A 72,089-nucleotide genomic window follows, 5' to 3' on the forward strand; every position below is an offset into this window, starting at 1 on the left:
TGCACTTACACTTTTATTTTGTCTGCTTTTCCTGTAATTTTATCCTGAAACAGTTTATCCACATTCACCAAATGGGCTGGACTGTATTCTGATGGGTCCTGATCCTCTTTTATTTTTTTAAAGCTGCACAGTGGTTGTTTGATTAGTACAGGGGTTCATTTATAATTTGGCCTAACTACTTGAAAATATTTATTTTATAACTTTTGTAATGAATGCAGTCATTCACATCAGAGACATAAATAAAAAAAAGAAAATAATTAAATGTCCTTGCTTGAATTACATACAAAATAGAGTCATCTTTTTTAAAAGTGAAAAACTATAGGAAACAAAACTTAACAGCTTATTGATCATTAATATTTTTTTCAGGTAACCATTTATATTCATGATGTGTGTAATTAATACATTCATATAAATTTGCATATGTTAAATATCAATTTTAAAAGTCCAAACACATTTAAAATTTTAGGTATATAATGATCAACATTCAAACACATAGGTTTTGATTCTAGTCTAGCCAGTTGGGGTTTTAGGCTGCTTCCTGGCTCCTGTTGTGCCTTTTTCAACAATAACACCAGTCTCGTATTGGAAAAATATTGGATTACATATCGGAAAAGTCACCCATATGAGTGCACAGTATTGATTCCGGTAATCAACTAAATAGACACATTGAATTCAACACACTTTATAACTGATCAATACACACAGATCTACTGATAATACACTAAATAAATGATAATGATATCAGCCACTGATCTGCCAATGCTTAGACCTGAAAAACAAGATGACACTGCCCATGACAATAACAGCCACGTACGTCCCTTATTGATAATGATCGCATCTTGCGACTGACCATGTCATCACCAATAATTAAATGTAAAAAGAAAAGACATATATATATATATATAGACAGTTGTGACATGCGGAGACTGAGGAGTGAATGCTGATCAGCAGAATGAGGATGAGTGACCTGGTCAGTTGCTGAGAATAGCCAGGCAGCCTGAAGAGCAGTTGTAATTTTCTGTGTATAGATTTGGTTTTCTATGATGCCATTACTGGTCATTAAAGGGACATGAAACCCAAAAAAATGATTTAGGTAGAACATACAATTTTAAACAACTTTCCAGTTTACTTCTATTATCAAATTTGCATCATTCTCTGGGTATCATTTGTTGAAGGAGCAGCAATGCACTACTGGTTTCTAACTGAACACATGCAAAATTGATTATAGACGTAAATTAAAATCATATGCTGTATCTAAATCTTGAAAGAAAATCTGTGCGTTTCATATCCCTCTAATTGCAAAAAGGGGAATGGAAATCAAAATTAAACTTTCATGATTCAGTTTAAAAAAATCCAATTATTTTTTTTATCAATTTTACCTCTTTCTTTTTGTATCCTTTATTGAAACTTAGATCATAGAAACAACAAGGTAGGTTGTTTAAAATAACATGATCTATTTGAATCATGGAGGTTTATCTTTGAATTTACTGTCTCTTTAAAATACCATTAACATTGGGGGAAAAGCAGTGCCAAGGTTTGCAGATGATACAAAATTTTTTAACAGAGTGGATGTTCCAGGGGGGTAGACAAAATGAGAAGTGATATACAACAACAACTGGAGAGTTGGACAAATGACTGGGATCTAAAGTTTAACACAGCAAAGTGTAAAATGATGCATTTAGGGAAGAAAAATCCAAATGACTCAATGACACTTTACTGACTGTTACAGATGAGGAAAAGGACTTGGGAACTATTATTTCAGACGATTTAAAACTTAGTAAACAATGTAGTAATGCAGCGAGTAAGGCTAGCAGAATGCTTGGATGTATTGGTAGAGGTATTTGCAGCAGAAATAGTAAGGTTCTTATGCCACTTTATAGATCATTAGTTAGGCCTCATCTTGAGTATTGTGTGCAGTTCTGGAGGCCATATCTTCAGAAGGATATTAACAAACTTGAATCTGTGCAAAGGAGGGCTACCAAAATGGTACATGGTCTAAAAAATAAAACTTACCAGGATAGGCTCAATGACCTAAATATGTATAGCTTAGAGGAGAGAAGGGAAAGAGGTGATAGGATAGCAACTTAGTAAAACTTAGCAAAACTGAGGCTGTGGGTATTTTACATAAAATGGAAAATTCAAGAACAAGGGATCATGATCTCAAGATGACGGGCAGTATATTCAGGAGTAATTTGAGGAAGCATTTATTTACAGAAAGAGTGATTGATTTATGGAATAAACTTCCTCAAGAGGTAGTAGTGACAAACACTGTGGGGGACTTTAAAAATGCCTGGGACAAGCATAGGGCTATCCTACGAACTAGATAAGTTTATACTGTAAGGTAATATCGGCAGACTTGCTGGGCCTATGGCTCTTATCTGCCGTTAATATCTATGTTTCTAAGGTATGCTGTCTGACATAGGACTATATTGGTTTTCAAGAACTCAAATAAAAAAAACATGTTTACTGTTGGATAAGAACACAGATGCTTTGTTGTCTTTATGCAAAGTGTTTGTGAAGTTTAAGGGACGGTAAAGTAAAAATTAAACTTTTATGATTCAGATAGAGCATGCAATTTAAATCAAATTTCCAATTTACTACTATTATCTAATCTGCTTTATTCTCTTAGCATCCTTTGTTTAAAAGTATACCTAGGTAGGCTACACATATATGTCTGTTGTTACTGGCTCACCCAATGTTTTCAGCTAGTGCCTAGTAGTGCATTGATATTCCTTCAACAAAGGATACCAAGAGAATGAAACAAATTTGATGACAGTAGAAATTTGAAAAAAAAATATTTAAAATGATATGCTATACGTGAATCTCCCATTTTATACACTTGAATGGGTCAATTTACATCCGTTTTTGGGAAAAAATTTTATTGTAACATTTCATCAAAACTCAATTCTGAAGCATTTTGTATTTTGCTTTAAAATGTTTTGAAGACAAAACACATTAGAAAAGTTTAGAAAGCAATTAAACTGAAAAAAAAACAACAAAAGAATATAAAATTTAATTAGAGGCAGGTGATAAAATATGTAAGCTTTGCAAGTTGCACAGTAATAAAATACAAGATGTCAATAAAGAACAGTAATCATTTCTATTTCAGATCTTTGATTTTGTTCTGTTTAGCGCTTAGTCATCATAATCGGTAACATCATAACCAAGTTGAGAGGCAATAGGAAAATGAGCCCAGTAAATTCTGGCCATATCCTCAGTTTTATCGTAAGCGCCCAGTTTGCGCAGTTCTTCTACCCAGCCATAAAAATCAGAGGCCGACATGCTCCAGTTTGGCATAGCTCGCTTCTCTCGGATTGCAGCTAGAATAAAAACACATTGAGAAATAAATGCACTCAGAACGCTGTTCTTTAATTAACCTACTTTTAATTAATTTGCCATAGAAAGGTAAAGTTAACAAGCAAAATAAATGATATCGTTTTTTCCAGTCTTTTTGAAATTAAACATGACTGCGAGAGCGCAAATGCAATTTATGCTTGTTGGGTAAGCGCGACTGAAAATCTTGCGTAAAGGGTAGTTGCGCCAAACACAACATAGATACACTAAAATAAACTGTTACAATTATAAACATTATCTGACAAAAATTAGTCATATAAATATTCATAAAAATATTTATAAGGGTTAAAAGGTATATGGTATATGGCCATGCATTTGAATGCAAAGGGCTATAAAATATTTATGTATGTGTCTAAATAATAAATCCATAATAATATTTAATTATGTGTTTTACTGTGTATTTAATGTACATTCCATATCTGTATTTACTTATACCTGTATATCTATTCCTATAGATATATATATAGGTTTAGATATTTATTTTTTATTATTATTATTATTATCAGTTATTTGTAGAGCGCCAGCAGATTCCGCAGCGCTAATTTACATTATCATTATTAGACAATATAGAAATATAAATTTAATAATAAAAATTAAAAGAAGAACATAGATATGTAAAATAAGCGGAACCCAATTTGTGTTTCTCAATTTAGGTCTAATGCGTGTCAGGTTAGCGCATATGTAAACTTAGTTATTTTTCATGTGCGCTAACCCGCCACCACATTAGACCTACATTGTGAAACACAAATCGCGTTAAGCATATTTTACATTCTTAGGTTCTTCACATAGAAATGTTTTTAATTTTTATTATTAAATATATATTTCTATATATATTTTCTATTATGAATGTCATTAGGTTTTATTTCATTGAGTTAGTATTTTTATGTTATTGTGTATCACCTAACGTGTGGCAAGTAAAAAATAAAGCTCACTAAGAATCTTTTATCTAAGCCAAAGCAAAAAATACTTTGTGTAATTAATTTATGCAGAGAATGCAGGACAGAGAGATATTAAACTGTTCTAATGTATGGGAAAACATTAAGCTGGATCACTTTAAAAAAATATGTTAACACTCATGCCTCAAAAATAATTTTGGATGTGGTATCATGAAACTTTATCTGCTGTTTCAATTGAAAATTAAAAAACAAAAAAAAATTAAACCAAATTAAACCATTTTATTACCTATAGATTTTGAGATGAGGTTCATTATTAAGTACTCCAAATTATAAGAAATATCACCAAATACCAATTTTCTGTGCCAAAAACGATGAGTAAAATATGTGTACTATAAATATATAAATTCTCTAATTGATACTTGATACCTGCAAGGATTCTAATGTTTGTATCAGTGTACCTGGACCACTGATACTGTTGCTAGTAATACTTGGAATACTGTTCTCATAAAGAATATCTTAACAAATGGACTTTAGTTTATAAACTAACAACATTGCTATCGTAATTTGCTTTAACTCTGAGTACTACTATACCTGGATACTTAAAGGGACATATAATCCAATTTTTTTCTGTAAAGGATGGGTTGGATTAAGCAACTCAGTTTTTTTTCCTTAACGACCGAGGACGTGCTAGGTATGTCCTCCAAAAAATGTCTCTTAATGACAGCGGATGTACCTAGCACATCCTCAGTCAAAATAAGCGCTGGACGCAGCCGCTCTAAGGCTATTGCAGTGATGACTCAATATTGAGGCATTGTGCAATACCCTCCGGTTAGTAACTGATGCAGAGAGGGCCAATCTGCTTTTTTTTTTTTTTTTTTTTTTTTTTAAATGAACTCATAAATATTGCAAACTTGGAACTGGCAGACAGCTTCCAGTACCTAAGATGGCAATAAATCAGTAAAGAACTGATAGCAAGGTACAAATATAGCACTCATCAACGTGTTAGAAATGTGTGAGGAAAAAAATAAATAAAAAAAATGACTAAAATATAACTTTTACTAGATAATGTTTAAAAACAAGGGTTACACATACATTGAATTTAAAAGAATGTGTTAGTCTACTACACTAAGGCCACTAGTTAATATGGACTCTGTCTAAGACAAAAAGGCCGCTATTGGGTAATAGATTTGTCTCTATGTAAATAAATAACTACCACTTGTATTAATACTTGTAGTAATATAGAGTGGGGTGTGCTGAGATTCGGTATATATTAATTAGCCATTGACAATAACAATGTATACCAGACATCTATGCCCCGTAATAATAATAGGTGATAGATGTACACCTTGAAATGGGTACTAAGAATATGATGTCTGTAACTATTCACTGGTGATTCCGAAAGGTACAATGAATTAGAACCTTGAAAGTACCTAGGTGAGGATACGAATGTAAAGGCCACCTATTATCAGGTGTAATGATGTGGTTACTAATCAACTACATGGAGACTGGACATTTGGACTTTGGTTATCATGATATTGGTATTAGGTATGTGGTCACAGGGGGATAACTATATCCAGATATTCCAGACACCTATACCTTATTATTACCTGGGAAAATAAAATTTACCTATACCTAGGGATTACCGTGAAATACCGTTAAGTTATAAGATGGTGACTATATCCAGAAATTCCGGACAGCTATACCTTTATTATTACCATAAGAAGTCAAAAATGTCTAAACCTTATAGTTACCATGAAAACTGATACACGGCTAGATTTAGAGTTCTGCGGCCAAAGGGGTGCGTTAGCTACACATGCTTTTTTTCCCCCGCACCTTTTAAACAACGCTGGTATTGAGAGTTCTCTGAAGGGCTGCGTTACGCTCCAAAAAGGGAGCGTAGAGCATTATTTACCGCCACTTCAACTCTCAATACCAGAGGTGCTTACGGACGCGGCCAGCTTAAAAAACGTGCTCGTGCACGATTCCCCCATAGGAAACAATGGGGCAGTTTGAGCTGAAAAAAAACCTAACACCTGCAAAAAAGCAGTGTTCAGCTCCTAACGCAGCCCCATTATTTCCTATGGGGAAACACTTCCTAAGTCTGCACCTAACACCATAACATGTACCCCGAGTCTAAACACCCCTAACCTTACACTTATTAACCCCTAATCTGCCAACCCCGCTATTGCTGACCCCTGCATATTATTATTAACCCCTAATCTGCCGCTCCGTACACCGCCGCAACCTACGTTATCCCTATGTACCCCTAATCTGCTGCCCCTAACACCGCCGACCCCTATATTATATTTATTAACCCCTAATCTGCCCCCCCCAACATTGCCGCTACCTACCTACACTTATTAACCCCTAATCTGCCGACCGGACCTCACCGCTACTATAATAAATGTATTAACCCCTAAAGCTAAGTCTTACCCTAACCCTAACACCCCCCTAAGTTAAATTTAATTTTATTCTAACGAAATAAAATAATTCTTATTAAATAAAATTTTCCTATTTAAAGCTAAATACTTACCTGTAAAATAAACCCTAATATAGCTACAATATAAATAATAATTATATTGTAGCTATTTTAGGATTTATATTTATTTTACAGGCAATTTTGTATTTATTTTAACCAGGTACAATAGCTATTAAATAGCTAATAACTATTTAATAGCTACCTAGTTAAAATAATTACAAAATTACCTGTAAAATAAATCCTAACCTAAGTTACAATTAAACCTAACACTACACTATCAATAAATAAATTAAATAAACTATCTGCAATTATCTACAATTATATCAACTAAACTAAATTACAAAAAAAAACACTAAATTACAAAAAATAAAAAAAGATTACAAGAATTTTAAACTAATTACACCTACTCTAAGCCCCCTAAAAAAATAAGAAAGCCCCCCAAAATAAAAAAAATGCCCTACCCAATTCTAAAATAAAAATTGTAAAGCTCTTTTACCTTACCAGCCCTTAAAAGAGCCTTTTGCGGGGCATGCCCCAAAGAAAACAGCTCTTTTGCATTTAAATAAACATACAATACCCCCCCCAACATTACAACCCACCACCCACATACCCCTAATCTAACCCAAACACCCCTTAAAAAACCTAACACTAAGCCCCTGAAGATCTTCCTACCTTGTCTTCACCACGCCGGGTATCACCGATCCGTCTAGAAGAGGGTCCGAAGTCTTCCTCCTATCCGGCAAGAAGATGTCCAGAAGAGGGTCCAAAGTCTTCATCCTATCCGGCAAGAAGAGGAGATCCGGACCGGCAAGCATCTTCATCCAAGTGGCATCTTCTATCTTCTTCCAACCGGCGCAGAGCGGGACCATCTTGAAGCAGCCGACACGGATCCATTCTCTTCTTCCGGCGACTCCCGACGAATGAAGGTTCCTTTAAGGGATGTCATCCAAGATGGCATCCCTCGAATTCCGATTGGCTGATAGGATTCTATCAGCCAATCGGAATTAAGGTAGGAAAAATCTGATTGTCTGATTGAATCAGCCAATCAGATTCAAGTTTAATCGGATTGGCTGATCCTATCAGCCAATCAGATTGAGCTTGCATTCTATTGGCTGATCGGAACAGCCAATAGAATGCGAGCTCAATCTGATTGGCTGATTGGATCAGCCAATCTGATTGAACTTGAATCTGATTGGCTGATAATTAGTTTAAAATTCTTGTAATCTTTTTTTATTTTTTGTAATTTAGTGGGTTTTTTTTTTAATTTAGTGTTTTTTTTTTTTTGTAATTTAGTTTAGTTGATATAATTGTAGATAATTGTAGATAGTTTATTTAATTTATTTATTGATAGTGTAGTGTTAGGTTTAATTGTAACTTAGGTTATTAGAGTAGCGGTGAGGTCCGGTCTGCAGATTAGGGGTTAATTAATTGTAGGTCGGTGGTGGCGACGTTGGGGGTGGCAGATTAGGGGGTAATAAATATTATGTAGGGGTCGGTGATGTTAGGGGCAGCAGATTAGGGGTACATAGGGATAATGTAGGTAGCGGCGGTGTGCGATCGGCAGATTAGGGGTTAAAAAATTTTAATAGAGTAGCGATGATGTGAGGGGCCTCGGTTTAGGGGTACATAGGTAGTTTATGGGTGTTAGTGTACTTTAGAGCACAGTAGTTAAGAGCTTTATGAACCGGCGTTAGCCCAGAAAGCTCTTAACTCCTGGCTTTTTCCTGCGGCTGGAGTCTTGTCGTTAGATTTCTAACGCTCACTTCAGTCAAGACTCTCAATACCGGCGTTAGAAAGATCCCATTGAAAAGATAAGATACGCAATTGGGGTAGGGGGATCTGCGGTATGGAAAAGTCACGGCCGGAAAGTGAGCGTTAGACCCTTTCCTGACTGACTCTAAATACCAGTGGGCGGTAAAAATCAGTGTTAGGACCCTCTAATGCTGGTTTGGACGGCTAACGCAGAACTCTAGGTGACAGTTTGTAGTGTAGTACTTGGTCATATGATTGTCAAGAATGTTGACTAGATATTACTTGTGAGATTATAGGATAAATGTTGTATCCAAAAATATTAAACACCTATACTAAAAGTGGCATCCCCCTCTCCTTCCCTCTCGTTGTTTTTAAAGTTAGCCTTCTACTTAACCAAAATAGCTACTGAATAACTTAAAATGTTGTGACCGCTCCACAAGTTCTTTCCACCTGGGCAAGGAGGCCTGTTCGGATTTAGCCGGGCAAACAAATTTTATGTATTATAATTGGTAATCCCCAAGTATAGGCCCAAAACAGCCGATATATGTGTTTGATGATAAACCTTCTCAGACACCCGGTAATTTCTGTTAGAGCTAATAACAACGGTAATAATATGGAATAGAAGTCTGGCTTTCCCAGACTACAGTATTGTTGTAGTGGTTTGACAAACAATATAGATCAATTATTTACAGTAATCACAGGTATAGGCACCATGACTGTACATGATAGTCAAAAGGTATAAACAGTATAGGTGCCCGGTATTTCCGGACATAGTCATTATCCTGTATCCTCACTAGTAATTTCTAGCTTGCAACCAGCTTAATAACGGTAATAATACGGTATAGTAGTCTGGCTTTTCCAGAAGATGTGTGATGTGATCTGATATTTAATTAAATCTTTAAGGTATTATCCAATTTTGTAGCCATTTACGGTAATCCTGAAGATATTGATACAATGACCATTTACAGGTGGAATTAAAGATACATGAGGTTGTGGTTTGACAAACAATATAGATCAATTATTTACGGTAATCACAGATATAGGCACCACGACTGTACATGATAGTCAAAAGGTATAAAAGCTATAGGTGCCCGGTATTTCCGGACATAGTCATTATCCTGTATCCTCACTAGTAATTTCTAGCTTGCAACCACCTCAATAACGGTAATAATACGGTATAGTAGTCTGGCTTTTCCAGACTATGTGTGATGTGATCTGATATTTAATTAAATCTTTAAGGTATTATCCAATTTTGTAGCCATTTACGGTAATCCTGAAGATATTGATACAATGACCATTTACAGGTGGAATTAAAGATACATGAGGTATAGGTGTTTAATATTTTTGGATACAACATTTATCCTATAATCTCACAAGTAATATCTAGTCAACATTCTTGACAATCATATGACCAAGTACTAGACTATAAACTGTATCAGTTTTCATGGTAACTATAAGGTTTAGACATTTTTGACTTCTTATGGTAATAATAAAGGTATAGCTGTCCGGAATTTCTGGATATAGTCACCATCTTATAACTTAACGGTATTTCACGGTAATCCCTAGGTATAGGTAAATTTTATTTTCCCAGGTAATAATAAGGTATAGGTATCCGGAATATCTGGATATAGTTATCACCCTGTGACCACATACCTAATACCAATATCATGATAACCAAAGTCCAAATGTCCAGTCTCCATGTAGTTGACTAGTAACCACATCATTACACCTGATAATAGGTGGCCTTTACATTCATATCCTCACCTAGGTACTTTCAAAGTTCTAATTCATTGTACCTTTCGGAATCACCAGTGAATAGTTACAGACATCATATTCTTAGTACCCGTTTCAAGGTGTACATCTATCACCTATTATTATTACGGGGCATAGATGTCTGGTATACATTGTTATTGTCAATGGCTAATTAATATATACCGAATCTCAGCACACCCCACTCTATATTACTACAAGTATTAATACAAGTGGTAGTTATTTATTTACATAGAGACAAATCTATTACCCAATAGTGGCCTTTTTGTCTTAGACAGAGTCCATATTAACTAGTGGCCTCAGTGTAGTAGACTAACACATTCTTTTAAATTCAATGTATGTGTAACCCTTGTTTTTAAACATTATCTAGTAAAAGTTATATTTTAGTCATTTTTTTTTCTCACGCATTTCTAACACATTAATGAGTGCTATATTTGTACCTTGCTATCAGTTCTTTGCTGATTTATTGTTTAGATTGTAACCAGTACAAGCACCAATCCCTACAAACCATTAGTAATATATTGAATACATATATATTCCTTAAATGGGGAACGTTTAAAATTTCTGAGTAGTGCCATTGTTTCCTCCTTATGTTAATACCTAAGATGGTGGCAAATAGGTAGAGGGGGGAGGGTTAGAGAGCTGTTTGGTGGGATCAGGGAGTTTGGGGGGTAAGGGGGGATCCTACACTGCAGAAAATATATTTTTAAAAAAAGTCTTTTATTTTTATATGGCACTATTTCTGTTTAAATGGAGTGATAGCAAAAATGTTTAAAATACTCTGGTCCTTTGGGGACGTTTTTGTCTAAAATGCCGGTCCGTTAAGGGGGTAAACATTGGGTATTTCTAAACTCAAGACAAAATTTAGAAACTATTTAACATGGGTGTTTTTTGGTGGTTGCAGCTGTGTAACAGATTTTGGGGGTCAAAGTTAGAAAACAAATTGGTTTTTTTTTTCATTTTTTCATCATATTTTATAATTTTTATAGTAAATTATATGATTTGATGAAAATAATGATATTTTTAGAAATTCCATTTAATGGCGAGAACAACGGTATATAATATGTGTGGGTACAGTAAATGAGTAAGAGGAAAATTACAGCTAAACACAAACACCGCAGAAATGTAAAAACAGCCCTGGTCCTTAACGGTAAGAAAATGAAAAAAACGGTCTGGTCACTAAGGGGTTAAACAACTTTTTAATTTACTTCTATTATCTAATATGTTTTGTTCTGTGTGTCCTTTTTTAAAAAGAATACCTAGGTAGACTCAGGAGCTGTTGATTGGTGGCTGCACTTATATGCCTTATGTTATTGGCTCAACAAAGGATATCAAGAGAATGTAGCAAAATTAGATAATAAAAGTAAAATGGAAAGTTGTTTAAAATTGTATTCTCTATCTGAATCATGAAAGAAAAAGGTTTTGTTTCATGACCCTTTAAAGGTAAAGATGACATCTATTGTGCAGATTTACATTATTACTGTGGCCTCTTCGGTAACACTCTGGGTATTTGTGAATATCATGTGTATTAGATGTAAGTATTTCAGAAGGACAAAAAGTGATCATTATTATTTTGCATATTACTTGCCTTTCTCTGGAATAGCAGCAGTTGCACCTGCAGGGAAACCATAGAAAATGAACAATAAGTATTTTAGATAATAAACCAATAAACCAATAAACCAAAGCAAAAGTTTAAATTATTATATTATGTTCTTTTTACTTTTTTTCGTTTCCGAACACTATATTACTGAAATCATTAAACTAAAGCAAAACCATTCATTATTTATAAAATAATAATAATAATAATAAATACAAGAGAAATACACATTTCAAATAATATTATGTGATCAACAGGAAGCGTGACCATATGAATTTTCTTAATATTTGGCTTGAATAAAGAGGGTCAGGAAGAATTATTCTAGTTATGAAGCAACATAATTTATTAAGCAGAACCAGTAATTTAATCTTCAGGGTCAAGTTACATATAATATTTGTCCATCTAGCACTGGAAAAAAGGTAAATTCATAAAAACATGAATAGGTAAAATAATTGTATATGCAAAATGCTCAGTTATGTTCTATTTACTGTACCCCCATATGACTTTGTGGAATCTGTTGGCACCTTACAAATAAAGGTAATAATAATAATAATAATAATAATAATAAAATAATAATAATAATAATAATAATAATAATAAAATAATAATATTTATCAAACACATGACATATTTATTTTATCATATTTTGAAATTCAATAGATTTTGGCTTTCTATAGAGTATGAACTAATTACTGCTGTTATTGTTAATAATAATATTTTTTCTTACGAACATACACATAAAAACACACCCATTTACAGCAAGGTACACATAAATGCATATTTGTATCTCTAATATTAAAGGGACATAAAACCCAATTGTTTTCTTTCATGATTTAGATAGAACATAACATTTTAAACAACTTTCTAATTTACTTCCATTATCAAATTGTCTTCATTTTCTTGTTATCCTTTGTTTAAAAGCTGGAAGGTAAGGTAAGGAGTGTGCACGTGTCTGCAGCACTATATAGCAGCAGTTTTGCAACAATGTTATATATTAGAAGGGGCACTAGATGGCAGCACCATTTCCTGTTGTGTAGTGCTTCAGGCACGTGCACACTGCATAACTATCTCTTAAACAAAGAATAGCATGAGGATGAAAACATTTGATAATATAAGTAAATTGGAAACGTTTTAAAAATTGTGTCCTCTATCTGAATCATGAAATAATTTTTTTGAGAGCATAGAAGCGGGAATGCAGCAAACCATTAAAATACCCCTCATAATTTGCTACTTCCACAACCAAATCCGGCAGCACTAGTTTTAGTTTTGTCTTGGCCAAAATACACCTCTGTAAAATTGCTTAGGAAAATATTTTATTGTTCAATGATACATTAATCTAAAAAGCTCCATACACTTTTTATGTGTGTAGAATACAGAATATATTATAATATATGTATATGAATAACTATAAATAAATACATAAATATATATATATATACAGGGAGTGCAGAATTATTAGACAAATGAGTATTTTGACCACATCATCCTCTTTATGCATGTTGTCTTACTCCAAGCTGTATAGGCTCGAAAGCCTACTACCAATTAAGCATATTAGGTGATGTGCATCTCTGTAATGAGAAGGGGTGTGGTCTAATGACATCAACACCCTATATCAGGTGTGCATAATTATTAGGCAACTTCCTTTCCTTTGGCAAAATGGGTCAAAAGAAGGACTTGACAGGCTCAGAAAAGTAAAAAATAGTGAGATATCTTGCAGAGGGATGCAGCACTCTTAAAATTGCAAAGCTTCTGAAGCGTGATCATCGAACAATCAAGCGTTTCATTCAAAATAGTCAACAGGGTCGCAAGAAGCGTGTGGAAAAACCAAGGCGCAAAATAACTGCCCATGAACTGAGAAAAGTCAAGCGTGCAGCTGCCAAGATGCCACTTGCCACCAGTTTGGCCATATTTCAGAGCTGTAACATCACTGGAGTGCCCAAAAGCACAAGGTGTGCAATACTCAGAGACATGGCCAAGGCAAGAAAGGCTGAAAGACGACCACCACTGAACAAGACACACAAGCTGAAACGTCAAGACTGGGCCAAGAAATATCTCAAGACTGATTTTTCTAAGGTTTTATGGACTGATGAAATGAGAGTGAGTCTTGATGGGCCAGATGGATGGGCCCGTGGCTGGATTGGTAAAGGGCAGAGAGCTCCAGTCCGACTCAGACGCCAGCAAGGTGGAGGTGGAGTACTGGTTTGGGCTGGTATCATCAAAGATGAGCTTGTGGGGCCTTTTCGGGTTGAGGATGGAGTCAAGCTCAACTCCCAGTCCTACTGCCAGTTTCTGGAAGACACCTTCTTCAAGCAGTGGTACAGGAAGAAGTCTGCATCCTTCAAGAAAAACATGATTTTCATGCAGGACAATGCTCCATCACACGCGTCCAAGTACTCCACAGCGTGGCTGGCAAGAAAGGGTATAAAAGAAGAAAATCTAATGACATGGCCTCCTTGTTCACCTGATCTGAACCCCATTGAGAACCTGTGGTCCATCATCAAATGTGAGATTTACAAGGAGGGAAAACAGTACACCTCTCTGAACACTGTCTGGGAGGCTGTGGTTGCTGCTGCATGCAATGTTGATGGTGAACAGATCAAAAAACTGACAGAATCCATGGATGGCAGGCTTTTGAGTGTCCTTGCAAAGAAAGGTGGCTATATTGGTCACTGATTTGTTTTTGTTTTGTTTTTGAATGTCAGAAATGTATATTTGTGAATGTTGAGATGTTATATTGGTTTCACTGGTAAAAATAAATAATTGAAATGGGTATATATTTGTTTTTTGTTAAGTTGCCTAATAATTATGCACAGTAATAGTCACCTGCACACACAGATATCCCCCTAAAATAGCTATAACTAAAAACAAACTAAAAACTACTTCCAAAACTATTCAGCTTTGATATTAATGAGTTTTTTGGGTTCATTGAGAACATGGTTGTTGTTCAATAATAAAATTAATCCTCAAAAATACAACTTGCCTAATAATTCTGCACTCCCTGTATATATATATATATATATATATATATACACACACACACAGTTTACATAAGAAAAAGTATGTGGACACCTGACCATCACACCTGTATGAGCTTGTTAGACATCCTATTCCCAATCCTTGAGCATTAATATGGAGCTGCCACCATTCTCTTACAACATTTCTCCAAATCAAACTCATCAAACAATGTCTCCATGGACCTCGCTTTGTGCACAGGGGCAGATTCATGCTGGAACAGGACCTTCACCAAAATGTTGACACAAAATTGGAAGCACTCAATTGTCTAAACTGTCTTTGTATCCTATAGCATCAATATTACCTATCACTAGAACAAAAGGGGCCTATCCCAAACCTTAAAAATAGCTCAAGACCATTATTCCTCCAACCACAAACTTTACAGTAGGCACTAGGCATTCCAGTAGGTAGCATTCTCCGGGCACACTTAGATTCTTCCATCAGATTGCCAGATAGTGAGGCATGATTCATTACTGCTCCTGTGATTGCATGCTTTACAACACTCCACCTGATACTTGGCATTGCACATAATGATGTGAAGTTTGTGTACAGCTGCTTACCCCATGGAAACTGATTTCATGAAGCTCCCGGCACACCGTTCTTGGGTGATGTTGCTTCCAGAGGCAGCAGTGAGTGATACAACAGTTTGTGGATGATTTTTACACGCGATGTATCTGCTTCAGCAATTGGCAGCCCAGCTCTGTGAGTTTGTGTGGTCTACCGTCTATCACAACGTGGCTCAGCTTTTTTTGCTCCTAAACACATCTACCTCACAATAATAACAATTACAGTTGACTGGTGTAGACCTAGGGCAGAAATGATATAAATTGATTTGAGTTGAATTGGTATACTATGACAGTAACACTTTCACTGTCACTGAGCTCTTCAGTACGACCATTTGTACTACCAATATTTGTTTTTGGAGATTTCATGGCTGTGTGCTGAATTTTATACTTGTTTTTGTGGCTGTATCACCTGAACTTAATAATTAGTATTAGTGTCCACATACATTTGACCATATATATATATATATATATATATATATATATTTATATATTTAGGGAATAATAGATATAATGTAGCTTTATTTTAAACACGCCTGATGTGTAGGCAAGTTATGAATAGAAGAATATACTGGTTTTTATGAAATATCAGTGGCATTCATTTTTCCATTCTGCCGTTCATTTGCTTAAGCCTCATAACCTTACAAGCTGTTGACTATAGTTAATAAAGCATGCTTTTTATCCATTGAGATCATTGGAAGGAGCACTCTTCCAAGCTAATGCATGTCTGGTATTTCAAAATAGGCCAACAAACTAATTAACCATGTTGGTCAAACAGTGGGGTACTATATTGCATGTGTTCATAAAACAGCGATTCCGGCCATATTCCAAATATTTACTAAAAAGAAAATAGAAAAGTTTGAAGTGATAATGGACGATAGTAAAAAATTAGTTTGAGACCACTGAATAAGAAATATGGCAAAAAAGGATGCATGTAATTCAATTACAAGAGCCTTTATATTCTTTGATGAAAACATTATTACAAAACACACAAGCAAACAGCACAAATTAGAAATATAAAGTTAGCAAAGCGTAACTAGCATACACTTCTTGTAAAATGCATTTAGAGTTTGTGCATATAATTATGGTTATAATACATTACAACATTTAAAAAAAAAGGAAATGTGTTAGACATGAAACAAGCATTCAGGCTTAAAGAGACATTATAACGAGAAATAAACTTCCATTTTAAAGAAGTGTTCAAAAAAACGAACTAAAAAAACCCCTCTCCAGAGCAGCATATAGCACACAAATTACAAAGCAGGTTAAAGGTATACTAAACCCAAATTTTTTCTTTCATGGTTCAGATAGAGTATGCTATTGTAAGCTACTTTCTAATTTACTCCTGTTATCAATTTTTCTTTGTTCTTTTGCTCTCTTTATTAGAAAAAGCAGGAATCTAAACTAAAGAACCGGACCATTTTTGGTTCAGGACCCTGGATAGTGCTTGCTGATAGGTGGCTACATTTAGCACAACTCAGGTGCTGAACCAAAAATGGGCCAGCTCCTAATCTTACATTCTTGCTTTTCAAATAAATATAGCAAGAGAATAAAGACAAATTGATAATAGGAATAAATTAGTTGCTTAAAATTGCATGCTCTATCTGAATAATGAAAGAAAATAATTGGGTTTAGTGTGCCTTTAAGTTACTTTGTATAAAGTGCACCAGAAGCTATACAATTACACAGAACTTTCAGACTTGAAGCAAATCCATTCAGCCACTTATACTGTAGGCAGAATAAAAGTTTCCAAGTGAACAATAAGGTTTAACAAACGGTTTTCTTCTGCCAAATATATCAACACTAATCAATATATTGAGTACAAATTCTCTGGGTTGTAATATAAGTCACAACAGAAATACCAAACTGGTCAAACACATAATCCAATCCACAGGTAAAAGTTGTTTAAAAAATAGATTAAAGGGACATAATACTCATATGCTAAATCACTTGAAACTGATGCAGTATAACTGTAAAAAGCTGTCAGGAAAATATCACCTGAGCATCTCTATGTAAAAAAAGAAGATATTTTATCTCACAACTTCCTCAGCTCAGCAGAGTAAGTTCTGTGTAAAAAGGTATACTCAGCTGTTGCCCAGCTGCAGGTAAAAAAAAAATGGATAAATGAACAGCAGCCAATCAGCATCAACAGTGCTGAGGTCATGAACTCTTTTACTGTGATCTCATGAGATTTCACTTAACTCTCATGAGATTTCATTGTAAGTGTAACGGGGTTTGGCCTAGGCCCACAATTACCCCTGTGGGTCTTTACCCCAGCTACCTCCATGTGCTCTGCAGGCTGATCCTGAGTCTCCGCTACCTGGGAGTTGGGGTACATGACTGTGGCAGTGCCTCCACCTGACTGGGCATCCAGGGCAAGAATGGGTTTCCCAGACAGGAACATAATAAATAACTACAACACACACAGTAATAACAGTAAAACAGTATGAACATGTATTAAAGGATTATGGTAAATAAAAATAAGGCAAGAAATACAGTGGCTAACTAACACACCGACTCTCTCTAACCAGGCCCAGCACCCTCCCAAACCACCTGCGAACCCACCCTCAGGCTTCACCCTAATGGCTGATGGGTACCAGTTGGTGCACATAAATGTTGGGGCCCTTTAAGGTAATCCACATGCATTTAAACAGTTGCAGCTCATAGGAAACTGCAATCCACAGGAAGAGCTGTTTATAAGTTTATGTGATGGACAGAATGCCCTGTCAGTATGACAAGGAGAGAGGATACTTCTTACCACTGACAGGATTCTGCACAGGCTGAAAGAAAACTCCAAGGTCTGCCAGTCATTTACTTTGTCTGCATTCTTCTCCACAGCTCTCTCACAGGGTCAGACTGCAGCTGGCAGCATACACTAAATCAGCAGAGGAATGCTGTTACTTTACAAGATGAAGTCTGCAGCTCTCTCACAGGGACAGACTGCAGCTGGCAGCATACACTAAATCAGCAGAGGAATGCTGTTACTTTACAAGATAAAGTCTGCAGCTCTCTCACAGCCAGGCCTCACACACACCTTCACTGCTCTGACATGTCTGCTTCCTCCTGTGTCTTACACTCTTCTTTCAGTTTCACTTGATCACATGACCAACCAGTCTAATAGTTGCCTAGGCAACTTCTCCTGCAGAATGTATACAGGTGCAAATGTTCAACAGGAAGGGCTACATTCTCCCCCTTGTAAAATCCTTGCCTTCCACTGGCAAGGTTCCACCAAGAGGTAAATTGAAAAAAACAAAACATATAAATAATAATAAATGCAGTCCTATAAACAAATGTTAACTACCTTACAGTTTATTCTAGTACAGAGAGGTTCCAACATTCATAATGTCCGCAACCGCATACAGTAAATCAACCATTTTAGACTGTACCTGGGGCATATGTACATAACTGGGTTCTCCGACTTGATCGTAAGTAAGAACCCTGGGAGGCTGTCGTATTCTAGTACCCAGTCTCTGTTCTCTCTGAGGAAGTCCAGAATGTTCCTGGGAATCTTCAGCTCTGGCCACTTGGGTGGGGAGGTCACCAGATGCTTGAGACCCTGGCTTTCCCATGATACAAGAGTCTCTTTTTGGGGTCCCAGGCACAAAGTTGGGGCTGTTGGGATTCAATGTAGAGGAGGCTAAGGGAGGAGAGGAAGGAAAGTGCTGTGTTTCCTCAGCAGGAGGAGACCACCATTGATCATCAGCACTAAGAGCTTCTGGGGTCTCTACTGCCTCATTTTCAGGACTCTCCGTTGTGCTTTTCTCCCATTCACTACTACTCCCTTCCTCTTCATCGATATAGGCTATTGGTAGTAGATGGTTCCTATGCCAAGCTTTGATCCGGCCTTCTGGGCCTTTTATATTATACACTGGCAGCCCCTTTAGCTTAGACACAACTTCAAATAGGGTATCCTTCCATCTGTCTGCTAATTTGTGTTTCCCAGGTACCCCTAGATTCCGGAGGAGAACCTTATCTCCCGCTTGGACTTCCTGATGCTTCACTTTGGTATCGTATCTTCTTTTGTTGCGTTCCTCCATTTTTGCCGCAGCTTGAGTGGCCAACTCGTAGGCACTGTGAAGGTTTTGTCTGAGGGTCCTCACATACTGGAAGTGAGAGTCTGACTTTGTCCCATCTGGGGACACCCCCAACCGGACATCTATCGGTAGTCTGGCTTCCCTTCCAAACATTAGGAAATAGGGTGAGAATCCTGTAGACTCATGCCTTGTGCAATTATATGCGTGGACCATGGCTTCTACATGCTTACTCCAGGACCGCTTCTCCACTTGTTTCAGAGTCCCGAGCATGTCTAGGAGTGTCCTATTAAAACGCTCAGGCTGGGCATCACCCTCAGGGTGGTAGGGTGTTGTTCTGGACTTGTGAACCTGCAACATATCCAGCAGTTCTTTGATCAGCTTACTCTCAAAGTCTCTACCTTGATCAGAATGTATTCGATTGGGCAGACCGTAGTGCATAAAATATTTCTGCCAGAGGACCTTGGCTACGGTCACAGCCTTCTGGTCTTTAGTGGGAAAAGCCTGAGCGTATCTGGTGAAATGGTCTGTTACTACCAGAACATTCCCAATTCCGGTAGTATCATTCTCAATACATAGATAGTCCATGCACACAAGATCCAGGGGTCCTGTACTTCTCAGGTGGCCCATAGGGGCAGCTCTCACAGGCAGAGTCTTTCTATGAATACATCTTCTGCAGGTCTTCACATAATGTTCAACATGTTCTCTCATGCGAGGCCAATAGAACCGGTCTTGTACCAGGCCATAGGTCTTGTCTACCCCAAGATGCCCATGTTGATCATGGAGAGCTCTCAGGACCATTCCCCGATATCTATGAGGTAACACTAGCTGCTTTCGACCAGGGTGGTTATGGTATTTTATAATTCTATAAAGGATTCCATCTTCTAGATGTAGTTTACTCCATTCTCTCCGGTACAAATCTCTTTGTCCAATGGGAAGGGAGCTCAGTAATTTAGGGTTCTTGGCTCTCATTGCCTTGAGGACTGTACCTATATACCAGTCCTGTGACTGGGCTTTCTTCTTGTCTTCATTGGTTATGTGAGACCACTGTTGGAGCATTGCTGGAGCACAGAATACCTCTGGTACGGCTTCTGGGGAGTGACATATGGAGTCTATTCCTCTGAGTTCAGAGAACTCATCCTGCCTCTCAGCCACTACATATGTTTGGCACAGGGCTCCTACCCCAGGCACAGGGATTTCTTCCCATTCCTCCTTTTCTTCATGAGGAGGAAGTCCAGGTCTGCGGGACAGAGCATCCGCACTGACATTCTTAGGGCCTGGCTTGTATTTAAGGCTGAAACTATAGTTTGACAATGCTGCCAGCCACCTATGCCCTGTGGCATCCAGCTTTGCTGTTGTTTGAATATAAGTAAGCGGATTGTTATCCGTCCTTACCTCGAATGTTGCTCCATATAAATAGTCATGTAACTTGTCCACAATTGCCCACTTGAGCGCCAAGAATTCTAGCTTATGGACCGGATAGTTTTTCTCTGCACCAGTTAGACTTCTACTTATGTAGGCCACTGGTCTTAACCCTTCTGGGTAGCTCTGATGCAATACGGCCCCTAGGCCTTCCATACTGGCATCAACATGGAGCACATATGGTTTCTCGGGATCTGAATATGCCAATACAGGAGCTTCTGTGAGTCTTTTCTTCAAGATTAAGAAGGCTTCTTCGCATCCTGAGGTCCATTTCTTTCCGAAGGAGTCTTTAGGACTTGGCGCCTTAACACCCTCTATAGCTGAGGTAGTCTTTAACAGGTTGTGTAGCTCTCGAGCAATCTTTGAATAGTCTTTCACAAACCTCCGGTAGTAACCGCAGAATCCAAGAAATAAGCGCAGCTCACTGATGTTATCTGGCCTGGGCCAGTTCATCACCGCTTCAATTTTGGTCGGGTCAGTTGTCACACCTTGTGCGGAAACAATGTGACCTACATATGTAACAGAGTTCTGGGCAAATCGACATTTGTCTATTGATAATTTCAGACCCTCTGCTTGGAGTCGATCCAACACCTTCAGCAATCGCTGTTCGTGCTCTTCTGGTGTCCTTCCAAACACTATGAGGTCATCAAGATAGACTAGGCACTCTTTGGGATTCATATCCCCCACAGTCTTCTCCATCAGCCTTTGAAAGGTGGCGGGAGCTCCAGTGACCCCTTGGGGCATCCTGGTAAACTCGTAGAATCCCAAGGGACAGATGAAAGCTGTCTTTTCCTGATCCTCCTTCTTCATGGGTACCTGATAATACCCAGACCTCAAGTCCAGGACGCTGAACCACTGGCTTCCAGAAAGGGCATCTAGCAGATCTTCTATCCGTGGCAGAGTATATTGATCTGGCACAGTCCTTTTGTTTAAAGTCCGATAGTCTATGCAAAGCCGGACTGTGCCATTCTTTTTCCTAACTACCACTATGGGTGAGGCATATGGACTTCTGGACTCTTTAATAATGCCAGATTCTTCCATCTGTTTGAGTATATCCCGGACATCTTCCACATCTCGAGGGGGTATTCTCCTTGATCTTTCTCTGAAAGGAGCTGGGTCAGAAAGTCTGATAGCATGTGTGGCACTCTTTGCACATCCCACATCCATTTCTTTCCTGGAGAAAACTTTCTCTCGAGTAGCTAATTTGGATCGGAGGCTATCTCTCCACTTTGGTGGTAGAGGAGAATCTTCCAGTTCAAAAACTATAGGTCCTTCATGATCACCTCCCTGTTCTGCCTTTACAGACATTACTGAAGAGACTTGGTCCAACAAGTGAATCACACCAATCTTCTGGTGACGATCAATTCTGATCTCTGTGGGTGTTAAGTTTCTTATCATTATGGGAAAATCTTTACACCAGTGATTCCGCCAGTCTTTCACCTCAGGTATGAGAGTCCACCCTTTTTTTGCATCCTCCTCAGGCAAGGACTCAATGAGGTATTGCCTGGTTCCTCCTGATATTTCATGGTGCATAGATGCTATGGCTCGTAGAGTCTTAGTCTCTCCAGGCCTTACAAATAAAGGTTCTTTCCCTGAGTAGTGGCATGATCCTGGTCTAGCTTGTAGGGCTAGTCGATGGCATTCTTTCCCTAGAACAGGGCTGACTTCCATCAGTCTGGTTAGAGATACATCTCCCACTTCAGTTAGGTAGGCCCTGAACATGTTCTGCACCATTCTTGCGTTGGTACCCAAAATTATTGGGGCGCACATTGTTTTCTTCATGGAGCATACAAGAGCTTCCAATTCCATAGGGCAGATCATTCCTGTGTTTAACTGTGGGATTGTTATTGTCACTCTTATACATCCCTCTACAGGCTGGGCCTGAGATCCCACTCCCCACAACTGCAACTCTCCTGCTGGCTCCAGGGGAATATGTTTTAAATGATGGTCATAGAAGTCTCTATTAATGATGGTGACCTGGGATCCAGTATCTAACAAGGCCGAGGCATGAATATCTTCTATTTGTAACTGTATCAGAGATTTGGGCCCGATCTTGGCCCCCACAGATAATATGGGTGTGGTTCTTTTTCCTCTTTTCCTGAAAGGACTGGTAGCTTGAGCCTCCTCCAGCTCAATAGCTAGCACATCCACTTCTGTATCTGATGAATTAGTGGGACACTCCCGCTTGAAATGCCCTGATTTTCCACACTTAAAACAGTTCCCTCGGGGGGACTGTTCCTCTGGGAATAACCTTCCTGTGGTCTCCCTGCGGTGCTGCCTCCTGGTAGGAGAATAATCTGTTCTTCTTGGCGATGACTTAGACAATAATTCTAATTCAGCTACCTTTTTTTTTAAGGACGAACAGTTCCATATCCTCTGTATCTGCAGCTTTAGAAGAATTTCCTTTTTGTGGAGGAGATGGGGACATTTGGTTCTCCAGTATTTTTGCTTTTCGGATCAGTGTGGAATAGGACAAGGCTTGATCATCCAACTTAACTCTTAACATGATCATGACTGGATCATTGCTAAGGCCTCCCTTCTGAATTTGTTTGGATAGTCGAGCATCCAACTCAGATGCAGTGACTGCTCCATTATGAAACAGTTTTCCCAGTGACAATTGTAATCGATTGATATAGTCTGAAGCTTTCTCATGTTCCTTCTGTTTAGTGGCTAGGAACTTGATTAATAGATCATCAGAGTCCTCAGATTTTCCATACGCATCCTGCAAAACTTTCAGGTAATCTTGTGCGGTAGCTTGTTCATTCACTCCCCTAAACAGCCTTATCATATTTGTAGCTGGGAAACGAAGACTCTCCATTATCCGTTGTTTTTTTATGTTATCCGTACAAGACCATTCTTCCAATAATTGTACAGCATTATCCTTCCAGGCCTTAAAGGGCTCCTCCCCGGCAGGAACAGGTTGATTCCCAGAAAACACTTTCAGCTTACGGTAACTGTGGGTATGGGTAGCTGTTACTATGGCTTCTGAGAGTTTTTGCAGTATTTCAGATATGTTACTCTCTCCTGAACTTGTGGTTCTCAATAGGGAATCGCCTGGTTTTGGGGATGTTGGAGATGAGGGAACAACTAGATCTGGGGTCTTAGGGGCAGTTGTCCCTTGCACACTGGAAAAGTAGACATTTCGTTTGGGGATGGCCCCAGTCTCTACAGGGGTAACCGGTAATCTCCTGGGGGGTTTCTCTGACAAAGGGGACAGAATCTGGGAATAACTTGATACATTAAAGTCTCTTTGGCCTATAGTGGAGGGTTGCTGCAGTGTAACCCCTTCCTCCTTATCAGGGAGAGCGTACACTAAGCGACATCCTTCAGGAGCTGTTTCAAGAAGGTATAGACATGTAGGCCTATGACGGCCTCTCAAATCTGCATGGGAATATACTAACATGTAAGTTTGACCGTATGAATCATGCAGGATGTCTCTGATGGTAGCCATCTCTATTCCCAGTATAATCTCTACGCACTTGGTGACATGTTTTATCTCACTATAGGGAGGTACCTGGCATATCATCACTGCATGATGCAATGGTACCTTCTGTTGCTGGGCCCAATCTGTTACAAATGGGAGTGTGGGCCGGGGAATTAACGGATCCTTACTGGGTGTACCCCAATTTATCTCAGCAGTGCCTCCAAATGTAACGGGGTTTGGCCTAGGCCCACAATTACCCCTGTGGGTCTTTACCCCAGCTACCTCCATGTGCTCTGCAGGCTGATCCTGAGTCTCCGCTACCTGGGAGTTGGGGTACATGACTGTGGCAGTGCCTCCACCTGACTGGGCATCCAGGGCAAGAATGGGTTTCCCAGACAGGAACATAATAAATAACTACAACACACACAGTAATAACAGTAAAACAGTATGAACATGTATTAAAGGATTATGGTAAATAAAAATAAGGCAAGAAATACAGTGGCTAACTAACACACCGACTCTCTCTAACCAGGCCCAGCACCCTCCCAAACCACCTGCGAACCCACCCTCAGGCTTCACCCTAATGGCTGATGGGTACCAGTTGGTGCACATAAATGTTGGGGCCCTTTAAGGTAATCCACATGCATTTAAACAGTTGCAGCTCATAGGAAACTGCAATCCACAGGAAGAGCTGTTTATAAGTTTATGTGATGGACAGAATGCCCTGTCAGTATGACAAGGAGAGAGGATACTTCTTACCACTGACAGGATTCTGCACAGGCTGAAAGAAAACTCCAAGGTCTGCCAGTCATTTACTTTGTCTGCATTCTTCTCCACAGCTCTCTCACAGGGTCAGACTGCAGCTGGCAGCATACACTAAATCAGCAGAGGAATGCTGTTACTTTACAAGATGAAGTCTGCAGCTCTCTCACAGGGACAGACTGCAGCTGGCAGCATACACTAAATCAGCAGAGGAATGCTGTTACTTTACAAGATAAAGTCTGCAGCTCTCTCACAGCCAGGCCTCACACACACCTTCACTGCTCTGACATGTCTGCTTCCTCCTGTGTCTTACACTCTTCTTTCAGTTTCACTTGATCACATGACCAACCAGTCTAATAGTTGCCTAGGCAACTTCTCCTGCAGAATGTATACAGGTGCAAATGTTCAACAGGAAGGGCTACATTAGCTTCCTTACACTTAATAGGGAAATAAGATAAGTTTGCATGAAAGATCACTCCTTTCGCTGTCCCGGGACATCCATACTGATTTGCTGCTTAGAAGTCCTTTACAATGGGATGTGGCTACTGAGAAACTTTTGAGGTAAAATATCTTTCTATTTTACATATAGATGTTCAGGTGATATTTTCTAGTCAGCTTTTTACAGCTATACTGCATCACTTTCAAGTGTTTAAACATTTGGGTATTATGGCCCTTTAATAATTAAAACTCTGTTTAAAGGTAATGTGTGGCTTGATTTTGTTTTGGCTGCTAGTGACAGTGAACTTGTATCTTTAGCATATCTGTAGAGATAAAATAATCTAAGTGAAATGCAAAACACTTTTGTTGTATTGTTAAATGTTGATAAAAGTTTTTTGGGCAAGCTTTGAAATTTATAATAAGAAAAATGGAAAATTTAACAAACCTTAAAGTTATGGCAAACTTTATGAGCCAGATTTTGAGTGATATTTTTGCTCCACTCGTAATACCAGCACATGCAATTGTACGCTGGTATTTGACAGAGCCGCAATGTGAACGTGACCCCGTGTTCACATTGTTAGGAAGCTTTGCAATCAATAGAGCGTGCTTCTATTCCTGCTGTGTGAAACAGCAATAGAACTAGCTCAGCGAAGGGGATAAGTTGCACAGTGATGACAGCAAATTGTAAATATATATGTATATGACTATATACATGTATATTTATGTGTTAATATCTGCATATACACATATTAACATATAAATATATATGCATATAAGCATATAAATATATATTTTACTGGGAACACACAGTTCCCTTAGACCACAATGTAAAGGCATTTTTCAGTGCCGTTTTTTTTTTTCTTACACCCCACACCTGCAACTTTAGCCTCCCAAAACTGCTACCATTTTTATTTTTTTAATAAATTTCACACCACTGTATTTTGGCTGCATTTGGGGCACATTTATAAAATTAACCAGAGATCTGATCTCTGGTTAATTTTATAAGCGCTAATTGCTTCCACGAGTTCATGGTAGCAATAACCAGTCGCTTGTAATGGCTGATTATTTAACGCACGCCCGCAAACTTAGTGCTCCACTTGTAATTTAGCCCTATATGTTTTATATGTTTTCAAATCAGGTCCGGAATCTAAGCAATATTTTAGGTGGACATTAATTGATCACTTCTAATAAAGATGTAACTTACTTTTTAATCTAGCCGTGCCATCCAGCCGCCCACTTAACAACTTATATTTTTTGTGAGCTAACAGTTTTAACTGTTTTCCAATCGGCGCTCTAGCTAAAAAAAAAAAGTACTGTATGCCTATAGTGCCAATTGGAGAACAGTTCAAAAAGTTTGCTCTCAAAAAATTTGAATTATGAAGTTGGTGACGTGGAGCGTGGGGTATTAGAATAGCATGGCTAGATTAAAAAGTAAGTTACAGTGCATCCTTAAAAGTGATCAATTAAAGTCCATCTAAAATATCGCTTAGATTCCAGACCTGATTTTAAAACATGTAAAGTTTACCATCACTTTAAAGGCTATGGGCTTGATTACAAGTGGAGCGTTATTTAACTCTCAAGCGTTAACTGCGCTAGAAGTAAGCTTTTTGCGCTCTTGGGTTTGCTCTTGTATTATGAGTTAAAAGTAAACTGTTTTAGTTTGCACAATAACTCAACGAGCGTAAAAAGCCGAATTTACAATATCACACTTGCGGTAACCTATTCCCCCATAGAAGTCAATGAAGAAAAAGTATAATAAAGCCTAACACCTTACTCTCGCACAAACCTGATTGCATATTCTCATGTGCGCTAATCCGACATGAAAAAATTTATATTTCACATTGCAAAGTTCTTTACATAGAATAATATGTTCTATTTATTCTTAAATACATATTATATATATATATATATATATATATATATATATATATATATATATATAAATATTTTGGTAAAGTATAAATATATACCGATATACAGGGTTGGCTCCAAGGGGGGCATAGACAGGAAATGCCCGCCCAAATGGAATGCTGTGCCCCATCAAAAAAATAATTTTGTTATTGTATAAATAAGTGTGTCATAATTCTGGAAAGGTGGTAGACCTAGTTATGATACCAGTCACACCAAGTGGGTAATTACACAGCATATTGTGTGTGTATCATTTTCTCAGTGGAATGATGCTGACCTCTTACAAGCAACACACAGAAAGTGTTCCCTGCACAATGTGTGCAAACCAGGCTCTTACAGAGAGACTGTATAGAATAAATCTCTTATACACAATGCGCCTTCACCTAGGGTAGCTATGACACCAGCCCCGAACTGTAAACGTTCTCAAAAATTTTTGTAAACCAGTCACTCAATGGGAACAGTTCACAAATGATACCAGCAACCACTCAGCAAATTGTGTACATATCAATCATGGTGTGGGTGTTCCCATTACAGTCTGTATATAGCAGTCACACACAGTAGGTGTTCCCATTACAGTCTGTATATAGCAGTCACACGCAGTAGGTGTTCCCAGCATAGCGTGTCTATCTATACCAGTCACGCACAGTGGGTGGTTCCTCATACAATGCCAACCTCTTGTCCAGCCCATATGCGTGTCGTGCTCAAGTTACAGTCCAATGCCTGCACTGGGCCAGCAAAACAAGTAGTAGGGTAAGGAGCCCTTCTCATCTGACAGCAGCACACTAACTAAGGGAATGCTTCCACTTTACATAAGCATGGTGGCCTTCAGAGGCGCACACCAGTTGCTGTATCACAGTAAGTCCCAAGCTTTTCTATTTACCATATTATACAGTGTTAACCGAGCTTTGACCCTGCTCTGTGCCCGCATTATTTACCCACCGGGCAGGCAGTCAGCATTCGCTCTGAGCCTATGACTGGCATAGCGGGTCACTCACGACCTTGTACAGGCAAAGCGTGTGCTTTCCTGATGCTAATATATCTTAACGTCATGCATATTTTATGTTGTTTACTAACATTACCAGCTGATTACATTAACCAATAGTTTACTCTCTTTATGCATTTGCTTGATATATCCACTATAGTCTCAGTGCAGTATGGATTAAAAGTGCTTCTGTCAGATGCTTCTGTTGCGAGTGTATTTGAGTAGAAACGCCAATGTCACTCTGAGTGGTAATTGCACTGTCAGTGTAGCATTATTTTATTTCTCTTGTAAGGGATGTCCCCTCACTCTGCTGTTATTTTGACTCTCATACATGCTTTGTAAAAAATGTGTGCCCTCTCGTGGAAAAAAAGTGCCCCCCCCCCATATCATTCGTTCTGGAGCTGAGTCTGTATGTATGTATGTATATATATATATATATATATATATATATATATATATATATATATATATATATATATACACACACTTACACATGATTATATATAGGTATAGATATATAAAGATATATATATAGGCATATCTATTTATAAATACTTGCTATGAGCAGAAAATAGGAATGTAAAATATTTACAGTAAATGCATAGTTAAAACCTATATTCAAAATGAATATTGCATTATGCGTTTACATGTGTTCATCTTCTTAACTGAATAGGGCTCAAATGCACACATATATATATATGTCTATATATTTGTACGTATTTATGTGTTTATGTGTATATATGTCTGTAAATTCATATATACACATATAAATACATTGTACACATATATAGACATATATATATATATATATATATATATATATATATATATATATATTTATAGATGCATCTCTAGACATGTATATGTATATATCTCTATGTTAAAGCCCTTTGAAGCCTTTTTGTTTCTAACACCTGAGAGCTGATATCTTTGAGTCCTTGTAACTTTTTTGTGCAATATTTTTTTTGTATCATTTTTATTAGATGGTGTTATTATTAGTGTAACTGTGCTGTAACTCTGTTAAGAACTATTGTGGGGCACTGAACATGTCCAGTATGGTTCCTGCTCAGAAATACACATATTGTATACTTTGTATGCAGCCAGACATTGCACATGCAGCATGACTTGTTCTGCATCGTATATAATGGCGACTGGCATGCTGTGTATGCTCCTTGTGAAGGGTACACACTAGTTTCCAACTTGATTTTACACTTGTCACTTACTTACTCAGTATTGGTCTTAATTTAATTTAAACTTCAGTGTTACAGGTAACTTTTTTTTAAATGTTCATAATGCAGCAATAACATTACCTGAAAGTGTGGATTTTAGCTAAAAGTGCCAGACCATTCAAATGCTGAATAATTGTCACAAATCAGTCCTGGGGATCAAGTTCAGTTTTGTAATACAATAGATAAACAAAATATATTTTATTTTAAGATTGTTATTATTTTTAATAAAAATTTTAAAACATAATCATATTTCAAACATATCTTGCTCTTAATGGGATATTAAACAGAAATGAATTCCCCCATTAAGGGCCAGATTACCAGTGGCGCATTAACAGTTAATATAATGAAAGAATTCAGGAAGTAAACAACAAAAAATCCAAACCATATAGGTATCAACAGCAAACCTCCAATAGGCAAAGCACGTTAGATGAAGGGCGCTTTCAGTACACAAAAGGGTTAAAGACAGTCTTGTCACTGGTCTGACTCATGTGTTGAACACTCACCCTCGACCAGTATTCTCCCTTACGGTGAACATCCACAGATGCGGATCGGAGCAAATGGAAACTCCTTCTGCTCACCTAGTATACTCAGCACAGAAGACGGGGACTTGTTGCCCCATCCTGTGAAGCTAACACATGTCCGTGTGTAACAAGGCTCTGCGGCACTCGTGGTCCTCCTGCACACTTCCTGGTGCATGTTTCAAGGTTTAATAATGCGTCTTGAAACTACCATGCATTGCACATTCCTTATTTCACCTGTTTTTCTTGTAATTTAAAGTGACATAATACTCATATGCTAAATCACTTGAAACTGATGCAGTATAACTGCAAAAAGCAGACAGGAAAATATCACCTAAGCATCTCTATGTAAAAAAGCAAGATATTTTACCTCACAATCTCCTCAGCTCAGCAGAGTAAGTTCTGTGTAAAAAGTTATACTTCAGTTACTATCCAACTGCAGGTAAAAAAAAAAATATGAGGAAATGAAAAGCAGCCAATCAGCATCAGCAGTGCTGAGGTCATTAACTCTTTTACTGTGATCTCATGAGATTCCACTTAACTCTCATGAGATTTCATAGCAAAATTCCTTTAAACTGAATAGGGAAATAAGATGAGAGTGCACGTAAGCTCGCCCCTTCCACTGTCCCGGGACAGACATACTGATATGCTGCTTAGAAGTCCTTTACAATGGGATGTGGCTACGGAGAAACTTTTGAGGTAAAATATCTTTCTTTTTTACATAGAGATGATCAGGTGATATTATCTAGTCAGCTGTTTACAGCTATGCTGCATCACTTTCAAGTGTTTAAACATATGGGTATTATGGCCCTTTAAATCTGAAAAGTGTAGGGTTTCCACTGTCGCAAAGAGGCTGCCATATATTGCATGGAAATTAGGATCCTTACTATCCTACATGCAACACAATGATTGCCTTATATGAGCAGGAACTCATGTATATTTATGTCTAATCGGCTAGAGCAAAAGAGGTAAGATAAACAACAGACAAGGGTTTTTCTTAGGAGGGTGTCTCTGAACTGCAATACAATACAAATTTTGCAAATAACATACGTGTGAACTACTTTTAAACATTTAGGGAGAGATTACAAGTGGAGCACTAAATATCGCTTTGATGAAAGCAATATTTGCGCTCTAATATGTAATACCAGCGCACGATAATGTGTGCTGATATTACAAGTTTTCAGCAATGCAAACGCGACCTTGTGTTCGAATTGCTGGGAAGCATTGTACTCATGAGAAACTCCTTCCATAGGCCCCTATGGGAGCCTCGTTCTGATGCCATCATATACAACATCAGAACTTGCACAGCGCAGTCGGTAAGTTGCGCAGCGATTGACAGGAGTGTTAAATATATATGTATATGATTATTAACATATATATGTATGTTACACATAAATATATCTGTATATAAGCATATACATATATACAGTGGGGCAAAAAAGTATTTAGTCAGCCACCAATTATGCAAGTTCTCCCACTTAAGAAAATAAAAGAATCCTGTAATTTTCATCATAGGTATACCTCAATTATGAGAGACAAAATGTGGAAACAAATCCAGACAATCACATTGTCTGATTTGGAAAGAATTTATTTGCAAATTATGGTGGAAAATAAGTATTTGGTCAATATCAAAAGTTCATCTCAATACTTTGTTATATATCCTTTGTTGGCAATGACAGAGGTCAAACGTTTTCGGTAAGTCTTCACAAGGTTGTCACACACTGTTGCTGGTATGTTGGCCCATTCCTGTATGCAGATCTCCTCTAGAGCAGTGATATTTTGGGGCTGTCGCTGGGCAACACAGACTTTCAACTCTCTCCAAAGGTTTTCTATGGGGTTGAGATCTGGAGACTGGCTAGGCCACTCCAGGACCTTGAAATGCCTCTTACGAAGCCATTCCTTCATTGCCCAGGTGGTGTGTTTGGGATCATTGTCATGCTGAAAGACCCAGCCACATTTCATCTTCAATGCGCTTGCTGATGGAAGGAGGTTTGCACTCAAAATCTCATGATACATGGCCCCATTCATTCTTTCATGTACACGGACCAGTCGTTCTGTTCCCTTTGCAGAGAAACAGCCCCAAAGCATGATGTTGCCACCCCCATGCTTCACAGTAGGTATGGTGTTCTTTGGTTGCAACTCAGCATTCTTTCTCCTCCAAACACGACGAGTTATGTTTCTACCAAACAGTTCTACTTTGGTTTCATCTGACCATATGACATTCTCCCAGTCCGCTTCTGGATCATCCAAATGCTCTCTAGCATACTTCAGACGGGCCCGGACATGTACTGGCTTAAGCAGGAGGACACGTTTGGCACTGAAGGATCTGAGTCCCTGGCAGCGTAGTGTGTTACTGATGGTAGCCTTTGTTACATTGGTCCCAGCTCTCTGCGGGTCATTCACTAGGTCCCCCCGTGTGGTTCTGGGATGTTTGCTCACCGTTCTTGTGATCATTTTGACCCTATGGGGTGAGATCTTGCATGGAGCCCTAGACCAAGGGAGATTATCAGTGGTCTTGTATGGCTTCCATTTTCTAATTATTGCTCCCACAGTTGATTTATTCACACCAAGCTGCTTGCCTATTGCAGATTCAGTCTTCCCAGCCTGGTGCAGGTCTACAATTTTGTTTCTGGTGTCCTTAGACAGCTCTTTAGTCTTCACCATAGTGGAGTTTGGAGTGTGACTGTTTGAGGTTTTGGACAGGTGTCTTTTATACTGATAACAAGTTCAAACAGGTGCCATTAATACAGGTAATGAGTGGAGGAGAGAGGAGCCTCTTAAAGAAGAAGATACAGGTCTGTGAGAGCCAGAAATCTTGCTTGTTTGTAGGTGACCAAATACTTATTTTCCACCATAATATGCAAATAAATTATTTCCAAATCAAACAATGTGATTGTCTGGATTTGTTTCCACATTTTGTCTCTCATAGTTGAGGTATACCTATGATGAAAATTACAGGCCTCTCTCATCTTCTTAAGTGTGAGAACTTGCACAATTGGTGGCTGACTAAATACTTTTTTGCCCCACTGTATTTACTGGGAGCACACAGTTACCATTGACTGCAATGTAAAGGCACTTTTCAGTACAATTTTTTTTCTAACACCCCACTTCCACCAACTCTAGCCCCAAAATACTGCCTAGTGCAGTGATTTGGTTAAAAATAAAGATGCTGCCATCTTTATTTTTTTAATAAAATACACTAGACAGTATTTTGGGGGCATTTGGGACATATTTATAAAATTAACCAGAAGTCTGACCTCTGCTTAATTTTATAAGCGCTTATTACTACGGCAAGCTCACGGTAGACATAACCAGCCACTGGTAAATGCTGGTTAATTATAGCGCTCCACTTCATGCGGATATTTTGTAATGGAATGATTAATTTCTGATGCATGTATAAAAATGACTAATGGTTAACCCCTTAACGACTAATGACGTACAGGGTACGTCCTACAAAAAAAGGTTGTTAACGAACAAGGACGTACCCTGTACGGTGTTGGTGTTTTCAAGCGGTGGAAATGATCCTGATCACTTCCAGCCACTGTCATGTTATTGCAGTGATGCTTCGATATTGAGGCATCCTGAAATAACAGTTTTTAGCCCTCTCTGCATCAGCCATCGATGATCGTGATCGTTGGTGCGTGGGAGCCAATGCAGGGAGGGTGGTAGATGGCCATCGATGGGGGAAGTGCGTCAGAGGGGGGTGGGATCGCGTGCGGGGGCGCGCATGGGCGTGCATGGGGAGTGAGCGGGTCGGAACGCTACACTATGGAACAATTTGCTACGGTAAGATCGGAGAGAGCAGAGGGGGAATTTTTACCTAAGGGATTTGGGAGGTGTGGACGGTTGGATATTGAGGGTGGCAGCTACACTACAGAAAATATTTATTAATTCTATTAAAAAAAACGTTTAAAAAAAATACCATATTTTATGGTAAACTGGGTACTGGCAGACAGCTGCCAGTCCAAAAGAAGGAACAGCACCACAATAATAATGCTTAAGAAGTATTTATTGGGACATCATACAAGCACACCACTCGGTCCTAATAGACCTTAATCATGTGACATGATTAAGGTCTATTAGGACCGAGTGGTGTGCTTGTATGATGTCCCAATAAATACTTCTTAAGCATTATTATTGGGGTGCTGTTCCTTCTTTTGGATTATTGTTTGGATTCGAGGTTTTGGCAGAACCTGGGAACGTGCACACTAATTATTGCAGTACCTATGCTGTGCCCTTTCTATCTTTATTGTAGACAGCTGCCAGTACCAAGATGGCGCACAGTAAGGTAGAGGGGGAGGGTTAGAGAGCTGTATTGGGGGGATCAGGGAGGTTGGGGGCTAAGGGGGGGGGTCCTAAACAGCAGAATATGTTTTTTAAAAAATAAACAAAAAAAAATAAAAAATAAGCTTTTATTTTAGTACTGGCAGACTTTCTGCCAGTACTTAAGATGGCGGGGAGAATTGTGGGGTGGGGGAGGGAAGAGAACTGTTTGGGATGTGTCAGGTGGGAGGCTGATCTCTACACTAAAGCTAAAATTAACCATGCAAGTTCCCTACAAACTATCTAATTAACCCCTTCACTGCTGGGCATAATACAAGTGTGGTGCACAGCGGCATTTAGCGGCCTTCTAATTACCAAAAAGCAACGCCAAAGCCATATATGTCTGCTATTTATGAACAAAGGGGATCCCAGAGAAGGATTTACAACTATTTGTGCCATAATTGCACAAGCTGTTTGTAAATAATTTCAGTGAGAAACCTAAAATTTGTGAAAAAGTTTGTGAAAAAGTGAACGATTTTGTTTATTTGATCGCATTTGGCGGTGAAATGGTGGAATTAAATATACCAAAATGGGCCTAGATCAATACTTTGGGTTGTCTACTACACTACACTAAAGCTAAACTTAACCCTACAAGCTCCCTACAAGCTCCCTAATTAACCCCTTCACTGCTGGGCATAATACACGTGTTGTGTGCTGCGGCATTTAGCGGCCTTCTAATTACCAAAATGCAACGCCAAAGCCATATATGTCTGCTATTTCTGAACAAAGGGAAGGAATCCCAGGGAAGCTTTTACAATCACTTGTGCCATAATTGCACAAGCTGTTTGTAAATAATTTCAGTGGGAAACCTAAAATTGTGAAAAATGTTACTTTTTTTTTATTTGATCGCATTTGGCAATGAATTGGTGGCATAAAATGTACCAAAATAGGCCTAGATCAATACTTTGGGTTGTCTTCTAAAAAAATATATACATGTCAAGGGATATTCAGGGATTCCTGACAGATTTCAGTGTTCCAATGTATGTATCGCTAACTTTGGAAAAAAATGGTTTGGAAATAGCAAAGTGCTACTTATTGCCCTATAACTTGCAAAGAACATGGGTATTTCTAAACTCAAGACAAAATTTAGAAACTATTTAGTATGGTTGTTTTTTGGTGATTGTAGATGTGTAACAAATTTTGGGGGTCAAAGTTAGAAAAAGTGTGTTTTTTTTTCCATTTTTTCATCATATTTTTTTATTTTGTTTATAGTAAATTATATGATATGATGAAAATAATGGTATCTTTATAAAGTCCATTTAATTGCAAGAAAAACAGTATATAATATTTGTCGATACAGTAAACGAGTAAGAGGAAAATTACAGCTAAACACAAACACAGCAGAAATGCAAAAATAGCCCTGGTCCCAAATGGTCTGAAAATGAAAAATTGCTGTGGTCACTAAGGGGTTAAACGATTTATTTTAATATGGTTTTGATGTCATGACGCAAATCTCATTACTAATAGGCAAATAATTATTTTTTGGTAATTTGTATTAAATTTTAGTTACAGTGGGGAAAAAAAGTATTTAGTCAGCCACCAATTGTGCAAGTTCTCCCACTTAAGAAGATGAGAGAGGCCTGTAATTTTCATCATAGGTATACCTCAACTATGAGAGACAAAATGTGGAAACAAATCCAGACAATCACATTGTCTGATTTGGAAAGAATTTATTTGCAAATTATGGTGGAAAATAAGTATTTGGTCACCTACAAACAAGCAAGATTTCTGGCTCTCACAGACCTGTATCTTCTTCTTTAAGAGGCTCCTCTGTCCTCCACTCATTACCGGTATTAATGGCACCTGTTTGAACTTGCTATCAGTATAAAAGACACCTGTCCGCAACCTCAAACAGTCACACTCCAAACTCCACTATGGTGAAGACCAAAAAGCTGTTGAAGGACACCAGAAACAAAATTGTAGACCTGCACCAGGCTGGGAAGACTGAATCTGCAATAGGCAAGCAGCTTGGCGTGAAGAAATCAACTGTGGGAGCAATAATTAGAAAATGGAAGACATACAAGACCACTGATAATCTCCCTCGATCTGTGGCTCCACGCAAGATCTCACCCCGTGGGGTCAAAATGATCACAAGAACGGGGAGCAAACATCCCAGAACCACACGGGGGGACCTAGTGAATGACTTGCAGAGAGCTGGACCAATGTAACAAAGGCTACCATCAGTAACACACTACGCTGCCAGAGACTCAGATCCTGCAGTGCCTGACGTGTCCCCCTGCTTAAGCCAGTACATGTCCGGGCCCGTCTGAAGTATGCTAGAGAGCATTTGGATGATCCAGAAGCGGATTGGGAGAATGTCATATGGTCAGATGAAACCAAAGTAGAACTGTTTGGGAGAAACACAACTTGTCGTGTTTGGAGGAGAGAGAACACCATACCTACTGTGAAGCATGGGGGTGGCAACATCATGCTGTGGGGCTGTTTCTCTGTAAAGGGAACAGGACGACTGATCCGTGTACATGAAAGAATGAATGGGGCCATGTATCGTGAGATTTTGAGTGCAAACCTCCTTCCATCAGCAAGGGCATTGCAGATTAAATGTGGCTGGGTCTTTCAGCATGACAAGGATCCCAAACACACCACCCGGGCAACGAAGGAGTGGCTTCATAAGAAGCATTTCAAGGTCCTGGAGTGGCCTAGCCAGTCTGCAGATCTCAACCACATAGAAAACCTTTGGAGGGAGTTGAAAGTCCGTGTTGCCCAGCGATAGCCCCAAAACATCACTGCTCTAGAGGAGATCTGCATGCAGGAATGGGCCAACATACCAGCAACAGTGTGTGACAACCTTGTGAAGACTTACAGAAAATGTTTGACCTCTGTCATTGCCAACAAAGGATATATAACAAAGTATTGAAATGAACTTTTGATATTGACCAAATACTTATTTTCCACCATAATTTGCAAATAAATTCTTTCCAAATCAGACAATGTGATTGTCTGGATTTGTTTCCACATTTTGTCTCTCATAGTTGAGGTATACCTATGATGAAAATTACAGGCCTCTCTCATCTTCTTAAGTGGGAGAACTTGCACAATTGGTGGCTGACTAAATACTTTTTTTCCCCACTGTACTTATGACCTGATGATATAAAGCTCTCCGCTTTGGTGAGATTATCTAAGTCTCATCAGTTTTAAAAAAAAAGGAAACTGTAGCTTGAGAGCTGTTTATAAAGCTGTACAGGGTTCTGCATGTGCAGGAGAAACATCTACATTACACTATAAATAATGCTCACAAAAGCCCCGAAAGATTTCGCAAGATGTCTCTCCAAGCTGGCGAGTTTTTGATCATCAGTCCTTAGTTGTATATACTAACAATGTTTTACTCTATTAATTATTGAACATATATACTAACAATGTTTTATTCTATTTAATATTGAACATATATACTAATAATGTTTTATTCAATTTAAAGGGACATTAAACCCACATTTTTTCCTTCATAAGTCAGATAGAAAATACCATTTTAAAAACTTTCTAATTTACTTCTCTTATCTTACTTGCTTCATTCTCTTGATATTCTTTCCTGAAAAGCATATCTAGATAGACTCAGTAGCTTCTGATTGGTGGCTGTACATAGATGCCTCAAGTGATTGGTTCACTCATGTGCATTGCTATTTCTTTAACAAAGGATATCTAAAGAATGAAGCAAATTAGATAATAGAAGTAAATTGGAATGTTGTTTAAAATTGTATTTTCTACCTGAATCATGAAAGGAAATGTTTGGGTTTAATGTCCCTTTAATATTGAACATTTATACTAACAATGGTTTACTCTATTTATTATTGAACATATATACTAATAATGTTTTATTCAATTTAATATTGAACATATATACTAATAATGTTTTATTCAATTTAATATTGAACATATATACTAACAATGTTTTACTCTATTTATTATTGAACATATATACTAACAATGTTTAACTCTATTTAATATTGAACATATGTACTAACAATGTTTTATTCAATTTATTATTGAACATATATACTAACAATGTTTAACTCGATTTAATATTGAACATATATACTAACAATGTTTAACTCTATTTATTATTGAACATATATGCTAACAATGTTTAACTCTATTTAATATTGAACATATATACTAACAATGTTTAACTCTATTTATTATTGAACATATATACTAACAATGTTTAACTCTATTTAATATTGAACATATATACTAACAATGTTTAACTCTATTTATTATTGAACATATATACTAACAATGTTTAACTCTATTTAATATTGAACATATATACTAACAATGTTTAACTCTAATATTGAACATATATACTAACAATGGTTTACTCTATTTATTATTGAACATATATACTAACAATGTTTAACTCTATTTAATATTGAACATATTTACTAACAATGTTTTACTCTATTTATTATTGAACAAATATACTAACAATGTTTAACTCTATTTATTATTGAACATATGTACTAACAATGGTTTACTCTATTATTGAAATTATTGCAAACAGCAAAGTCTCTAAAATAAGTTTTTAAAATGCTGCAAATTGTCTAATCCAGCTATTTAATTTGCAGCATTTGCAGGTTATAGTATTTGCTTTTTGGATCTACTAGAGAGTGTAAAACAATCTCAGTTTGCAGCATTTTGGGAACCTATGTTTGACCCATATAGATGTTGGGAATGTTGTGGGTAGCATTCTAGGGCTGCTTGTCTGTCTCATCATCCTTATATGTCCCTGAATCTTTTAACCTGAAGGGAGCTCTTTGATATATATTTTAGAAAGAGTTTGTGTTATTTAGGCCTATCTCTCACCTAGGGTTGCCAGCTGTGCTTCAAACATATACTGCACAGTCAAATAGATCATGGTGGGGGGGTCACAATTTGAAATGCAGTAGGGTCTTATGGCAGAATAAAAGACACACACATTATTTTAAATGTATTTATATATATATATATATATATAGATAGATAGATAGATAGATAGATAGATAGATAGATAGATATATCTAGATATACACACAACCATATATATATATATATATATATAATAAAATATTTACAAAAATGTGAGGAGTGTACTCACTTTTGTGAGATACTGTATATATAAATACACTATATATATATATATATATATATATATATATATATATATAAATATATACAGTGTATATATATATATATATATATTACACACATACAGTATATATATATATAGTGTATTTATATATACTGTGTGTGTATGTATGTATATATATATATATATATATATATATATATATATATATATATATATATATATAAAAATAAAATTTGTGAGGGTGATATTGCTATTGAGGGTGATATTCAAACACATACCTCATGATGAGGTGATTGGTGAACTCAAACTGTCAGTTTCTCAAACTTGACCTTAAATTTCCCACTGCCTGGCTGTCAGCCTGAGACTGCAACTTTACATTCAGTCTAGGTCTAATCACAGTCCATAGATATAGCAGCTAGCCACTGATTTGGTTCTCTGATGCTGTCTGACACTCACAAATTCTCAATAGGCTAGCATGTGCGCTGCGTGGGTCTACAGACTCGCCTAAATCCCTTAATCACTTGACGTGTGTGTCACACAGATTTCTGCTAGCCTGCTACTTCCTCCAACCGCCGTTATAGTTTTCAATTGGCTGCTGGTCTGGGAGTGTCAGAAGTTAACACTGCAGCAATCCACCACCAGGTCCGGAATGTACAACATAGTCACTGACTGGCACGGGCACGGAACACAGCAAGTTAAATAATAAAATAAGATAAAAAACCGACACATTTAAATGTATGGTTTTCTTCCACAGAAATTACCAGACAGAAAACTAAAATACCGGACTGTCCGGTCTCATACCGGACACATGGCAACCCTACTCTCACCCCTCTCTCATCAGACAGTTGCCATATCTACTTAGATCCACTCTTTTCTCACACACTCCTCAATCTGACAAAACAAATTATGAAAGTATATTGCAGAGTTTGTTGTATATACGATTTATAATTTTCTATTGACATCTCAAAGTGTTTCATGTCCCTTTAAAGGTCTAATCTGAGCTCTGTATTGCAAGTTTTATAAAACTTTGATAGAATCTATGCTTAAAATGATTATGGGGCTAAAGACCACTGCTCCATAACTTGTCCGTCTGCTCGGAGGCCGCGGACAGAAATCAACCCGATTGAATACAACGGGTTGATTGACACCCCCTGCAGGGGGCGGTATTGCACCAGCAGTTCACAAGAACTGCTGGTGCAATGATAAATGCCGACAGCGTATGCTGTTGGCATTTATCGATGTGCGGCAGACATGATACACTACTTTGTATCATGTCAGCCTAAGAACGAAAAGCCCCCCAAAAAAGCCTTCAAAAATAGCCCAAAATAGGTTTCAAGAAGTATAGCTATTAAATTAAATTTATGGAAATTGATGTAAAGTATTTTCTGATGGATTTAATATCTGTGGAGAGTGCATTTAATTCAACACATCAAAGCAATACAAAGTTGTCAGAAACAATTTTTCTCCTGGTTTGGGGTGAGACTGAATTTAAAATGCCTGCAAAAAAAACTTAGCTTGTTCTAATAGATTGGAGAGACTCCTGTTAGAATCTTAAATCTTCACAAATACTAAGTTTATTGCTAACATCTAATCAGATTTTACCTGCAAGCCTTCCAGATTACATTCCTTTCAAAAGGAAAATATATAGCATAATGTATAGGTTTGCAATACACTCCGTGGAATCAAACGCTAACTATTACTTTTAATGAGCAGTATTGCATTAATAATATGCTTTTATATGTGCTTTTATAAGCTGTAATTAAACTAAAATATAAATATATTCAGGGAGATATATTTACTAGCTTTATTTAGCATAATAATAAGTATATGGGGCTTCACAAATGCAGAGATCATGGATATCCTTGCACACAGATTACCCTTAATAATACTGTGAAATCTCTAACTAACACTGTCATTACCACATGTTAATGACTTCATTTCTTCATTATATGGTTCATACGATGACTAATTATCATTATATCATACAAATACGCCGCTTTGCCTATCTTGCTTTTATTGTAAGGTATGATACATCTGTGAGTAATCAGGTTTGTCTACCATTAAAGGGACAGTAAACACCTTGTAATTACCAGATATTTCTGTTGTGTTGCTATAGAATAACACATCAGCCAAGTCTCAATGGTTTAAAATCAATTTAACATCCTTTTTACTGCAATTGCTTAATAATAGCCAAACTCCACCCATCGTTTCCCTTATTTGGAGGAACCAATCTGGGCTTTAGTCTGCAGACAACAAGGCTAGTCATGTTAATAATGTTAGTTTCAAGAGACAAGAAACCCCACATTTTTATTTCATGATTTAGATAGAGAATACAATTTAAAACAATTTTCCAATTTATTTCTATTATTTAATGTGCTTCATTCTTCAGATGTCCTTTGTTGAAGAAATAGCAATGCACATGGGTGAGTCAATCACACAAGGCATCTATGTGCAGCCATATGTTTTTAAGCAAATGATATCAGGAAAAGGAAGCAAATTAGATAATAGAAGTAAAGTGGAAAGTGTTTTTAAAAATTGCATGCTCTTTTTCAGTCATGAAAAAAATATTTGAGTTTCATGTCCCTTTAATGTACAATGTTTTGCAGTGGGTATCAATTAAAGCCAAAAAGAAAGATATGTTACAGGGTTAGCCTTGAGAAGTCAGCAGGGTGCATTTCAAGTTCTGAGAATAAGAAAATCCTTATCCTGTCATAAATAATGAAATATACTGCAAATTTGTTTTACTGTACATGACAGCATTTTATAATAAAATATCAACTGGCCCTTTAAAGAAATATTGGACACAAATGGACACATTAGTAATATTTCTTTATAGAGACTAAAGCTTTATTTTATCAGACACCAATAAATTATGTTTAATTAAACCGTTTCCCGAGTTGGTTAAACTCAGAAGATAGCCCATCAACAAACAGCCCACTCCATCAACAATCTAAATTCACTGAGACAGAGTTACTTCACTTGGGAGTTACATTTTACATTCTACAATGATATCAACTAACCTTGATACAAAGTCAGTGGGAAAAAAATAAGTACATGGAAATATTCAGCAGTAACATGATCCATGTTTATAATGGAGCATTGTACCTGCTAACTTTCATATAAGCAGCAAATATTATATAACTGTAAAAAGCACCAACCTCAACTCAAAATAAGTTGAATTTGACTTAAATAAACAAAAAATACAGCGGGAGCAATTGTTGCAATAGCATTTCTACACTCATTTTCATATATGCCTGACATACAAAAGGGTAGATATTTAAAAAAAAAATTTGAATAAAAAATAATAATTGTATTTTATGGGTAAGAGTATTAGTTAAAGTAAAATACATGATTATACAATATGTAAATGTTATATAGTTTAATAAAAAAAATATTTCAAATAAAAGCTTTGATTATTCTCATTTAAAAAAATATATATATATAATTTTGTAGTATACAGATTACAATGTATTTTCAATTTACTTTTGTTATCAAATTTGTTTTGTTATCTTAATAAATGAAGAGAAAACCTAGCTAGGCTCAGAAGCTGCAATGCATTACTGGGAGCTAGCTGAACAGATCTGTTGAGCCAGAGGCAAAAGGCTTCCCATCGAAAGATACCAAGAGAACAAAGCAAACTTGACAATATAAGTAAGGCTACCTCAAAACAGTGCACTTCTGCTGCTAAGCTGGACATGGATGGTGAGCCAATCAGGAGCTGCATATGTGCATAGCCACTAGTCACACTCTGTGTCCATCTCAGGAACAAACTGTATTGGCTCTGCAGAGCTAACTTTAACTAGGTGTTTAACCCATTTGTAGAGGTTAACCACACAGTTAAAGGCAGTAGATCAAAATAAATATACTCTATCTCACTAGAGCATTTGACTGTTGCACTATTGTGCCATGTTAAAGGGACATCCTAAAAATGTTCTTTCATGATTAAATAGAGAATATAATTTTTTAAAAACAGTTTCCAGTTTACTTCTATTATAATGCTATTCTTTGTTGAAGAGATATCTAGATAGATAGCCTGCACATGTCTGGAGCACTACATTACAGGAAATAGTGCTACCATCTAGTGGTTTTGCTAATTTGCTGCAAAACTGCTGCCATAGGGTGCTGCAGCTTCCTGCTCTTCAACAAAAGATAACAAGAGAATGAAGAACATTTGATAATAGAAGTACACTGAAAAGTTGTTTAAAATTGCATGTTCTATCTCAATCATGAAAGAAACATTTTGGGTTTCATATCCCTTTAAGCTATTTGTTCTTACTTAGGGCCCAATTATCTACAGCTATCTGAGAAGTACTGCAAGGTCCCTCAAAGAATTTTAGAACTCCACATTTTTGCTTGAGAGCTGTTTAGCGTCTTATGCTGGGTTCTGGATATGAAGGAGAGTCATATGCATTGGAATATAATGCTCAAAAAAAACCCAAAGATGTTGCAAGATTTCTCTCCACGCTGGAGATCATCAAACCCTTAAAAGGACACTGAACTTAATTTTTTCTTTTGTGATTCAGATAGAGCATGCAATTTTAAGTAACTTTCTAATTTACTCCTTTTATCAATTTTTCTTCGTTCTCTTGCTATCTTTATTTGAAAAAGAAAGCATCTAATGGGGTTTTTTGAATCAGTACTCTGGACAGCACTTTTTTATTGGTGAATGAATTTATCCACCAATCAGCAAGAATAACCCAGGTTGTTCACCAAAAATTGTCCGGCATCTAAACTTACATTCTTGCATTTCAAATAACGATACCAAGAGAGTGAAGAAAATTTGATAATAGGAGTAAATTAGAAAGTTGCTTAAAATGTCATGCTCTATCTGAAGCACAAAAGAAAAAAATTGGGTTCAGTGTCCCTTTAAACTTGTTATTTAGGTAATTTATCATTTTTAATGAAATGTAAGATCTTGGCATATTTGGTATAAAAATTATTTCCATACAGAGCATATCTTTATTCACATCTTTCCTGTGCTCTAACATGTTTAGATATTTAACAATCACAAATTAAAATGAAGCTTAAAGGGAATTTTTATGAGTAATTATGTTCCACGATTGATGCATTTTAAGCACTTAACTTTATTTTAAATTAATAAATGTTGATAATGAAAACTGTAAATTTTAGGAGGGACTTGGATACAGACAAATCACATAGGAGCTTTAACTGATTTCCCAATTGCCTGAAGTGATATTAATATAAACTCAATATTTCATAACACAACAATATGATGGAAGAATGTTGATCTTTATTGTTTTATTTCAGTAAAGTTTTGCATTTAATTCCTAACGAACACTTAAAAGATATTATGGGGCCGATTTACTAAAGTGCGGACGGACATGATAGGATGTAGCATATCATGTCCACCGCACATCCATAAATGCCGACAAATATGCTGTTGGCATTTATCATTGCACAAGCAGTTCTTGTGAACTGCTTGTGCAATGGAGCCCCCTGCAGATTCGCGGCCAATTGGGGGGTGTCAATCAACCTGATCGTATAGGATCGGGCGGATTGAATACCGCAGCGTCAGAGGCAGCGGATCAGTTATGGAACAGCGGTCTTTAGACCGCTGCTTCATAACTGCTGTTTTTGGCGAGCCGGAGCTTGATAATTCGGCCCCTATTTATCTATCTATCATCTATCTATATCTATCTATATATCTCTATTATCTATCTACCTGTCTATAATCTATCTGTCTATCTATCATCTATCTATCTATCTCTAATTTAATATTAAACTTTAAAACTATAAGAAGCTCCGGTAACCGTAGACTAACATTTTCTAGTACTGTTCTTTGTAATCACAAATTACATCACTAAGAAATGCCAATTACTAAAAAAAAAAAACAAGGCAACAAGGCATTACATGTTTCATAATATATTTTTCTTTTACTGTTTAGTCACTAATTATCCTATTGTATTTAAATGTGATATGACAAATAATATATTTTTACCATTTATCAGTTTCCAACTGGCTTCTTCTAACGTTCAGTAATGTTGTAACAATAAATTAGATCACAAAAATAAAACTAAATGCGCATCAGCCAGAAAAATTAGTCATAGTTTTATTTTGTAATATGGATGGATTTTAAAATCTTACCTAATGATGCCAAGAACACAATGCTCGTGCCAAGGACAAGCAGCACTCGAAGATGCTTCATGGTTCCAAAATAGCTGTGTTGTAATAGATGTTTTATTTTCTCAAAGTTATATAGTGTAGGTAGCTGAATACCAGTTAAACATTTTACGATTTTCAGGGAGAGATCAAAGAGGATTTGAATTCCTGGATTATCTAAAAGCAAACGCATAGAACTAATTTCCTTTGCCATGTAGCATGGCGTTGTGAGATTTGTATTCTGGGATTGACATCTGACAACATTGTGTTAGAAGAAGAGGAATAAATGGTTTCTTTATGCAAGGAAGTTATTGTATAGAAAATTCCTTTACCTCAAACCTTAAAGGTATAGTCTAGTCAAAATTAAACTTTTATGATTCAGATAGAGCATGCAATTTTAAGCAACTTTCTAATTTACTCCTATTATCAATTTTTCTTCAATCTCTTGGTATCCTTATTTGAAAAAGCAAAACGGTAAGTTTAGGAGCCAGCTAATTTCTGGTTTAGCACTTGTGTAGCATTTGCGGATTGGTGGCTATTTTTAGACACCAATCAGCAAGCTCTACCCAGTGTGCTGAACCAAAAATGGGCCGGCTCCAAAGCTTACATTCTTGCTTTTTCAAATAAAGATACCAAGAGAATTAAGAAAAAATCATAATAGGAGTAAATTAGAAAGTTGCTTAAAATTGCATGCTCTATCTGAATCATGTAAATTTAATTTTGACTAAACTATCCCTTTAATAATTTGTTTGTATTGAACTTTAAGCAAAAAAATTAACTTTTATTTGGATATGATTACTGAACTTCACAATGTGTTTATTTGTATTCCTTGTCAGCAATGTAAAGCACAAACATAATGCATTAAATGGTAACCATTGTATAACAATATATAGAATCTGCAATAAATACTGGACAATTATATGAGAGTCTTTGCATTAGGAACTGACACCTTACATTGCTGTTTGACTGATGTGAGGATTGTTTCACTAATTAAATATTGTTAACACATAATGTAGAAAATGTAAGTAGCTCACTTAGATGGTAGAAGAAAATTAAAATAAAACAAATGTTGCCCAATACTCAACATGGAAATGTATTGTACATATAAAAATAAGAAAACTGCAATAATACCCTTTCAGTTATACAAATCTGATGCCATTTATTCATTATCCTATAATATAAAAGGCCAAGTGTGTTTGTCCGAAGCTGTCATGTGCAGTAGAGACTGCACAAGGACAAACACACCTGGCCTTAAACAGAATCTCAGACTGACCTGGCATCTGGGGCCAACCGGGTGTGAGGGGGGAGTGATGTGGGTGGGGCCAGGCGTGACACGGGCGGAGCTGGATGGGACTGGATGGGATGTGGGGGGTGGGCGGGACATGGGCGGGGCTTGGCAGAGCCGTGCAGACCCGTGCTGACGTGAGATAGCTATAAAGAGGGGGGATAGAGAGAGAGAAAAAGAGGGGGGGTAACAGAAAGCCAAAGAGAGGGAGAGAGACAGCAAAAGAGAGGGGGAGGGAGAGCAAAAGAAAGGGGAGGGAGAGAGAGAGAAAGCAAAAGAGGGGAGATAGAGAGAGCAAAAGAGAGGGAGAGAGACAGCAAAAGAGGGGTGACAAAGGGGTGAGAGAGAGCAAAAGAGAGGGGAGAGAGAGCAAAAGAGAGGGGGGAGAGCGCAAAAGAGGGGAGAGAGAGGGCAAAAGAGAGGGGGGAAAGAGGGGGGGAGAGAGAAAGAGAGAGAGCAAAAGAGAGGGGAGAGCGCGCAAAAGAGGGGGGGAAGAGAGGGGGGAGAGATAGAGCAAAAGAGAGGGGAGAGAGAGCAAAAGAGAGGGGAGAAAGAGAGCATAAGAGAGGGGGGAGAGAGAGAGCAAACGAGAAGGGGAGAGAGAGCAAACGAGAGCGGGAGAGAGAGCAAAAGAGAGGGGGAGAGAAAGAGCAAAAGATAGGGGGAAAGAGAGCAAAAGAAAGGGGAGAGAGAGAGCAAAAGAGGGGGGATAGAGAGAGCAAAAGAGAATGGATAGAGAGCAAAAAAGAGGGGGGGGAGAGAGAGAGCAAGAGAGAGGGGAGAGAGAGAGAGCAAAAGAGAGAGAGAGAGAGAGAGAGAGAGCAAAATAGAGTGGGGAGAGAGAGAGAGAGCAAAAGAGGGGGAATAGAGAGAGCAAAAGAGAGGGGGGAGAGAGCAAAAGAAAGGGGGGGGAGAGAGAGCAAAAGAGGGGGGATAGAGAGAGCAAAAGAGAGAGAGAGAGACAGCAAAAGAGAGGGGGAGAGAGAGCAAAAGATAGGGGGAGAGAGAGAGCAGAAGAAAGGGGGGGAAAAGAGAGAGCAAGGGGTGGAACCGCTGTACTGCAAAAAATAGCCTGTGTACACGAACTTTAGGACTAGTCTATTATAATAGATCCATATTTTATCAATCACTACATATGATGAAGCATTTGCTTTTTGGCTAATCACTGTCTGAATAACAAATATACTATGTGCAAGGTTACTAGATATACCCTCCCAAGGACACGGTTTTATTTAGACTCAACATACCTTACACTTTAATTCCGTTACAGAAGACTATAAAGAGCATGCTTATCTCCCCAAAAACCTATACATGATTAAAAAATGCCTATATTTGTGTATGTGCATGTGTGTATATGTGTGTAAGTATATGTGTGTGCATGTGTGTGTATATGTGTGTTTGTGTGTGCATATGTGTGTGTGTGTATGTGTGTATATGTATGTGCATATGTGTGTGTGTATATGTGTGTGTATGTATATGTGTGTGCATGTTTGTGTGTGCATGTGTGTATATGTGTGTTTGTGCATGTGTGTGTGTATACAGTATTCCACAAAAGTGAGTACACCCCTCACATTTTTGTAAATATTTTATTATATCTTTTCATGTGACAACACTGAAGAAATTACACTTTGCTACAATGTAAAGTAGTGAGTGTACAGCCTGTATAACAGTGTAAATTTGCTGTCCCCTCAAAATAACTCAACACACAGCCATTAATGTCTAAACCGTTGGCAACAAAAGAGAGTACACCCCTAAGTGGAAATGTCCAAATTTGGCCCAAAGTGTCAATATTTTGTGTGGCCACCATTATTTTCAAGCACTGTCTTAACCCTCTTGGCCATGGAGTTCACCAGAGCTTCACAGATTGCCACTGGAATCCTCTTCCACTCCTCCATGATGACATCACAGAGCTGGTGGATGTTATAGACCTTGCGCTCCCCCACCTTCCATTTGAGGATGCCCCACAGATGCTCAATAGAGTTTAGGTCTGGAGACATGCTTGGCCAGTCCATCACCTTTACCCTTAGCTTCTTTAGCAAGGCAGTTGTCGTCTTGGAGGTGTGTTTGGGGTTATTATTATGTTGGAATACTGCCTTGTGGCCCAGTCTCTAAAGAGAGGGGATCATGCTCTGCTTCATTATATCATAGTATATGTTGGCATTCATGGTTCCCTAAATAAACTGTAGCTCCCCAGTGCCAGCAGCACTCATGCAGGCCCAGGCCCAGACCATGACACTCCCACCACCATGCTTGACTGTAGGCAAGACACACTTGTCTTTGTACTCCTCACCTGGTTGCCGCCACACACGCTTGACACCATCTGAACCAAATAAGTCTATCTTGGTCTCATCGGACCACAGGACATGGTTCCAGTAATCCATGTCCTTAGTCTGCTTGTCTACAGCAAACTGTTTGCGGGCTTTCTTGTGCATCATCTTTAGAAGAGGCTTCCTTCTGGGATGACAGAAAAGAAGGATTGGTGTGAGTGCTAGCAAAAGGGTAAATTGCTATCTGTTCCTGCAAGGGATCATTGATTCCTCAAAATAATCCAAAAAAGGATGTTTAGAATAGGTGTGGGACAGAAGCGCTCCAAACACGGAGCTTACCATATAAATTATAGTGATAATAATAAAATAGTTAAATTATTAATGTGATGAAAAAATATTAAAATAATAAAAAATGAATTTTTAAAAAATATATATATAAATGTGACAAAGTGATCTTATGAATCAAACTTATGAATAAAAAGATTAATTTCATAAAAAGAATTAATTAGTATGGTGAAGAAATGGTCCAATAAGAGGATATGACAAATTTCATTTGATCAAATTTAACAATTTATTAAAATACTAAAAATGCTAAAAAAGCACACTAGAAGTAATTAATAGTGTAAGATGCCAGCATCTAAATAAATCTAAAAGTGTCTAAATATATCTACAAATATATTTGAAGATCGTATATACAGCTGTATAATGATAAAAAATGGCAATGTTGTGTCAAAGAATACACTGTAACAAGATCATACACATATGTTCCACCCAGGCTCTAGGCACTAAAAAATATTAGGAACTTGATAGTCCATTTGGGTTGATAGTCCGTGTGCCAATCAAAGATAGGCAATTTGAAGAGACAAAACACGTTTCACAGGCATTACACATATGGTTTGTATTTCAAAGTTAAAACACAAACGATGTACCTGAAATGTGTTTAAAATGAAGGGAAACAAAGGCCAAGTAACACAGCAATTATTCATATGTCCAAAAATGATAAATTCTACGCGTTTCGGTCAAGATAAAGGTAGCTGTGGACTACCAAAACGCGTAGAATTTGTTTACTGATTGTACACTAAAAGGTTTAACACTTGTAACAAGCAGGTTCATCTCCAAATTTTGATTTATAGTTTTTGGGCATATGAATAATTGCTGTGTTACTTGGCCTTTTTTCCCTTCATTTTAAACACATTTCAGGTACATCGTTTGTGTTTTAACTTTGTAATACAAACCATATGTGTAATTCCTGTCAAACATGTTTTGTCTCTTCAAATTGCCTAACTTTGATTGGGCCCTATATGTATTGACTATACCGGATTGAAGATACCATATAATAGAGATTGTTGCAGATTTCCATAATACAGAGACTGCTCTAGATTACCTTTAAATGGAACTAACAACATCTCTAAGATCAAAACTGCAATTACGGATCAGCTCTGACTCCGGTATAGGAACCTCTCTATTGGGCGAGAGACCCGCAGCATACACTGATTGGACCGGAAAAGGTCTGACATCATCACTTTATCGGAGCTCCCAACGGACTGCAATACACGCTTGTATATCCGAGAACTGTGAGTTATTATTTGTAGTAAAGCTGTGCACAGCCGAAGAGAACACTCCTTAGACCTTTCTTCCTAAGAATCTGTGTAGGAACACCATAAACCATCTGAACCCAAACGGACTATCAATTTCCTAATATTTTTTAGTGCCTAGAGCCTGGGCGGTACATATGTGTATGATCTTGTTACAGTGTATTCTTTGACACAACATTGCCATTTTTTATCATTGTACAGCTGTATATACGATCTTCAAATATATTTGTAGATATATTTAGACACTTTTAGATTTATTTAGATGCCGGCAATTTACACTATTAATTACTTCTAGTGTGCTTTTTTAGCCTTTTTAGTATTGTAATAAATTGTTCAATTTTGATCAAATGAAATTTGTCATATCTTCTTATTGGACCATTTCTTCACGATACTAATTAATTCTTTTTATGAAATTAATCTTTTTGTTCACAAGTTTGATTTATAAGATCACTTTGTCACATTTATATATATATTTTTTAAAAATTAATTTTTTATTATTTTTATATTTTTTTATCACATTGATAATTTAACTATTTTATTATTATCAGTATAATTTGTATGGTAAGCTCCGTGTTTGGAGCACTTCTGTCCCACACCTATTCTAAACATCCTTTTGGAATGACAGTCATGCAGACCAATTTGATGCAGTGTGTGGCGTATGGTCTGAGCACTGACACGCTGACCCTCCCACCCCTTCAACCTCTGAAGCAATGCTGGCAGCACTCATACGTCTATTTCTCAAAGACAACCTCTGGATATGACACTGAGCATGTGCACTCAACTTCTTCTGAGTGGAACCTGTCCTGTGAAACTGCTGTATAGTCTTGCCCACCATGCTGCAGCTCAGTTTCAGGGTCTTGGCAATCTTCTTATAGCCTAGGCCATCTATATGTAGAGCAAGAATTCTTTTTTTCAGATCCTCAGAGAGTTCTTTGCCATGAGGTGCCATGTTGAATTTCCAGTGACTAGTATGAGAGAGTGTGAGAGTGATAACACCAAATTTAACACACCTGCTCCCCAATCACACCTGAGACCTTGTAACACTAACAAGTCACATGACACCGGGGAGGGAAAATGGCCAATTGGGCCCAATTTGGACATTTCCACTTAGGGGTGTACTCACTTTTGTTGCCAACAGTTTAGACATTAATCTCCGTGTGTTGAGTTATTTTCGGGGGACAGCAAAATTTACACTGTTATACAGGCTGTACACTGTTGTCACATGAAAAGATATTATAAAATATTTACAAAAATGTGAGGGGTACTCACTTTTGTGGGATACTGTATGTGTGTGCATGTGTGTGTATATGTGTGTTTGTGCATGAGTGTGCATATGTGTGTGCATGTGTGTGTGTATGTGTATGTATATGTCTGTGCATTTGTGTGTATGTATATGTGTGTGGATGTGTGTGTATATGTGTGTATGTTTGTATTTGTGCATGTGTGTCTATATGTGTGTTTGTGCGTGCGTGTATATGTGTGTGCGCATATGTTTGCATGTGTAGCTGTTTGTGTGTGTGTGTTGGGCGCATGTTTGTGCATTTGTGGGTGAGTGCGTGTGCGTGCATATGTGTGTGTGTATATGTTTATGTGTAGAATCTACTATGTAATAAATCCACAATGCTACTGCAATGGACATGTTGGTTTGACTGTTTACTCTTGCTAATACAGCACATTTTTAAACCTTTAGCTGCCATTCCCCCCTGTGCGGAGTTTTGGACTTTTAAGATGCTGCTCACTAGAGTTATAAAAAGTAGTTGAGTGGAGCGCTAGACTCAGCCCACTTTGCCAACCTCTGGTACTACCTTCTTCCTAGGTAGTTTGAAATCAAAGAGTCTAAATGTGTGGAGTGTAGGTGGCGCTAAAAATACACTAAGTATACCTAGCCGTGGGTTGATAAACCAACGATACAATGTATCAGCAAAATATATATCTTAGTACAGTTTCATATAAATCTTCATATAAACTTTCATATAAACTTTCTGATTCAATAATTGGAGGTAACAAGTAACTGGATTAGAAATATGTACAATTTTTATTCTTAAGTGAAATGATGTAAAAATAGTAAAAACACAATATAAAAAAACGCAATATAAATAATCAAAATAGTCTCTCATACGATTGGCCCACACTCTTCACTCGCAACCGCTTCCAAATTAAATCGCTACTACAAAAGATGTTGGCGATTCTAAAACAATATATTGCTAAAATGAAAATGATAATAAAACATCAAGGTTAATGGTAAAATTATGAGACACACGTCTAAGATCAATATGCAAACATGAAATGATATTAATAGTATGACTATCTGGCTGGGGTTCTACTTCCCATTACAAGCCTCTGTTTATAAGGCACTTTCTTCTATTGCCGTGACAATCAGACGTTTGACTGCCTGTCTCCAATGGGCTATAACAACCCGTGGTTTAAAATAGTCCTTGTTTTGTGCCCTGTTACAGAGGGAAATCCTGCTTTCAATCCTGTAAGAAGGGGGAGTTCCCAAGGTAAAATCTGCAGTCTTATGCAAATAGGGGCAGATCCCCACTCAAAACAACAGTCTTTTGAAGATTTCAAACGAAAACACCGGAGTCTATATTAATGAAAGAATCCCACAGACAATCTTAGTCCGGTTTGAATGGTATGAATAACACTTTAGCGGGGAGTTACTGACAACATAGATACTCTCACCTGCTGTTCTTTGTCTGGGTATATCAGCTCCTGTATATATTAGTAGTTTGGTTAAGTTGCGGACCTTCTTGTCCCTGTGGGTAACTTTCTTCACTTGAGCAAGCCTTATCTAAGTTACCTTTTTACCGCAGCCTCTCAGCGACACTCTGCTCTTTAAGTACTTAGTACGCAGAGTGGGTTACTGCTGTATATCCTCCTTGTTTGTCTTTCACCTTTCTACGCGTTTCACCCCTAAGGTGTGGGGCTTTTTCAAGATACAGTGTGAGAGTAAAGTATGCCTTTTATCTCCCCTAGTTGTCTTTGATTCGCTGTTAACTTTTCACTTCCTCTGGTCATTCTGGAAGTAAAATTCTCCTCAAAAGGTGGGATCCTCATGTCTGCACAGGTAAGTCGTTCTTTTATCGTTTTCCTACTTGTCACCCCATTTTGCTCAGAAAAGTCATACACCTTATTCTCTATAGAAATCTTTAAACACCTTACATATTCTTAAATGAATATATGTGTATGTATAATATCTCTAGGTTTCTTATCCTAATATCCTTATTAGGATAAGAAACCTAGAGATATTATACATACACATATATTCATATAGATTAATACATATTTGTCATTTAGAGGATTCCCAATTCACAGTATATCAAATCTAAAATCTAACTGAGAGTATAGGAAGAATTTCATTATATCTATTTATATTCCAAAAGTGCTGCTTGACTATAGGGTGGATCTATAGCATAGTGGTTAGGTCCGTAGTCTTCCAAGCTAAAATACCAGAGTTCAAATCCCCCAAGTGCAAGGAAAGAAGTCGACCTAATTTTTATTAGTAAGATTAACTCGAGTTAAGCTAGAATCCAGAGTATAACTAGATCCTTTTGATATAAGTGCACTTTTTGAGGACAGCTAGATTCATATTGCAAATTAGGCTCATATTGCTAATTAGGCTTAAAATTTATAGGTCCATAAAAGATAAATATATAAACTTGATGTTTTGATATAGTTGCATCAATAGCTTAGAGGTAACATTCTAGCCCTAAGACCTAAGGATCCCAGGTTCGATCCCCCAAGGGAAATATGTATAATTTCCATTATTTATCCTAAATTTTGTCTGGCGTTTTAAGCATATATTTTATTTTATTTTAAATGATGAGATTGAAAGGTTTTCCCTTTAAGAATATGTAAGGTGTTTAAAGATTTCTATAGAGAATAAGGTGTATGACTTTTCTGAGCAAAATGGGGTGACAAGTAGGAAAACGATAAAAGAACGACTTACCTGTGCAGACATGAGGATCCCACCTTTTGAGGAGAATTTTACTTCCAGAATGACCAGAGGAAGTGAAAAGTTAACAGCGAATCAAAGACAACTAGGGGAGATAAAAGGCATACTTTACTCTCACACTGTATCTTGAAAAAGCCCCACACCTTAGGGGTGAAACGCGTAGAAAGGTGAAAGACAAACAAGGAGGATATACAGCAGTAACCCACTCTGCGTACGAAGTCCTTAAAGAGCAGAGTGTCGCTGAGAGGCTGCGGTAAAAAGGTAACTTAGATAAGGCTTGCGCAAGTGAAGAAAGTTACCCACAGGGACAAGAAGGTCCGCAACTTAACCAAACTACTAATATATACAGGAGCTGATATACCCAGACAAAGAACAGCTGGTGAGAGTATCTATGTTGTCAGTAACTCCCCGCTAAAGTGTTATTCATACCATTCAAACCGGACTAAGATTGTCTGTGGGATTCTTTCATTAATATAGACTCCGGTGTTTTCGTTTGAAATCTTCAAAAGACTGTTGTTTTGAGTGGGGATCTGCCCCTATTTGCATAAGACTGCAGATTTTACCTTGGGAACTCCCCCTTCTTACAGGATTGAAAACAGGATTTCCCTCTGTAACAGGGCACAAAACAAGGACTATTTTAAACCACGGGTTGTTATAGCCCATTGGAGACAGGCAGTCAAACGTCTGATTGTCATGGCAATAGAAGAAAGTGCCTTATAAACAGAGGCTTGTAATGGGAAGTAGAACCCCAGCCAGATAGTCATACTATTAATATCATTTCATGTTTGCATATTGATCTTAGACGTGTGGCTCATCATTTTACCATTAACCTTGATGTTTTATTATCATTTTCATTTTAGCAATATATTGTTTTAGAATCGCCAACATCTTTTGTAGTAGCGATTTAATTTGGAAGCGGTTGCGAGTGAAGAGTGTGGGCCAATCGTATGAGAGACTATTTTGATTATTTATATTGCGTTTTTTTATATTGTGTTTTTACTATTTTTACATCATTTCACTTAAGAATAAAAATTGTACATATTTCTAATCCAGTTACTTGTTACCTCCAATTATTGAATCAGAAAGTTTATATGAAAGTTTATATGAAGATTTATATGAAACTGTACTAAGATATATATTTTGCTGATACATTGTATCGTTGGTTTATCAACCCACGGCTAGGTATACCAAGATGCTGCTCACTGTAAGGCCCCACTGTAGGTCATTTTTAAGTGAGAAACTTACACATATAATGTCATGTTTTTCTTTTTTTTTCTTTTAGTAGACCTAGCAGATTCAAACAATATCAATATTTTATGTATATATCCTGATGAATTATTAAATATGCAGATCTTTATTAAAATAATAATAAACAAGGTTGTAAAAAATAGTGTGTCTTTCTTTAAAACAATGGGTATTGGGAATCTCTATGCCTTTTTAATAAGTATCTAGATACCCCCAGCCTGCAAAAGTGTATGTGCTTTTAATTTTAAATTTATAGACTTAAGAGAGAGATCAGGGAATTTGACTACTTACCCTCATCCATATCCTTAAAGGTAAATTGTTAGCAGTTATCTTATAACCGGGGGGTATCACTTAACACCTTCACCTGGAACTGAATGGGTTACTTGGCGAGATCTCGGGAACAACAATCAGACAGGCAGCAAGTAAAATCTAATCACTGTTCTGTTTATTATAAGGCATGAAGCAAAAGAAACAGAGGATTCGCCAAACTAATGTAAAAAAAATCAACTTTATTGAAGAATTAAAACTTGTACAATCCAGAAGGGTACTGCAACAGGCATAAGGAAAAGCATACAAGCACTTGGATAAATATCTAATATACAGCATACAGTGGTAATACGGGCAAACCTTTCTAGCCAAAGTCTAGCTAGGGGATACAGGGGAACTGGCTCCTACTCAAAATGAAAACAAAATTAATATAGGTCTTATTTCTTGTGCACTCTGGAATATTTCCGAATAATCTTATTTGTGCTGTTATTTATATCGATGCCTATGATAAATCCTGCAGGATAAATTCTCCTACATATATTTTCTTTGATATATACAATGTCTAAATAACATTTGTTGGCATCTAAAGAACAAAATAGTACAGTGTGCTATCTCGTAGTTAGAGTTTTTTATGATTACAGCTCCATGGTCTCATTGTGCAAATACAAATATTTTGTTAACAACTTGTCTAAATATTTTAGGTTCATTTTCTTACTTAAAAACACTCACCCAAATCACATAAATATAGATACTCATCAATACATAAAGATACTCATCAATACTCCCACCTTTGTTCGCGTGAAACACCCTATGTGTCATACAAACACAATACGACAGCAAACTAAAAGAGTTTTTTATGATTACAGCTCCATGGTCTCATTGTGCAAATACAAATATTTTGTTAACAACTTGTCTAAATATTTTAGGTTCATTTTCTTACTTAAAAACACTCACCCAAATCACATAAATATAGATACTCATCAATACATAAAGATACTCATCAATACTCCCACCTTTGTTCGCGTGAAACACCCTATGTGTCATACAAACACAATATGACAGCAAACTAAAAGACAAGACATGCACTCCTAAAAGAAGTAGTATCCTTAAAATCAGGCAAAATCAAATAGAAACATAGATATAGAAACACGCACTAGCCCACCAATTTTCCCTCCCACCCTGGTGTTTACCTTATTATATAAACACCTAACAGCAATTAGGTGCAGCTGTCACTAATGATCCAGGATAGAGACACTACTTCACACTCACAGCCTCTGAACTGACACTTTATCATATTCTGTTACACTTTTCCAACCCTCATTTACTCACCACTCATTTCACTCACTCTGTTTACACTGCCTTATATCAGACATATTTCCCTTCTCCCTCACCTTCTGTCTCCATTCCCTCTCCTTAAGATTGTAAGCTTGAGAGCCTCTCTACCTGTAGGCCACTTTGTATTTAAAGTGAACTACTACTGATTGTGCTCAAGGGCAGGGCATTCCTCTCCTTTTGTATAATTCAATTAGTGTACCTTTAACTGTAATGTACCCCAATGTTGTACTTGTTTGTGTATTTAATGCATCCCTGTAATATTCTATTATTTCTTGTATAGCGCTGCGTAATCTGCTGGTGCTTTTTAAATACCTGATAATAATAATAATAATTGCTACTGCTCTATGGTTTCTGCTTGTATGCACAGTGCAAACCCACTGTTAAAGAATCATGTTTGTCACAAATAATTTGGGAAACGCTTTAGAACCCAGTCTATTGGCGGCAGTAACCAGCCACTTAGCCGTTACATGCTATGCTTTACTTTACTATAATCAGGATTTTAATAAATACACAATTATTTTAGTTTGTTTATTTTTTTTTATACAATTTGATATTCAACATTGTTGCAGCTCTCTGACTAAATATAAAAATTGTATACAACAAAATGAAATTTCTAAAAAGAATAATAATAATTTACACTAATAGAATAAAAGGACAGTTAACCCCAAAATTTAACCCCTTTAAATGGTTCCCAATGATCCATTTTACCTGATGGAGTGTAGTTAATTGTTTACAAGTAGCTTCTTCACCCCTATTTTGACATTTGAAATAACTAATTCAGCCTGTGGTATACCTACTTATAGTAAAAGTTTGTATACTGGAGCCTCATCTATTGAATAGCCTAACTAACCACAGTCAGAAGAAGAAATTACACTCTCCGTGGGGTACAGGATAGTAAAGTAATAAAATGACAATTTTCCATTGTTCTGTCTACGTTTTGAGCTTTGGATTTCCAGACAATTATCAGATAAGGACAATGAGATATGCTATTACCTGAAACTCAACCCATTGTAATAGGCTGTAGATTAAAAGCACAAAAGCAGATACTTCATATATACAAATAAACCAGCAAATGAAATTTCTCCTAAATGTGATACTATACAGCTGGTGTAACAAATCATTGAAAATACATTAACTTAAAAAATTTTTTACAGTGTACTGTCCCTTTAAGGGTTGGCCATTTATAATATGTATATTACATATATAACCTAGCCATGATTAGAAAACTTGTATTATTTACCATTAAAATTGTACTTCTTTACTGTATCATAACCTGTATATATTTAAATGAGAGCCATCACAGCATAAATACTATTACACAGTAATATGTTACCAGTCTATATTCAAACTCTACTGAATTACTCTACTTGCAGAAGAAACCCAAATACTTTAGATACATTTAATAACATACAGCGTATAGTCTTTTCTTTTCTCCTTTTTAACAAACTCCTTGCATAAATCTTGGAGATACTTAAATCAACCTAACTTGCCAGAAAAATTCATTTTTATTTACCAGACATAAAATCACGCACTTCGTTGCACTTACAAATTCCTTAGTTAGTTCACTCGCAAAAACAATATATTAATATGCCTTAGACACATTAAATCTCTCATCAATCCTATTATTGGCACACAGAATTAAGCATTGTACACATTTTTACTATTACATAACTTTAAAATCACGTTACAGCAATAACACTTCAAGCAAATCATTACAGTGTCAGATTTCTGAGCTAAGAAACACTGATACACACACAGTTAAATGAATTACCAGTCAGATAACGCAGAGAAAAAAAAAGAAGCACCAAGGTCAGCTTTTGCAGCGATTGTAAGAAATACATACTCATCTCAACTTGCATACCGTAAATATTTCACTTACTGAATTCACTGCCAACATTTATTCTTAAGCAATTTTAACATACATCAAACTTTTAAAGACACAGGAAACACATTTTATAAAAGGTTCTATCTCTTTAAAGGGACATTAAACACTAAATACATGCTAGATAGAATGATGCATTCAAAGAAAAGATTAATCCATTAACTCATCTTAAAATGGTATGCTTACACAAAGTGAATTACTAGAGACAAAATGGCTTCATTATGGTTATATATTCTGACAGAAATTAAACCCAAAAATAATTTTTTATGATTCAGAAATAGTGCTGCCATCTAGTGATCTTCAAATGGATAACATACCTTCAAAACTGCAGCCACATAGTGCTCCAGACACATGCACGCTCCTGAGCCAGCATCCCTGCTTTTTAACAAAAGATGCCTAGAGAACAAAGATAAATTGATAATAGAAGTAAATTATAAAGTTTGTAACCACCAACTAGATATTATCTTTTGGAATCACTCACATGAGTTTGAGCTTTGACCAAGCTCAATCGTGTTATACATAGTGTTATGTTCAGCACATAACCAGCCTAACATCCGGATATAATTAGTAAAAACTGGTTTATTAAAGCAATAAACAATTTCCATTCCTTATGTACAATGGTTTACAAAAGGTAATGGGAACTACTGTTTTAAAATCACTGCTTAGGGCAATAACAAGTGTTAGGCTGGTTATGTGCTGAACATAACACTATGTATAACAAAATGAGCAGGGTCAAAGCTCAAACTCATGAGAGTGATTCCAAAAGATAAGATCTAGTTGGTGGTTACAAACTGGTCTGTACAATGTTTGTTTGTTTTTTCCTTTGAGAGGCGTTTTTCGGATTATCTGCTTGGTGGAGTGCCAGTTGTGAGCTGATCACAACATCCTTGTTTATCGATTGTGAAAGCTCATCCACATGTGAGTAAACTAAGAGAAGTTATTTTAACCTGAATGAAATTGAACTACACTATTGTGGTATTTTTTTTCCTTTTGAGGTGTAGTTATTATATCTGCCAATTGAACAGAAAAATCTGGGGAAAAGTGTATCCTCTATATAAAGGACGACATAATCCATTTTTTTTTTTTTGTATTTTATTATTTAGCACGTGATTGTTCTTGTTATATTGTTTACATAATTTGAGTAGTTATATGTATAGAAGTATTTTCTATAAGAAAAAACTAAGGGGACGCGCTGTAGTGTTGATAGAAATTGTGTTGATGTGAATGAAATTCCTCTGGTATCGTGTGAGTTGAACCGTGACAGATAAGTATGTGAGAGTAGAGGTGTATATGTGTATATGATTGAGTGAAATCTTGTTAATCAAAGGAGAATGTGTGACTTGTTACAAACCGTAAGACTTGAAACAATTGTGATACATAAGCAAAAAAATCATGAAACAATTGTGATACCTAAACAAAAAATCAGTTGGAATATTGCAAAGAACTAAAGACTTGCAACAAAATATGTGAACAGTTGAATTTGATTAAACTAAAAAAACTGAAAAGTCCAATATGTGATAAGTGTTCAGAGATAAAAAGTTCAAATTCAATGTAAAGGATATATAAAGAACAAAAGTTCAAAGGATCAAAACAAATGGCTTGCTCCGCTTGAATCCAAGGTGTGATGAATCAGGAAATCTAGGAGGATAAAAAAACAAGGGGCGCCAACATAGTGTGAATCAGTTTGGAAAACTGGAAAACAGTAGTTATAATAAAATCTACTCACAAGTGGAGTGGCACCTAGAACCAACTGGGTGCATACAGGCAGGCTGACATTCAGGACCAGCAGTCAGTACGCTGGGGGTCTCACCAGGGAGACCTGTGGGTGGATCAGATGAGGTAGATGGAGTCGGCTGTGTGTCGTCTGGTGAGCCGGATCGCCACTGTGGAAGTCCAAAGGGCTGTGTTGTAAAGGACCGTTTCCTCAGGCATATGATATGCCTGAGGAAACGGTCCTTTACGGACTGAGAAACGCGTAGCAATTAAATACTTGTTTTTAGACAGACCCGGTTTTCTGTGCCTTTTTAATATTACCACAGTTTGCAGTGGTTATACCCAGTTTGGTTTTTATCCCTTTGTTCCATACACTGATATTGGAAACTCGTTTGGAAACAAGGCTGATCGTGTGAGCAGCTACCCTTTTGGGATAAACAACACAGCCCTTTGGACTTCCACAGTGGCGATCCGGCTCACCAGACGACACACAGCCGACTCCATCTACCTCATCTGACCCACCCACAGGTCTCCCGGGTGAGACCCCCAGCGTACTGACTGCTGGTCCTGAATGTCAGCCTGCCTGTATGCACCCAGTTGGTTCTAGGTGCCACTCCACTTGTGAGTAGATTTTATTATAACTACTGTTTTCCAGTTTTCCAAACTGATTCACACTATGTTGGCGCCCCTTGTTTTTCTATCCTCCTAGTTATATGTATGTAATGGAGACCTAACAGTCTGTGGAAATAATTATCTACAGGTCTCTGGGTTGGCAAGAATATTTAAGAATGCGCGCCAGTCCTTCTATTTCCCTGGTGGAATTATATAAAGCCACTTTTTACCCTGAAAACAGGGTGTCTCCCTAAGGGGCATATACAGCATTTTTGTGTGGGAAGGAGATCTATACATTACAAAAGTGCAGCAATAAATTCATAATTTAAAAATGATACAAAATGAATAATTGAACAATTCACACAAAATTTCACTGGGAAAAATTGTATTGTAAAGGTGCATCAAAAATCGTATTTTAATAAAAACGTAATAATTTGTGTGTAACTTACACAGAAATAAATCCTATTAAATATGTACAGCATATATTGTAACTTAACTACACTGGATGTGCAAAACACTTAAAAGTTTAAACTTATAAGTACAATATGCAAAGCTTAATTGTTGTTGTTTTTTCGTAAAATGGGCTGAACAGGGGCGTTCCATGGACGTGTATGAATTGTTTTCTCAAATCCCAGCATAATTCTCTACACATTTCTGCCTTCAGTTCTCACTGTTTTTTCTAGCAAATGAAAAGCTAGTTAGGTTGTGACAAAATACTGAAAATACTTAATACCCTAACAGAAAAACACATGCATACGAAAATAGAGGCGACCGCAAGAAGCTATACACAGAAAGCAGCGGAATGTGATTTATTTTGGCAGCAGGATTTCATTTTTTAAGTGCACCCCCTGCTCACTGCTAACCGTCCTACACAACGGTTTCCCTTTACATTGATCTCCATTAATTTCAGTAGGAGCCATCTTGCCACTCACCCCTTTATTAAAGATAATTCCACCAGAACAGCCCCTGTGAGGAGCAGCGTAAAAAACCATGTCTGATCTGGTGAGGTTTAGATAATCAGCCCCTGTGTTACTTGCAAAATAAAAATAAACAAAAAATCATACTCTTATTAATTGTCAAGTATGATTTTTTCATTTGCAAGCAATTAGTTTACCGATTTGTGGTGTTTTTATTTGAAATTATGTTTGTTAAAGTAAGTTTGTTAAATCTGATTTTTTTTCTTGTCCACATGTTTTCCAACATTTTGTTATTAAAAGGAGCATAAATAATAAACTTTCATGGTTCAAATAGAGCATAAAATTGTAAGAGGCCTTCCAATTTACTTTTATTATTAAATGTACTTTTTCCCTTGGTGATCTTTGTTGTAAAGCATATATAAGTAGGCACAGCTGCAGCAATGCAGTACTGGGAGATAGTTGCTGATTGCTGGCTAAGCACATGTGCTACTTGGCTCACCCAAAATGTTTAGCTAAGTCCCAGTAGTGCCTTGCCACTGACTTGTAGAGATAAACACATAGTTATTAAAGGAACATAAATGTACAAAAAGAAAATGCTCTAATGCACTATTGCTTTCATTTAACTATTTTAGATACATATATTGTATTTCTAAATATGTTGTAAGATTTACCTTATTACTTCAATAACTAAAATGATCCACTAGATTAAATGCAGTCAGTTTTAAAACCAAAAGGCTGTTTTAGGTCTACAACTGTTAAGAATTTGTGGAACAGAATGTCTGAAATAGATACATTTAATGATTCAAATATGCTTCTTTGAAGCTATTAAAACTTTCGGCTAGATTACGAGTCTTGAGTTATGAGTAAAAAAGCAGCGTTAAGCCTCATAACGCTGCTTTTTTACTACCGCTGGTATTACGATTATTGCGGCTAGATTACGAGTCTTGCGTTATGAGTAAAAAAGCAGCGTTAAGCCTCATAATGCTGCTTTTTTACTACCGCTGGTATTACGAGTCTTGCAGATTTAGGGGCACCGCACACTTTTTTGGCCTTACCACAAATTAACATACGCAATTTGCGTATAGTCTTTTTTCTATGGGACTTCTATAGCGCGGGTATTACGAGCTTGTCCTGGGAGGCCAAAAAGTGAGCAGTACACCCTATCCTGCCAAGATTCATATTTTAAAGTCAGTAGTTATGAGTTTTACACTACAACTCTGTAGCATAAAACTCATAACTAAAGTGCTAAAAAGTACACTAACACCCATAAACTACATATTAACCCCTAAACCAAGGCCCTCCCACATCGCAAACACTAAAATTAAATTATTAACCCCTAATCTGCCGCTATGGACATCGCCTTCACTATAATAAACATATTAACCCCTAAACCATTGCACTCCCTCCTCGCAAACATTAGATAAATATTATTAACCCCTAATCTGCTGTCCCTAACATCGCCGCCACCTACCTACATTTATTAACCCCTAATCTGCCGCCTCCAATGTCGCCTCCACTATATTAAATTTATTAACCCCTAAATCTAAGTCTAACCCTAACCCTAACACCCCCTAACTTAAATATAATTAAAATAAATATAAATAAAAATTCCTATCATTACCTAAAAAAATCCTATTTAAAACTTACCTATAAAATAAACCCTAAGCTAGCTACAATATAACTAATAGTTACATTGTAGCTATCTTAGGGTTTATTTTTATTTTACAGGCAAGTTTGAATTTATTTTAACTAGGTAGAATAGTTACTAAATAGTTATTAACTATTTAATAACTAACTAGCTAAAATAAATACAAATTGACCTTTAAAATAAAACCTAACCTGTCTTACACTAACAACTAACCTAACCCTACAATTAAATAAATTCCATAAATTAAATACAATTAACTAAATTCAAAACAATTAGCTAAATTTAAAAAAAACAACACTAAATTACAGAAAATAAAAAACAAATTACAAGATCTTTAAACTAATTACACCTAATCTAATAGCCCTATCAAAATAAAAAAGCACACCCAAAAAAAAAAAAAAAACCTAGCCTAAACTAAACTACCAATAGCCCTTAAAAGGGCCTTTTGCTGGGCATTGCCCCAAAGAAATCAGCTCTTTTACCTGTAAAAAAAATACAAACAACCCCCCCAACAGTAAAATCCACCACCCACACAACCAACCCCCCAAATAATACCCTAACTAAAAAAACTAAGCTCCCCATTGCCCTGTAAAGGGCATTTGGATGGGCATTGCCCTTAAAAGGGCATTTAGCTCTATTGCGGCCCAAAGCCCTAAACTAAAAATAAAACCCACTCAATACACCCTTAAAAAATCCTAACACTAACCCCTGAAGATCCACTTACCGGGAGAAGTCTTCATCCAAGCGGCACGATGTCCTCAACAAAGCCGGCAGAAGTGGTCCTCCAGACGGGCAGAAGTCTTTATCCAGATGGCATCTTCTATCTTCATCCTTCCGACGCGGAGCGGCTCCATCTTCAAGACATCCGGCGCGGAGCATCCTCTTCAATCGACGGCTTCTTCTGGAATGAATGTTTCTTTAAGTGACGTCATCCAAGATGGCGTCCCTTAGATTCTGATTGGCTGATAGAATTCTATCAGCCAATCGGAATTAAGGTTGAAAAAATCCTATTGGCTGATGCAATCAGCCAATAGGATTGAACTTCAATCCTATTGGCTGATCCAATCAGCCAATAGGATTGAGCTCACATTCTATTGGCTGATTGGAACAGCCAATAGAATGCAAGCTCAATCCTATTGGCTGATTGGATCAGCCAATAGAATTGAAGTTCAATCCTATTGGCTGATTGCCAATAGGATTTTTTTAACCTTAATTCCAATTGGCTGATAGAATTCTATCAGCCAATCGGAATCTAAGGGATGCCATCTTGGATGACGTCACTTAAAGGTACCTTCATTCGTCGGGTAGTCGTCATTGGAAGAGGATGCTCCGCACCGGATTTCTTGAAGATGGAGCCACTCCGCATAGGAAGGATGAAGATAGAAGATGCCGTCTGGAGGACCACTTCTGCCCGTTTGGAGGACCATTTCTGCTGGCTTCATTGAGGACATCTTGCCACTTGGATGAAGACTTCTCCCGGTAAGTGGATCTTCGGGGTTTAGTGTTAGGATTTTTTTTTAAGGGTGTATTGGGTGGGTTTTATTTTTAGGTTAGGGCTTTGGGCCGCAAAAGAGCTAAATGCCCTTTTAAGGGCAATGCCCATCCAAATGCCCTTTTCAGGGCAATGGGGAGCTTAGGTTTTTTTAGTTAGGGTTTTATTTGGGAGGTTGGTTGTGTGGGTGGTGGGTTTTACTGTTGAGGGGGTTGTTTGTATTTTTTTAAACGTAAAAGAGCTGATTTCTTTGGGGCAATGTTAGGAGGTGTTAGGGTTTAGGGTTAGATTTAGATTTTTGGGGTTAATAAATTTAGTATAGTGGCGGCGATGTTAGGGGTGGCAGATTAGGGGTTATTAATATTTAACTAGTGTTTGCGATGCGGGAGTACGGCGGTTTAGGGGTTAATATGTTTATTATAGTTGTGGCGACGTTGGGGGCGGCAGATTAGGGGTTAATAACATTATGTAGGTGTCAGCGATGTTGTGGGCAGCAGATTAGGGGTTAATAAATATAATGTAGGTGTCGGCGATGTTGGGGGCAGCAGATTAGGTGTTAATAAGTATAATGCAGGTGTTGGCGATGTCCGGAGCGGCATATTAGAGGTTAATAAGTATAATGTAGGTGTCGGCGATGTCGGGCAGCAGATTAGGGATTAATAAGTGTAAGATTAGGGAGGGGTGTTTAGACTCGGGGTTCATGTTAGGGTGTTAGGTGTAAACATAAAATGTGTTTCCCCATAGGAATCAATGGGGCTGCTTTACTGAGCTTTACACTGCTTTTTGGCAGGTGTTAGACTTTTTCTCAGCCGGCTCTCCCCATTGATGTCTATGGGGAAATAGTACAGAAGCACGTACAACCAGCTGACCGCTGACTTAAGCAGCGCTGGTATTGGAGTGCGGTATGGAGCACAATTTTGCTCTACGCTCACTTCTTGTCTTTTTACGCCGGGTTTGTAAAAACTTGTAATACCAGCGCTGTAGGTAAGTGAGCGGTGACAATAACGTGCAAGTTAGTACTGCACCCCTCATAATGCAAAACTCGTGCTCTAGCAGTTTGTAACCAATACAAAGCAATCTACATTTCTAATAGTAAGCTAGAATTTTTTAATTTCACAAAATGCAATATTGCCACTATGTGGCATACGTGAGTAACATTCCTGCTGGCATCTCACAGCAAGAAGATTTAATTTTACTGTGAAACATGCATCTTACATTTATAACCATTTTGCTCTAAATCTTTCAGTATGTAAACTACTTAAACAGCTGTAGTTCTGTAGTTCTTTTGTGTTATAGCCCATCAGCCACAGCTTATGTGAGTGTTTTTTTACTTCAATTTCTTTTGAGACAACCCAAAGTGAGCCTGTTATTTAGAAAAGTAGCAGAGTGCATAGCTTTCAGGAGAGGAGAGGAACATATTATAGCTTAATACAACACTGGGGGCACGATTTTATAAACGTGGTTTTCTATGCCGACACTCACAGGGGCAGGATCATGGAATTCTCTTAAAAAAGGGGCTGTCCCTGCGAGTAGCAAGATGTCTCCTATAGAAATAATAAGTGAAAGTGGGCAACTCCTCTGATTATTATTTTTTTTTTAATGTTATTTTTTTAATATTTATTTTTAGCTTTAATTTGGAGAATTTACATCTGATCCAGGGTTTACACACTGCTCTTAAAGGGACATTAAACACTTTGAGATGGTAATAAAAATGCTAAATATTATATATATATATAAAAAACTCTGCAATATGCTTTCATCAAGGCTCAAAATTTCTACTCGCCCACTAGCCAATGCGAATGGAAATTTAACAGTGGTGAGTAAAAGTTAATTAGTGAATGTTGAATCAAGGTAAAGAAAGAGGATAAAGAGAAGATATGGGCTGATAGAGAGGTAAGAGTTTAAAAAAAGAGAGACTGAAGAGAGGAGGAAGTGGAGAAAGAGAGATAATAGAGAAGAGAGAGATGAAAATTATATAAACAAATGCAATTCCAGGTCTGCTATGACCTTCCATGACTGTCAGCACTCTCTGTATCACTGTCAGCACTCTCTGCATTCTCTCAGTTCAACAACTTCATTTTTCTATCCCTGATGTCTTCCCCAGAACCTAGTTAATGTTGTTAACTGCTATGCACTTATTTTTGTTAATGTATTACTGTATGTAGGATTATTTTATTTGTTATGGTATAAAACAACATTAAAAATAACTGCACAATAAATGTTTCATAATGGCTAAAAATAGGCAAAGAGGGGGTGGATTAGTGGGTGTGCTGTGGGTGGGATCAGAAGTGGCGAGTAACATTATGGCCTGACTAGTAGCTTAGGACCTGAAAATTTTGAGCTCTGCTTTCATTATTTATTTTGTTCCCTTTTTCTGTAATTCCATTCTGAAATTGTGAGCTTTTCAATTCCTGTTAGAAATGGAGATGAAGAATACTGTTATATTCCACACAGCCATTGGCTGCCCACTCTAGGGACCTATTTATAACTGTCCATAATTGGCCCCAGCAGAGAAGGTAACCTAATTTACAACATGGCAGCTCCCATTGTTTCTTAGACACTAAGGGGTAGATTTATCATAGTGCGAGCGGACATGATACAATGTAGTTCTTGTGAACTGCTAGTGCAATGCCACCCCCTGCAGATTCGGTGTCAATCAACCGGATTGTATTCGATTGGGATGATTTCTGTCCGCGGCCTTAGAGCAGGCGGACAAGTTATGGAGCAGCGGTCTTTAGACCGCTGCTTCATAACTTTTGTTTCCGGTGAGCCTGAAGACTCACGCAGAAACAGGGGCATCAAGGTCCATTTGGAGCTTGATAATTCAGCCCCTAAAACTTAATTACACTTTTTTTTATGTTTAAAGAACCCTGGAGAGGAACTTCAGGAGGTGTGCTGAATGTAAGTTTGTATATTGTCCAAATATTACCAGAGGGTTGCTTGATGTGAAAGTGACAAATTAGCCAAGATGCAGAGTCTGTAACAATATACAGTGTTTCCAACGTGTGTCAGGGCAGCTTCTCTTGAGCCTGGTGCACAGGGCAATCTATACAGATGATAAGACAAAAGAGGCCGCCTCATAGTGTAATACGTTCCCTATGGATATTAATGGAACTTTTTTACACTGCCTGAAGAAACGACCAGTGTTTTGGTCGAGAAACGCGTTACTGGAAGAAATAAAAGCGTTCTTTTTTACCTTTTAATATCGGAAGTTGTCCTTTTGTTTTTATCCTTCTTTTAATCCCACAAGTGGGTTTTGAAAGTGTCTGCATCTTTTGCCGAAACTTGGATTCCATTTGAGAACCACGCCAGGGACACCCTGATCAGTGTACTAGCCACTGTTAAGTGATAGCCTGCCCTTCAGCACCAGTCATAGTATGGAGCATCTTGATCTGGTAAGCACATTCACCATTAATATATACCTATCCATATGGAACGTATTACTACACGCCCTCTTGTTTGTCTTATCACACTTTTTTTTTTATCACTATTTAAACAGCTAATGAAACTTTAAAAAATACATCTACATGTACAATTCTCAAACTAATCTTTTCTTTAAATGCTTCATTCTATCTAGCATGTATTTAGTGTTTAATGTGGTTTTAAGAACTGGTTCTTCTCACCTGAAAGAATACTTAATTCACGTTTTAATTTGCACTCCTGTGTTAAATGTAAGTTACTGGTCAAGACAACTAACGCAGCGCAGTCTCTGAGTGATTTCGGCCTTAGTGCCTTTCTTCCTTATTCTTGTCATTGTCAGCTCTTAAAAACTGCTCTATGTTTTGCCAAAGTCAGCTGCTGCTTGTGGTTTCCATAAGATATTGAGAATTGTACAGATGTACACAAAGCTCACATCAATATGTGAAACGCCAAGTGTTGGCTGGAATGTTGTACAGCACACCACCTGGACTCTGCAGCAGTGGAAACCTGTTTTCTGGAGTAATCAATCATTCTGGTGGTCTGTTGGGAGAATCTGATTTATGCAGATGCCAGGAGAAGGGTAACTACCAGAATCCATACAGTGAAGTTTAGTGAAGGAGGGATAATTGTCTGAGACTGTTTTTAAGGGTTTGGGCTAGTCCACTCAGCAAAAGGTCATTGTAATCTTATTTTAGACAATTGGGTGCTTTCCATGTTGTGGTAACAGTTTGGGGAAGGTTCTTTAGTTTGATGAGTTTGGTGGCCTACATAGAGTCCTTCCCTCAAACCTATTGAACATCTTTGGGATACATTGGAATGCTGATTTTGAGCCAGACCTAGTCATACATCAGTGCCTGACCTAACAAATGGTCTTTTGGCTGAATGGGCACACATTTCGCAGACATACTCCAGAATCCTGTGGCAAGCCTTCCCAGAAAAGTTACAGCAAATTGGAGCAAACCCCATATTCATGCCCATGGTTTTAGAATAGGATGTTCAACAAACTTATGAAGGTGTGATCGTCAGGTGTCCACATTCTTTTGGCCATATAGTGTTTTTCAGTAACATTTACACAAACTATCTATTTAAAAGGCCACTGACATGTATTTTTCATAAGGGTCCTCTTTTAACCCAATATTGATCATCAATAATGAATCAGTTCACCCAAATTTTTTTCTTTCAACTCAACCATCTATAATACCAGTATAAGAAAGGCAGGGTTTGAAGGTTAATTTGCTTTTTTTAAATTTGGACAACAGCCGTCTGCATTGAATCCAAAGTTTTCATAAAGCGGCCTCTAATGAATCGTAAAGAAACCAATGTGGGTATTTATTTATTTATTTATTTTTTTATTTGTAAACAAGCTTTATTGAATAAAACATGTATAAAATACAGAGTCACAAGCGAAAGTAAAGTATTACAAAGTCATGATTGCATGGGAGCGCACAGCGCGCACACAAATAACAATGATAATAATATGTGACTAGAAGCTTGCTGTTTTTTTTTTTGTTTTAAACAAAACTGTAATAAACATTTTACTCAACAGTGCAGATTTAGTGCATGCATACATATAATCCTACCGAGCACCAGAAGGAAAGAGGGACCGGAGTTCACAGAAAAGAGAGAGGGGGGAGAAGAGAAAAAAAAAAAAAAAAAGGGAGGGGGGGGGGTAAGCATGAGATAAAGTATCCCTAAGTTTTTTTCTCCTTTTTTCCCCCTTTTTTGGGGGGGCTTTTCCTTAACACAGTCATCGTCTGTCTGCTTCACACAGAGGCAGAGTCCCACATGGCCAGGATCATTTCATATTTAATTAATTGGTTACTCTTGAAGTAATGCAATTTCTCCATGAGTAATAGTTCGTCTACAGAGGAACGCCAATCTTTCAGGGTCGGTGCGTCCACCGATTTCCACATCTTAGGGATGAGCCTCTTGGCACCAGTAAGCATTAATAGAAGAAGGGCCTGGCCGTGAGTAGAATTAATCTTTGGGAGATGTAAGAACAGCAGGGACTCCAAAGAGAGTGGTATGTTAGTGGGGTATTTATTTTTAGTTTCGAAAATCCCTCTGTATTGCAATATAGGGCTTGTGGGATTCCCACTTATATTACATTTATAGCAAGCTGGTTACACATTCATATACTCGATCATCATGTCCATTTTATATAGCTTAACATTTAGCCTCCAGATATGAGCTGTTATCAAGAGAAAAAAATGTTACATATGACAATGAATGTTCACATAAATACACTTGGGCCTCAGAAAAAAGTGCCAGACAGTAATGGTGAAAAGTGATTATCGCAGCCCGTTTTTACTATAACATATGTAAGTAGCTCCCTAAGAACTGCCTCTTTGATACTCATATGCTCCAACTGGCCTACAATACAAATACAAAGCACCTACTAGAGATGGCAATAACATCACTTACAGTTTTATTTGCAACTGTCAAATCAGGAATAAAAAAATGCTACCCTACCTGATTTACAATAAGCACTTGGCAATATGTTCAAGTTTAAAAATGTTAACACAAAATCAAAGTTAATATAAAAAAACCCTGAGCCTTTGCATTTGCAACAAAATATTACAGCACACAATAACAGGATTGTATATTCTCTCCTGGGATGGCTAATTCATCAGCCAGTATGAAATTCTTATGTTCAACTCAAATAGAGCCATAGTTTGAAGCTAATAAATCCACTATGACTCTCTTAATATGAGCAGATTATGATTGTTATCACCCCTGTCTGACATCTTCACCCAGATAATCTACATATATCTGCATATAATATTATTC

General features: G+C 37.3%; 1 protein-coding gene across 1 annotated transcript; it reads right to left on the bottom strand.

The window, feature by feature from the left end:
* Nucleotides 1-2,862: 2,862 nt before the first annotated feature.
* On the bottom strand, nucleotides 2,863-45,882 carry LOC128654001 (otospiralin-like). The gene is made up of 3 exons (XM_053707631.1): nucleotides 45,649-45,882; nucleotides 11,840-11,866; nucleotides 2,863-3,320 (listed from the first exon to the last, which is right to left on the bottom strand). Exons 1-3 carry the CDS (start codon nucleotides 45,875-45,877, stop codon nucleotides 3,136-3,138), a joined length of 441 nt encoding a protein of 146 aa, XP_053563606.1. The 5' UTR covers nucleotides 45,878-45,882; the 3' UTR covers nucleotides 2,863-3,135.
* Between the last annotated feature and the right edge of the window lie 26,207 nt (nucleotides 45,883-72,089).

The sequence above is a fragment of the Bombina bombina genome, chromosome 3, assembly GCF_027579735.1.
Source record: "Bombina bombina isolate aBomBom1 chromosome 3, aBomBom1.pri, whole genome shotgun sequence".
Classification (NCBI taxonomy): Eukaryota; Metazoa; Chordata; class Amphibia; order Anura; family Bombinatoridae; genus Bombina; species Bombina bombina.

Excerpts from the sequence above, each read along its gene's own strand:
- LOC128654001 (XM_053707631.1), bottom strand. The coding sequence starts at position 45,877 with ATGGCAAAGGAAATTAGTTCTATGCGTTTGCTTTTAGATAATCCAGGA. Across the intron at positions 11,867-45,648 it reads TGTGTTCTTGGCATCATTAG|GTGCAACTGCTGCTATTCCA; the intron begins GTAAGATTTTAA and ends GTTTCCCTGCAG. Across the intron at positions 3,321-11,839 it reads TGCTGCTATTCCAGAGAAAG|CTGCAATCCGAGAGAAGCGA; the intron begins GCAAGTAATATG and ends TTTTTATTCTAG.